The sequence below is a fragment of the Haliotis cracherodii genome, unplaced genomic scaffold, assembly GCF_022045235.1.
Source record: "Haliotis cracherodii isolate W230 unplaced genomic scaffold, xgHalCrac1.p SCAF_11, whole genome shotgun sequence".
NCBI lineage: Eukaryota > Metazoa > Mollusca > Gastropoda > Lepetellida > Haliotidae > Haliotis > Haliotis cracherodii.
In genome coordinates, this window is record NW_027266266.1 from 14,997,949 (window position 1) to 15,070,037 (window position 72,089).

Consider the following 72,089-nt stretch of genomic DNA (forward strand, 5'->3'; position numbering starts at 1 on the left):
GTATGGTGATGTGATCTGGCATTTTCCATGAAATGATACCAAGACTTAAGGCACTACATCGTCATGTGATATCTTTAAGCCAAATATTTCTGTCATCTGTCAATCGCTTAGATCCTTTTGATGTAGGGTGCTAGTGTATTTAATATCACAGCTTGTGTTTTGTTCATTTATAGTAAATATATCTTGTGTGATGTATTGATATTTATGTACAGTCTGTATTTATGTATTTGATAGTCTCCTTGATACGATGCTGTACGTTTAAGGACCAATATATTCTGTCACTGATCTGCGTCTGACTGCAGTAAATGTAATACTCTTTTCATGCATGTATGGGATAATCATATCTGTTTAATCATAACATAAAAATGTAGTCATAAATTCTTCCATATATTTTTTAGAAACTACTCAATTTTGATTGGTCAGTCATAGGTATCATATGAAAATAATCTACGGCGGAGACAGCTGACTTCATCACTATAGAAGCGAGAGATGGCATGATAGTCTCAAGCAATATATTGCTGCTCGTAAGAGTGAGTGAGTTGGGTTTTACGCCGCTTTTAACAGTATTCCAGTTATATTGCGGCTGTCAGCTTAATGTGGGAGGAAAGCCCGAAGTGATGCAGGTCTGAGACGTTTACCACTTCGGTGAAACCCACGAGCACGGGTATGGTGCTGACAAACCTAGAAACATAACCCTCAATCATAGGTTTCTGGCGTGCCCAAGTGACGTGACTCTGCACAGCGAATCGCGGTGCCTTAGACGACTGGGCCACCCGTGCCCCCGCTTCTCCTAAGAGTCAACTAAATCAGGTCAGATGGTCGGGCAATTTGACATGGCATAATGCAGGTCAACGTGGCCCGAGGCCGTTGAACATGTTTTCGGTTAAGACTCGATTATTTACCATGTCAAACATCGGCTAAAACGTTATTAACATCTAATATTAGTAGGCATTAACGAGAATATCCCTTCTGCTCTCATAAATGCCATAGTCAAGCACTGAAAAGTATTCCCTTTCCAGCAGACATAATGTTTAAGCAACGGCCAAACCCTAAATGACGTCAAGTCTCATTAGCCAATATATATATATATATATATATATATATACTGACACTAGTTCTTACCAATACCACGCCGTGATATAATCGAATACTGTTAAAAGCGGCGTTAAACCCAACTCACTCACTCTTACCAATACCAATACTTCGCTCAGTGAACTTTGTCGGAATAGGGCATATACCATTGTGTTTAACGTACAACATTAGAGAAATAGGTAGGTAATGTTATACGATGAGAGGTGTGGGGTATAAATCCTTGGGTTTTCAGTCTCAGGTACACTTGCCTGAATACACCCAATGACCTCTCTGCTCTTGTAAGAAACATTTCAATTTCAATCTTATCTTATGTCTAAACTTCATATTTCATTGTTATTATTGTTCAGAAAATGAAAGTTCGAACCGGTACTGCAGTTTTTGGAACACTTTTTGGAACAGTTGTTTTCTTCTCTCACATTTCACGAAAATGTACATTCAAACACGTCTTGTTTAAGAATACAATTACTGTATTTATGTCCTTATTTGTTATTGTCTAGCTCCGTACGTATAGGAAATGCACGTTTCAAAACAGCAACATTACCTTCGTAATACATTACCCAAGTCATCAAAGTATCCATTACTGAAACTTAATGTTCTCTCACTAAAACTGAGCTATCTCTTCTACCATGTACCTTAGTATTTGCTATTACCTACCGTATTTGCTGAAATCATTGTTGTGAAAATTATTACTTAAACTACTGGTATGAATTTTACCATCCCTACCAATGTAAATGTCATGTTTCTTGTCTAATCACTCTGCGCAGTTTACCATTTTGGCTCTACGTATGTATTTTTATTAAATCCTTTGCAATAATAACCAAAATAGGCACAACACATCACTCATCCAATTGCCATGCACTGTGCACCGTACATCCTCAATGAAGATGTTATAATTACTCAGTTTATCTGTAAACGAATGTTATTTATCATTACTGTAACTTTTATTGTTTTCGTGATGGCATAGTTATATTAGAATAATACGGTACATGGGTAGAAAATAAAACAATATATAATCTTATTGTATCTGAGGTATCTTGTGTGAGGTGGTAATGCTTTAATCTCTACATTGTGGCCGTTAACAGTTGTACAAGGCGGAGCAAAAAGCATCGTTTTCACGTCCATTTTATGCTTGAAAAACTCAACGCTTTTCCGGACACTTTCTGGACGCTCACCAATTAATCAGTTTTGATGAATTTTTAGTCGTTTTTCCGTCCAATGACCATATACGGGAATCGAACCTATGTCTTAGGCGAGACTGCCGAACGCTTTAAGACTTTATCCACTAGGCTACCTTACCGCCTCTGGTACTTGAGAGAGCGAGTATGGTTTTTAGCAGTATTCCAGCAATATCATGGCAGGGAACACCAGAAATGGACTTCACACATTGCACCCATGTCAGGAATCGAACCCGGGTCTTCAGCGTGACTTTCGAACGCCCCACCTCCCCTGGTACTTGAGTGCAAAATAACTTTCCTTGACAACATACACAGCTTGAAGTTCCGTTCAACTGAAATAACGAGTACTCTCATAGAAAAGGCAATGAATGTCCTGGGTTAGATATGTATACACCAATCCATCTTATCTACAGCTCACACTCGGCCGGATCACCTAATCCCCACATATCTCTGCATGAATTGCGAGGAATTCATGCTGAAACGCACATGAGGAATCCGGGTTAGAATAGGTCTCCAGGTACTTTTCGTAAGAAGTGACTAAATTGATTGGGTGATCAGGCTCGATGACTTAAATCAATGCGTGTTGTCGTACACCCACGGTAATATGCGACGTTGATCACTGGATTGTCTCGTCTAGAAAAGAAAATTTACATGCCGCCGGCATAGAACTGGATTATTACTGAGTGTGGTATTAGCAAAAGAAAAAGATTTAAACACGGTTTCATTTTAGCACCAGGCATTTCCATACAGGTAACAGTCATACACGCCCCAAGCAATAAGTATCTGCAGTTCTAACAATGATCCAAAGCAGGTAGAACGCTGAAATTACAACTACTGAATGTGAAATGTAACTAAAGGCAAGGCAAATATTACATATATTTGTTTCTATTTTGGGGTTATGCTTAGCATTTATTGCATGGCAATGTAAAGTTTCCAAAAAGGAATGCTTAATCTCTATATTTCAGCATTTGAAGGGTTCATCAAATAGCGTTTACTGGTCATGATTCAGTTGTAAGTAACTTATGATATCTCTGTATACAAAACTATTGAATCCTCACAGTTCAATAATGGGACAACCCACGTGACTCGTTATTCTCCTTCGTTTTATGTTTACATTGGTAACTTATTTTTTAAACATTTTTCAGCAAAAATCCATACGTGTCACTGAGATATACATACAACTGGGTCGTGATTTATTGTGATATAACTACTTTAAACAAGGATTAGGTCTTTAGGTTGTTCCTTCTCATCCCTGGAGGGGACCTGGCGGTTTAGGTAACCCCGGGTCGGGAGCCTCACCGAACGATATACTCAAGTTATTAGCTGAACTTAAGTTGTATTTCGTGTTTTCGAATCTTGTATAGGGTAAATGGCTGGAACAATCAAAACGACCAATAACTGCGATGTCTATATTCCAAATTGAGTGTGCACGTGACACGGAATGTCGAGACGTGAGTGTCTATTCATAGAACACCATGACGATAATACACCACGGTATATATGAAGTCAGATTTGAAAAGAGCATATGCATAACGGTAGTACAATATGGAATTACTCACAATATGATTGCATGCGGGTTGCGAGGTTTATTGGGTGAGAACCCAAACACATGGCCTGCCAGGAAACCATTTTGCACGTGAACACCAGAAAGATAACTCCATGCAGAAGACAGCATAGACAAACCGCTAAAAAGGAGTGAGTAAATACCACTAATAATAACTTGTTACGGTGTAACGGAACATAGGTATCCAGTGTTAAATAAGTTAGCTATTTCTCTCAACACAATTCTACCTCATCAGTAAACCAACTGCTGGTTTTTATGACATCAGCACATTTTTCAAATGTTGTATTTAATGACTATTAATCGTAATCGTAACCGTCAGCCTAACGTATTGGTGTCTTCCCCAACCCTGGCTGTTCCGTACGCTCCCCCGGTATTGAGGCCTCTCTGCGTGTATGTTATGAAGATGAAGCAGAAGAAACACAGTCAGAGCCAACCCGACAACATCACACACAAGGAAGACTCAGAGCAGAATGTACACTATTTGGGTGTACACTCAGGACATGTTTATTATCGTTTTTGACAATATGCTGGTCAGTCTAATGTATTGGTGTCTGTACAAAAGTACAGCTTCTGCTATTGTGGCCAAGTCAAATTTTAAGTATTGTATATAATAGTTAGATATTTTAGGAATCGGGTGCTCAGACTCGCTGACTTTGTTGTGATGCATGCCATCGTATCCCAGTTGCGTGGATCGATGCTAAATCACCGGATTATCTGGTCCAGACTCGATCATTTACAGACCGCCGACATATAGCTGGAATATTGCTGAGTGTGGCGTTAAACAACAAACGAACAAGATATTTTAGATAGCCCTGCACCCCGCAGTTAACAATAGCCACCTTACTGGGTTGGTCAGGCCAGGTTCTGACCCATGCGCTTGCAAACTGCACAAGTGTCTTTTGTTTTTCTACTTTAGTTTCTCTGTTCTGCTTACTACATCTATCAACTGAGTATGTAGTTTTAAAGCTTTCTGTCAGGCATATCTAGTAGACAGTCTAACATATATGTTTGAGGAGGTCACTTTTATAATTTTCCTTAAAACCAGACCCTTGTTGATTTTGGATGTTGAATGAGACAACGATTTACCTCCTTTGAATCTGGCTGGCATTCAACGGAGTAGATTAAATAATTATGAAATAACTGACCACCAAATTGTTTCCTAAATGCAAAGTTGGTACATGAAGTGGATTAGTACACCTAGAAAGATTCGAGAAAAGAAGATGATCGATCTTGCGACTTACAGAGCCAGGAGCGGGCAGTTTTCCCACCCTCCAGGGACACGACAGGTGAGGAGTATCGCCATGGAGTACACCATCGCTGAGTGTATCAGTCTGCATGGTTTTGCTTACATTCCATCTCATGCTGTCGTCAATTTTGCAAGCTAATGAACAAGTTCTCTTTAACGCCGTTGAGGATCGTCATCGTTATTTACCACACAAACACGAAAGTCTATGTGACCTCACTGTGTTTATCCCTGTGACAAGGGGCACGGGTGGCCCAGTCGTCTAAGGCGCCGCGATTTGCTGTGCAGAGTTGCGTCCCTTGGCGCACGCCAGAAACCTATGATTGTTGGTTCGAATCCCCGTTCGCCCCAATTATGTTTCTAGGTTTGTCAGCACCATACCCGTGCCCGTGGGTTTCACCGAAGTGGTAAACGTCTGAGACCTGCATCACTTCGGGCTTTCCTCCCACATTAAGCTGACACGCCGTGATATAACTGGAATACTGTTAAAAGCGGCGTTAAACCCAACTCACTCACTCACTCACTATCCCTGTGACAAGTCGTGCATGTCGGCCATGTTTTGTCACTTCATTACTTAACTGTGACGGTTTTCGCATCGAAGGATATGTAACGAGACTCCATACACTACTGTCTGGTGATGCTGAAACCAACCCAGGGCCTGTTACCATGGACGATTTGAACAATGTAAAGACTGAGATAAAATCAGATATCATCGCAGAACTACGGGATTTCCGACAATCTCTGTTTACCCACATTGTTTCACAGACTATGCTAGGCTATGTTTCCGCCACATCTGTGAACCATCGAGGCGATGATGATAATGCAAACTAGACTAAAACAAAGAACAGATGCCGAGTTAAAAGATCGGCGTGCTGTTATTTGTTTTATGTTTTCCAATGTAACCAAGAGAAAAAGTCAGAAATGCAGATAACTACCGCTGTCGTTGTGCTGACTTTGCATCAGTCATGGCGTCACACAAGACGGAAACTTTTAGGATTTCTGTTGAATTTACCACAACATTGTAAGGTATATGTGTGTAATTCCGTAATTCGTAATCCTCCAATGAATATTCTCAAACGCGCGATCGAAATCGAGCATATTTTAAGATATAGAGATTACTACACGAGTGTCTTCTGCAACAAAGAGTTGTAAGATAAATGGTATCCGACAGGCACGAGTGCAGTAATCGATTTTTTACACACCCTAAAATCGCACCTTTTTTCAGCATCGAATCGATGCATTTTGTCTATTCACATGATTGCAGTAGTGCATTAAAACATAACACTACGGTCACATCTGACGTCATCAGACGTACTGCTTACTAGATCGACGCACATATATTTTGACCCTTCACAAAAAGGTTTCCTCCACATCTGTGAACCATCGAGGCGACGATGATAATGCAAACTAGACTAAAACAATGAACAGATGCCGAGTTAAAAGCTTTCACCAAGGGGCCAAAAATTACCAAATATGTACAACAATGATAACTTCCGTATCAGATCATTACCGATGACTGACCTTTTACAAAATGGCGTGTTCACTGACAGTATGCGGGATTTCCAGATGAGGATTTTTCGTTGATTGAGGGATTGTATATACATAAATGTGTCATGTAGGTAATCAGAAACATTCCGACAATTGGCGTGCTGTTATTTGTTTTATGTTTTCCAATATAATCAAGAGAATTAGTCAGAAATGCAGATAACTACCGCCGTCGTTGTGCGTGACTTTGCGTCAGTCATAGCGTCACACAGGACGGAATCTTTTACGATTTCTGTTGAATTTACCACAACATTGTAATGTATATGTGTGTAATTCCATAATTCGTGCAACGATAATCTTCCAATGAATATTTTCAAAGACGCGATCGAGCCAATGTATGCAACAATTAGACGAAAATACCTCTAAAAATTGTGTAAAATCTGAATTTTGCTTTGTTTACATTTCAGCAAGTACAGTTTTTCGAGCAAAGTGTTCGTTTCCACACCTAATCTCTTTCGCTTGATTTCCTCGGGAGGGGGCAGATAATTTGCACTGGTGGCAAAGACCATTTGCCATTTGACTCTAAAATGTAGGAATTCAGGCATGTATGTTATGCAGCTGAGTTTGAAATAAACGCGTCTCATAGCTGGCATTTTGGAAACACAATCCAATATGGCGGGACGTACACATCGGCGTTGGTGTATGCGTATTTTCAAAACATTCTAAACGATTTGAGGCTTATCGGCGGCGTTTCAAAATTATCATTAGTGATTTGACGAAAAACAGATACACGTGATCACTAATTTGATATTTTTGAAATTTAATTCTTGGGGTAAATAACCGATTTTTAGATTTCTAAACACAAAGTATAAATAACGCCGTGAAATTCAGTCATTTGGGGGCCTAAAAAACTGTGAAATGTATTAGTTTGCGTGATGTATTTTGAATTTTATTTGACTTCGAAGTGAGGGTTGAAGAGGAGGGACATATATGTCGCCGTGGCAGACGAGGACGAGTGTTTTTATATTATTGTCAATTCTAAAGATATATGGTTCAACACAGACGTTGGTGAACATTCGACTGAAGCACGCGAAACTTATGAATGACTACGTTCAGGAAAGTAGTCCGTCATAGTCTGACCTCAGGTCATCACCATGGAGTAGCCAATCACGAGCCTGGAATGTGATCTCACACATATGTTTGATACCAGTTATCTCAAATGGGTTTTTCACCCACAGGTGTGTAAGAAGCATTAATTCTAAGCACAATGCATTATGGATGCATTAGCTACAGCGATTAAATCGCACAAAATGCAGGTGCAGTAAAAATATTACATGCAAGTGCTGGATCCCCGAAGTTAAAGATTCCATGCAACATATTGTGTTGTTCTTATTTTCATTTATTTATATATGTATTTTAACTTTCAGACTTATTTTAAATCTGAAAATATAGTAGTTTCTTCATAGTTGTATAATAAAACTTTGATAACTTTAAGTTTATGGGACTTTTGAAATGTATCTCAATTGAATGGAGATATTTAAGAATTGACGTCAATAGTTTTTGCATCTTATGGAATATAATGTGTAAATTACCGGTATTAGCGCTAATAACTTCACAAACGCAAAGAAATGTTGACGTTATTCTTATGAATAAAAACATCAACAATAATAATTTCACAGAATGCTTGTTTATTCATTAACGCACAAAATACTGTAGACAAACAATACGAAATACTGCAAACAAGATCCGGCCATTCTATTATCATCTAGTCAGAAAACAGTAGTCTGCTAGTGGGCGTGGCCTGTTTTGTTTTCGGTTCATGGAAACACGAACGCAAAGATAATTATTTGGCTATCCAACCAAATCCCATGGAATCACTTGCAATATAGGAACGGTGGGGTAGTTATAGCATTCGCTCGTCACTCAAAAGTTGGGGGTTTCGGTTCTCCAGATGGGTACAATGTGTGAAGCCCAATTCCGGTGCCCCTAGCCGCGATATTGCTTGACTATTTCTGACGTCAGCCGTATTCCATCTTTTTTACCCACGTGGTGGAGATTCACACGTGTGTCGTACAAGGTTTAGCTTGTTTTATTCGTTTTGATTGGATAACCGTGATCTCTGTCACAACGGGACTACTGTTTTTATTCATAAAAAATCGCGAGACGTCATTCATTTTGCAACTACAAGGCAGAACTGTAGCAATCTCATGGGGGCGAAAGATATTTACAAACAAGAACGTCACACGCATCAAATTCGGTTTGCATTCTATATAAGTTATGCATAGAGCTTCTACAGACATTATATTATCGAGCTATAACCATTTACAATGTACTACTACCAATCAATATGTCGAGGGTCCCCATGAGCGTGACGCACCAGACAACTTTCGCAACTTTTAATTTGATTTAACGTAAAAGGATAAGCGTGGTGAAATGAAGTCAGTTTAAACTATCTGGACAGATATCTAGACTTACTTAGGATGCTATTGTTGTGCCATCAGTGTCCCCTACGATGCGTATTTTTGGCACTGTTTTGGGAGTTGTTTGTTCACGACTGCACGACCAGATCCCTCAAAGTGAACATTTCCGATACAATTCATTCCGTAGAAGTGTGCCTAACTTCTGATTATGTGGCCCAGAATATCCCAAATGTAAACAATAACATTCCCTATCTCTAGTGAAAAACGCTGTGAGTAGATCTTATTCCGGTGGTGACCTTGCCCTTCGTTCGAAACTGTCACTGAAATGCAAGTTGACTTGATTTTCACGTCTTCAGAAGAGGGTCGTACAGTTAACATGAACGTCTTTGGTGAACACTCTGATTTCCCTCTTCCAAAATGGTACGGACAGGATATAAATTCAGCTGATAGATCAAGGAAACCGAACCATTTTGATTGCACAGCCGGGACCCGGTAGTGCGAGTTCCCGACTGTTGGTACGATATTCAAAGCGCGGCGCTAATGGGACTTTTCAAATTTTCTTATAGGTGTCCTGCGTAGTAACAACATGGCGCTTGAATTACCATAAGTTGAAGAAAATCTTCAAAAAGAATCTTGAGCGTCTGTGCTGTTATTTTGGCAAACACAACTGCAGCCGTCAGTAGGCCGTGTTTGAGCCGTCAGTAGGCCGTCAGTGAGTCGTTAGTAGGCCGTCAGTGAGCCGTCAGTGAGTCGTGAGTAGGCCGTGAATGAGCCGTGAGTAGGCCGTGAGTAAGCCGTCCGTAGGCCGAGAGTGAGCCATGAGTGAGCCGTCAGTAGGCCGTGAATGAGCCGTGAGTAGGCCGTCAGTATGCCGTGAGTGAGCCGTGAGTAGGCCGTGAGTAAGTCGTGAGTGAGCCGTGAGTAGGCCGTGAGTAAGCCGTCAGTAGGCCGTGAGTGAGCCGTGAGTAGGCCGTGAGTGAGCCGTGAGTAAGCCGCGAGTAAGCCGTGAGTAGGCCGTGAGTAAGCCGCGAGTAAGCCGTGAGTAGGCCGTGAGTAGGCCGTGAGTGAGCCGTGAGTAAGCCGTGAGTAAGCCGTGAGTGAGCCGTGAGTAGGCCGTGAGTAAGCCGTGAGTGAGCCGTGAGTAGGCCGTGAGTAAGCCGTGAGTAAGCCGTGAGTAAGCCGTCAGTGAGCCGTGAGTAAGCCGTGAGTAAGCCGTGAGTAAGCCGTGAGTGAGCCGTGAGTAGGCCGTGAGTAAGCCGTGGGGGAATCAATCCAAGCCGTCCGGGTACAAAGTGGCACAATCAATCAAGTTACAGAGCCTGACCATCCGATCCATTTACTCGCAGATGGACCTATCCTAAACTAGAATCCCCGGCTCCTGAGAAACTGTATAAAATCCATATCTTGCTTTGTACAATAAACACGCACACACATGTAAAACTGTGTATTGTAAACATGTGTTTTAAAGTTAAATTTATCTGACGCAAATTGTTTCGGTTAATTTGGGTAGGAAAAACCAATGTGCAAACTGTATGAATCCGCACATAGGTTCTTCGTGAGTAAGCTGTGAGTAAACCGTGAGTAAGCCGTGAGTAGGCCGTGAGTGACCCGTGAGTAAGCCGTGAGTAAGCCGTGTGTAGGCCGTGAGTTAGCTGTGAGTAGGCCGCGAGTAAGCCGTAATCAAGCCGTGAGTAGGTCGTAAGTCGTGAGTAAGCCGTGAGTAAGCCGTGAGTGAGTGAACCGTGAGTGAGCCGTGAGTAGGCCGTGAGTGAGCCGTGAGTGAGCTGTGAGTAGGCTGTGAGTAGGCCGTGAGTATGCCGTCAGTGAGCCGTGAGTGAGCTTTGAGTAGGCCGTGAGTGAGCTTGGAGTAAGCCGTGAGTCAGCCGTGAGTGAACTGTAAGTAGGCCGTCAGTAAGCCGTCAGTCAGCCGTGAGTAAGCCGTGAGTGAGCCGTGAGCAAGGCGTGAGTGAGCTGTGGGTAGGCCGTGAGTGAGCCGTGAGTGAGCCGTGAGTAAGCCGTGAGTGAGCCGTGTGTAGGCCGTTTGTTAACCCTGAGTGAACCGTAAGCGAGCCGTGAGTAAGCCGTAAGTAAGCCGTGAGTTAGCTGTGAGTAGGCCGTGAGTTAGCCGTGAATGAGTCGTGAGTAGGCCGTGAGTAAGCCGTAAGTAAGCCGTGAGTTAGCCGTGAGTAGGCCGTGAGTAAGCCGTGAGTAGGCCGTGAGTAAGCCGTGAGTGAGCCGCGAGTAAGCCGTGAGTAGGCCGTGAGTAAGCCGCGAGTAGGCCGTGAGTGAGCCGTGAGTAGGCCGTGAGTGAGCCGTGAGTAAGCCGTCAGTAGGCCGTGAGTAAGCCGTGGGGGAATCAATCCAAGCCGTCCGGGTACAAAGTGGCACAATCAATCAAGTCACAGAGCCTGACCATCCGATCCATTTACTCGCAGATGGACCTATCCTAAACTAGAATCCCCGGCTCCTGAGAAACTGTATAAAATCCATATCTTGCTTTGTACAATAAACACGCACACACGTGTAAAACTGTGTATTGTAAACATGTGTTTTAAAGTTAAATTTATCTGACGCAAATTGTTTCGGTTCATTTGGGTAGGAAATACCAATGTGCAAACTGTATGAATCCGCACATAGGTTCTTCGATTCACACCTCAATGTAGCAAATACAATGCACAGCCGATCCCTATAACTAAATTCGACCACGAAAACATTTGTTATCAACAACTGCTTCATCAAAAAAATCATGTAAACCAAAGAAGACAAATATAATGAGATTGATAAACGTTCCAGGCGTAGGAATACATGACATGAATCAGGTGATTGTTTAATTTTGCCCATATTTAACAAGCCCACAAAAACAGTATCCAACCAACGTAGAGTAAAATCAGACAAAGTTCATATGAACTGTCAATCAAGGTCGACGAAAAATAAGTATATCTATCAACTCAATTTTTGGTGAAAGTATGTGTCAAAGTTTTGAAGATCCACCCAATCTTGTTCTTACTGAAAAGGTGATGTTGAAAGGGTACCTGGGGCGTAGCTCTCTGCGATGTAAGGAAGTAAACTTTCAGGAAACCTGTCATGTTTGTGACAACCGGGGTATCTGGGAAATGGGGTATGACCATTTCCTCTACTGTTGGTGGTATTTCCATAACATTCCCCAGTGATAAAGAACATTTCGCATCGGTGGGCGTGGTTAAATTTTTATAAACTGGGAAGTGAATGCAATAACAAGTAACCTGTTCAGTTTATCCGTATTCAGGAATCATGATGAAAAGAACATTCAATTTTATGTGTTCGATTTGAGATCTTCTTCCACTGCAAACACGAAAACGTCGTTTTTTTCTGTATATGGTCATTGGACGGAAAAACGACGTTATTTGGACGTTTTCAAACCATCGTTTTTCCGTCCAAATAACGTCGTTATTTGACATCGGAATTTACTGGGAGAGAACGATAGCGTTAAGCTCCTCCCTTTCTTGATTGACATTGTCAATCAAGCAACAGCGTCTACCGGTATTTCTACTTCTCAGATTTCATTGGTCAGTCCCCGCGTGTTAGATTACAGGCCCGCGTTTGACGCTGCACTCGAAGCGCTTAGCGGAAGTACTGAAATCAATCGTTCTGCGCATGCGGATTACTTAATGCCTTGACCAAATTTTCCGTTCTGTGCATGCGCGATTTCGCGTATTGTTTCCTAGATTTAATGTCACCACTATTTGACAATGGTTCATAAACACAGTCACGTGAAGGTTCGGAATCGTAACGAGTAACTCCATTTAAATTGAAGAAGATCCCCAGTGATATGGGAGATTCCAAGATGAGTTGTTGAAGAACTTTACATTGTATTCCGGCCGATTGTTCTTGCATTTACTTATAAGTCAGGAAAATGGACTTAAAAGGGGAGTTGTTGAATGCAATTATTTTAATTATTAAATGTTGCCTATACACTAATCTGGACGAACTTCTCATTGTTCTGTTTATGTCATCCTATATACTATTAGTATGTTACCGTTCTAAAGTCAACCTCTCACATAACATTATATTGTTCATAGTATCAAAGTTTAATCAACACTATCAAGAGCAGCGATTTAAACCACTGAAACACCCAAACACAAGGCTGTTATCAAGCGCTAGTGCAGACGTGATGCATTGTAAAAACTGTATCGTGATGTCTTCAGAAATACAATTATACTACGAGATAGTACGGCTAACGCTGACTCACCGGTGGAACAAAGACAATATCGCTAATACAGATATAACGTATTTGAATGTTAATACTAAAGACAAACAATCATTATTTTTGCAGTGACGATATAACACGTATACACGTTTATTGTTAACTTTCATCAGTTTTGCTCTTTATTTTAATAACTTTGTTTTCACATAAATATGTAGCAATACCCGACAAGCATGTAATACATAATTATGGGGCAGTTTTCAATCTTGTACTGACTCACTCTGGTGTTAATGAGCGAAGTTTATTGGCTTCTGTGTAAAACCCCGTTTTTCTGGTAATCCTATTATTACTGAGTTTATTTCTCTCTAATGACACCCTGTACTCTGGATCATGGCTCCGTGACTATCCATAACAATTAAGGTGAACATTCAGTTCAAGTAAATGAATGAGTTTGTTTTGACGCTACAGTCAGTCAAAAAACCAATGCTGTGAGGTTTGATAACACACTTCTACCAGGTCCAACATCGTGGATCCTCATTTTCTGCCTAAAGAGAATCATAGTTCATATGCTAATCCATCTGCGAATACCCTCCATTCAAGATGACCTTACTTGTTGCTAAATCTATCATCTATCCCCCCAATCTCCCCCCCACGCCCCCCTCCCCCAATACGCCTCCCCCCCCACACGCACGCACGCACGCAAACACGCACACACGCACGCACGCACGCACGCACACCACACACACACACACACACACACAAACACACACACACACACACACACACACAAACACACACACACAAACAACTGACCTAAATAAATACTGCTGATAGCCTCTGGTCAACTCAGCCGCGCCACCGCAGAATGTTCGTTCAACTCTGCAGGGGGCATTCTCAGTGGCTTCAAACGCGCTGAAATGTTTTCGCCTTGCATCAAGAGATGGTGGACAAGTGAAATCGTATGAAATTTGGCTATTTTAGGTCCTATCTCTTTTTTGATTACCCAATAAAGTCAATTCATAGTTACACGGTTGTGAAGAAGCTTACAACTTTATAAGACTTATTCATCTCATTCCAAAAAAGCTACTCGCGCTCACATAAAGTTGTAGTTATTATGTCACTGTTTTATTTCTTTAAAAATATATTACATGTTCAACAATAACAATTAAGATGAACATTCAATTTCCGATATAAGTAAATGAATAAGTGTGTTTTACGCCACAATCAGTCAAAGACCAACGTTGTCCGGTCTGATGACACACAATCTACCAGGTAGCACATTGTGTACACCCTATCCCCATTGAAGTCTCCACTGTGGGTATTCCTGAGGACGAAAAGGCCCAATGTACCTAGCTATAGGAATTTCATCAATACATTCATGCGCGGCATTCTCTGCCTAAAGAAGATCATATAGTTAACATGCTAATCCAACTCGAACTACCATCCCGCTCAAGATGAATGTTTTATGTAACACCCAACAGGCCCACATTTACGCACGCACGCACGCACGCACGCACGCACGCACGCACGCACGCACGCACGCACGCACATATTTGGATTTACCAATCCCTGAATTGAGAAGACGTGCGTTACGAAGCTCCTCCAAGTCATCATCAATATCCGTATATGTCTGTGATATCATTACCCATCCAAAGCCGAAGATACATTTATTGTGTTTTCTTGACAACAAATGTTATAATTGGGATAACACTTTATGGGTTGAGTCCCGTCCGGGATTTGAACCCACACTGTGAGAGGCACCCAATCGCCAGAACACAAAGTTGGCGATCTAACCCAGCCACCGAACCAAAAATGTTAGTCCAGATGACGTATACTTTGTGTACTCCTCTGACAAGAGAAAGATGGCACGGCTTCTATGACCGAAAGCTTTGAACCAACAATGCCTTTAAGAAAGTGGTCAACAGTAACAAACATTATATTTGGATACCACTTTCTCAGTAAACTACATATTTTAGGGTGGAGATAATAGACGTTGATGGTTGATTATCAATGAACAAATTAAAGCCAAAACTTAACTTATGAATGATTGGTAATGGGAAATGGACAATGGGCAAACGGGAGGCGGGGTAATCAGCGCCATGCCAGTTATCTGTTGGCTTCCCTTGTTGCGTTCCCTTCTTTGCTATCTTTTTACTTTTGTTGTTCTTACAGGTACAAATATATGTTCTCTGCCTCATAGCATTTAATAATATGCACCTGATGAAGGAGAAAGTATATATTCCGAAACGCAGTGTTCCTCCGTTGACATCCATAAATATTTTTCCTTGTGTGTATCAGTTCTTAATGCCCTTCAAAGACTCAATCTAGCTTTGTTTTTAAATGTGGTGATATTTGCGTAGAATATAATATGGTCATGCCTATATACATTTTGGTCTTTGTCTACATAAGCATTTAGACATACAATTTAGAGCTAAGGACATTGCTATTTCTGCAGGCATGAAGTACACGTCATAGCAAGCTGTGATCTTTATTCATACTTTAGATATTCGTAATGGAGATCTGTAACTGAAGTTTACCGTAATCTTCCGCAACTCTCACCTCCTGACCAGTTGAACGTCTTAGTGCATTCAGATGCCATTGTAAAATTCCAGGCTGCCCCTCTTTCTGTGATGTTTTGACGGATGAAATCTATTGCGTTATAATAATCTCTGTTTGCTGATATATAATATGTACATGTTGTAAAATATTTACGATATTTTAAACGTGTAATTCGATGCATATGCAATGCAATGTGAACATAAGTGCGGATGCACGAAGGCGGTTATAGTCATAGTTATACTGCGATGGATGTAGGGGAATGGTAGGGGTGTGTATGTATTTATGAAAGCACGAATACCGATACATGAGGGCTGATATAGTTATAGTTCGATGGATGTTGGGGAATGGTGGGAGGATGGATTATGTATGAAAGCATGCGCATGGATCCATGATGGCTGACGTAGACATAATGGTGGGGAAAGAAGAATGTGATGTCTGTGTGTGTGTGTGTGTGTGTGTGTGTGTGTGTGTGTGTGTGTGTGTGTGTGTGTGTGTGTGTGTGTGTGTGTGCGTGCGTGCATGCGTGCATGCGTTGTGATACGAGGGTTGGGGAACATGTTGTCAGATGATTGTGTGAGTAAGTTAAGTGGTTGAGGATGTGGCAGGTATGAGTATTGATACATGCAGACTTGGGGTTTGGGGACTGGGTGTGCCTGTACTGAGGTCTTTTGTTTCACTCACTTATAGTGTTTTCTTTCACTCAAATACTGTTTTACGCATTTTAATGACTGAAACTGTAGTGACTCAAAGGTCATACTGGCCGGGCATTCAACATATCTACCCCAAATACATACGTAGCCATTTTTATGATGTACAATTATTCTTCTACCTCACACACACACACACACACACACACACACACACACACACACACACACACACACACACACACACACACACACACACACACACACACACACGCACACACACGCACGCACACACACACACACACATTAATTGTTTTATTAAATGTATCTTCGAGAGTCAGTAAGAAACTAGAAATAACTGCCTTGGTTCTGTAAACCTCACCAAGTTTCAGCTTTCGCCTCTTCCTTTGTGGACTGAGGTTTCACATTTGTAAAATGATCTCTCTTATCTGTCTGTACCATCAACTTAACTGCCCTCACCCCCTGCAGTTTTCCCGTCCCATATTGCCAAGCAGGTGACCCACAAGGAGGAATACCGCTCTCCCTCAGTCCAGTGATACTGTGCCTAGCACAATATGTTGGGGATACGTAGCCTTGCTGTGGGCAAACATTTTGTAACAATTTGGCAAACTTTGATATGTAAACAGCAAATATTATTCAGTTTTATTTCAACAAAAACGGAAAAAATCGGATCCTACTTATTTTGTGGATACCATAACAATAAATCAAGCCAATAGATCGTTTGAGCTGGCATGAATATAAAAAATAATTAGCAAGTCGATAGTCATAATTCCCTCTGTTGGTCCCACGTGAAATGTTCTTCATGAATAGAATAGATGGCTGATAGACGTTCGACCGAATAATATCATTTGCTTTCTTCAACTGTTCATCTAATTTCCATGAATGTATGTTACATAGTTCATATGTTCATGGGCTTCTTCACTGAATGTAGAGTGTGGAAGACTACTTCACTTGAGGATAAGTAACATAATGATGATAATTATGATAGTATTGCCATTATTATTCCTTCAGATTATTAAAAAAAAGTTATTTGTTTCATAGAGAGAAAGAGGTATGGAGATTGTGAGATTATTTTTAGCATCGGAATTGTTAACATAATTCTTAAAGATATTATGTTTTGTTTGTTTGTTGTTAAATGCTGCACTCAGGAACGTAAGGATATTAAAACATTACATTTAGGTTCAGTTGTATTTGTATATTTGTATCATTTTGCAAATGTTACAGAGACCTGATAAGGGATATATAATAATGTATAGTCGCTATTCTTAAAGTAAGAATATGGTAGATTTATCAACCAGAAATATTGCACACAAGAGGATAATCATATTTCATGACACAATTCAACGTCGAAGTCAACGATATGTGTGTATGTTATTGCTACATGACACGGATACGTCATGATAAAGCAATTAGAAATTGGCATTTCATGATATAAGATAGCTACGCGATAAATCACAAAGAACAAAGAAGGAAGCGATATTTATTTCAAGATAAAACATTGTTCTATCATGACGTCATTTATTGAGATTCGAACATGCACTCGCAACTTGAAAAGTAAAATTTGTAAATTTGACCTTATTTTTGAGAGGTATGTGTCGAGTGAGTTGTTCCCAATAAATGTTGCTGGAGAATCCGAAAGTGAGAGTGATATGACAATCGGTATTGGGGGAAAAGGTACAGATGATTGACGAGAAAATTGTGAGAATATGCGGGACCATGGATTTATCTAGCATGGCCTCTGTCGGATTCTATTAAAGGAATCATCATTATTTAAGTACGGGTAAATATTGTTAAGCGTGTATATTTTCCTAATTTAACACCCTAAAAGAGGCTGTACGTAATGTTGATATCTCATATAGAAATAAACGAGTCTCGGTCGTTGTTTATCGTACAATAAACAACTCCCACTCGTCGTTTGTTTCTTAATTACATGACCATATACACTAACATTATATCTTTTCATGTTTTTCGGTCCACAAAAGCGACCTAAGCATTTCCATTATCATGAGAAACCCTTGCCAAAAGTAGCGCCAACTGCACCATTGCGACAACATCAGGAGCATCTTTCATGATTCATCATAATAAATGATGACATTGGATGCTCGCAAAAACGCGAGCTCATTCCGATCCACTAGTGGCACCCGCCACAAACACAACCAAAGGCAAGCCAATTTTTCACCCGAAAAGGCAAAGAATTGCATCTGACATCATTTTTGTCATTGATACGTCAAACCTGGAAATGCCGTCTACACGTCCAACACAAAGCCCAAGCCAGGACCCAAATCCTTCAAACCCGGCCAAAGTTCTGTTTATTACATACATTTCCCCCTAACCTTAAATAATCTATACTAGTTCTGAAGTAAATCGTATTTACCCGTATGAATCGTCTTATGTTATTTATTGCCGATAAACAGAATATGCACACTTTCTGAAAGTACTGTGTGATAAGTCACGCACCAAACCTATACTCTCGATATACATGCTGCTCTTACTTAAAAAAGAATATTGGATTAACAAGATACGTATATTAAAGTACCATGCTTTCCTGATGTGCTCTCATTCTAATTTGAAATAATGGCACAAATAGTTACCACTCATCTTTCAATATTTTTCAAGGTTGGGTTAATCACGAAGATATTTGAATATGTACAACATCTATACTTACTTATCTTTATACTTAAAGGCATCAGGTTTGTCTGTCATAAGACCCCGAAACAAATATGTCCAACACATCCCAATATTTGGCTCTTGGCTCCTTGTTCTTATATTTTATAAGTATTGTTTAAACAACTGTATTTTTCTGTAAAATATGTTCATTTCAGAAATTAGATGTTATTCTAGCATCAGGTCTGTGGTACGTTTACTGCATCAGCATTACATTAAAACGATATTACATTATATAAATCCATACAGAGGAAATGCTTAACATTTATCTTTTAAGGAAGAGTGCAGGACGACTTGCTTTATACATATAAATGTGGACATATATGTATGGACATTTGGATGATACAGATATACCTCCTTAAAGCTAGTGTTCGTAGATGACTGTAGAAAATGGAATAATAATGTGAGTAATCGGGTTAATACCACGTTCAGCAAAATTTAGCCATATTGCGATATTGGTTTCCAACATACATGACGGACCATGAAATTATGACTTGAATTTGGACCTGGCTTTCTGGTGTGATGTAACACCCCAGAATCTCCGGTAGAAAAAGGGCTCAAAGCACGAATTAAGATCACGAGATGATACTGATGTATGCATCTGGACATATATTTGCGTAGTATTACTACATGTACCTTAATTCATCAGTAAATATGTATTTTGCATAAAAGGATATTATAGGATCGACGCTGACATGCGCATATAACCTATTCACCAGTGCTGTAATATTTCATTTCTTCTGACACATATCGACACGAGAAATTATATTTAAATTTAAAAGGAGCCCAAGTGGGATAGAAATTTGAGTCTGAACCTGTTGAACAAGGCTTGTTTCATTTTGGGCTATAGCATTGCCGCAAGGCCTGGGCGGAAGGGAACACCTGTTTGCACCCATCAGATACCAATCACAACTTCTCTCTCCAAACGAAAACAAAATACGAAAAATGTCGGAAGTGTATCCTTCTAATTTTCTATTTAGATACATGTTTTAACTTTAAAGTAATTATATGTATCTCATGTATTATTGGTATCTGTGATGCTGGTACCGTTTTGTTGCCATTGTGTAGCTTTTGTGGAGTTATTATGAATATCAAATACATGCCTTGAAATATGGACTTGTGAAAGAACTCATCATTGAATCATTTGCATTTAAATTAATGCATATACCATTTACTTGGCGTGTATGGACATATTATCCATCTACTTATACACACTTATTATGGACATACAGAATACATATACAGAATTTCATTGTACCTTATTATTTAAAAAAATACCCGTGAAGATCCGGGTTAGAATAGGCATTCAACAACCCATGCTTGTACGAAGGCGACTTGGCTCGCTGACTTGGTTGATGCATGTCATCGTATCCCAAATGCGTAGATCGGTGCTCTTGATGATAATGACTAAATTGTTTGGTCCAGACTGGATTATTTACGAACCACCGTCATATAGCTGGTATATTGCTGAGTGCGGCGTTAAACAACAAACAATCAAACAAAATCTATATAATTATTAAACACCTTCCAACAATGAGAAATTAAACTTATATTTTCTAAATATTCTGTTATATTTATAACATAATTTGATTCATAATTTAATTATTGCGTTGCTTTCTTCCCTGTCATTCAATGTGCATGTTCAAACCCCTAAACTTTTAATATTTCATTTTTCATAAATGGCTACGTTAGTGCGTTGCCTAGATCTCTCGTTATCTATTCACAAGAATAGATTAAAATAATTTGTTTTACTATCATATTTCTGTTTATCTAATTCATAATACGAAATTGATAATTCATTTATAATAGTATAGATCATATTCGTGTATATCACTATCTGATGCTAAGGTTTTATTTCAGAAAATATAATTAATTCAAAATGTAGAAAGATACACAATTTGCCATTATTTGACTTTTAAACTGTACGAAGTATGATATAATGATCAGAATGCCTGTAACGGGTAGTATTTAAGAAAGAAATATTTGTCGAGAAGTCCCATTTTTTCAGATATGCCCTTCAGTAGTATTATTGCATATCTCCAGAGAGAGGTTTACATTGTAATTCTCATTATTTGTGGATAATTCAAAAAGCAACATAGAAAATATATATGCTACCATGACGAAAGAATACAGAGTATACATAACTCGCAATTCTATATATTCAGCACACAGCCCAAAACCGAAACTCCACAACATATCCGATTACACTGATTAAGGCTGTCCCAGTTCTCCATGCGATACTGACGCCCGTTCGTCTCCCAGACCATACAGAATAAATTTAAAAGGAATCCAGCTCAAGTCTAGAACGATTTGGCAAGCCTAGATTGCCTTAATTCTATCCATGAAAGTAAGCATTAATAAAAAAATATTGTTCTTGTCTGCTTCAGATTATATTTTGTAGATACTTATTTTAACTAGGAAAATTGTACTGACACCGGCGCTGTCCCTATTGAAGCTATCCATAAGAATTTCGAATTGCCGTCCATTGTTCGATGTCAATACATCGATGACAAGTGAGGATATCATAAAGTAATCGTTGATGCCGCGCTACACTTTGATAAAAATTATAATCAAGTTGACTGGTGTGTACATTACTACAGTGAACATGTACATGATCATGCCCTAATAATCAAATGCCGTAATGTCAAATACTAATTTATTATTGTGTGATGAATTTAACTGGATCAGTGGTAACATATGATATTAATATTCAATCAATTTATTTCCTGGTTGGTCCATCCATGTCTACAAAATCAAAATAATACAATTAAAATGGAGCATAGAACAATTCTTAATTTCAGGCTAGAGCTGTGGAAATCTAGACTTTCCCAATCATTATAGACTTGAGTTGGTCTCATGTTTTACATTATTCTCTTGGGTCAACGTCACAGCTCATACCATACACTAACAAGACCAGCTTGCCCTCCGCCGGAGCTCCCGGATTTTGGTTATATCATCTAACATGGCCAACTCTGCTCTTAAGTAAACAAGAACCTAATCAGCGAGGGGTCCTTTATCATCCCTATGTGGCTGCTTATAAAAATCTGATATCTATTCCAAAAGACTTGGTTAATAATATATTTTCTGCTGAATATTCGAAACAAATAGAGTGAGTTGGTACTACATGTACATATGTATACGGTTCTATTTTAAATGACTGCAGCGCTCCATTATGAAAACAATTTGTTTTAACGCCGCTCTCAGCAGTATTCCAGTGATATATGACGGCGGTCTGTTGTATATGAAATATATGCAATTGAATCTTGAATCTTGAAAGTTGTAACATTTCCGCAAATAGGTATCGCATGCAGTATACAGTATATCAACTGCAATATACTGTATACATCAGTATACAGTGTGTCGCGAGCTCTGCGCTGGGCTGGAGCACACATTTCCTACACCTCTCCCTTCGGCAAACACATCACGAGGGTTGCAACGAGGTCACAGGTCAGGCGTGCACTCGTCAGTTGTCTAATACGGTCAAGAGTAAGATCTTCCGGAAGACCACTGGATCTGGGAGTTGAACACTAAGCACTTTTAGAGAAGAGCTCACAATAAAACGTTATGGTCTCGCGGACGGACTTGTGTTTTCATTCAAGACGTACATTTATCAGGTTGAACTTCCTAACCGTAACAATAACTGAACTTTACGCCTTTTATACACATTTGTGATGGGGCGACAACGAGACATATTTTGACCTTGAAAATGTCGCGTTACGGCATCGTCGCCCTTTTGTAAAATAAAGAAAAGGATTATCAAAGAGCGACAATGCGAACACGCGACAATGCGACAAATGGCCAATTGTCGCGCTTTTGTTAATTTTGACACGTTTTGCTTGTTTTTATCAAGGCGTCAAGGCGACAATGCGACAACGAGACAATGTCCCTTCCATAGTAATCCGTGCAAATAAAACTGAGTAATGAAATAGAAGTCTGACATACCAGTTAAAAGATAGAGTGTTGCAGCTTCTGATTTAATAGATCTTCAAGAAGGGTTATCAATAATGGGATGGGTGATGAGTTCAACTGCATACGCTGTGATTAACAATAATGCTCCGAGTCAATACATTTTGTCAAATGTATGACATGTATTACGTGAATGAACATTGAATTGTTTATACTCGTCCATGTTTTTGACGGACAAAATAATTTACATGCTCGGTAAAACTGATTGTGTGTTTCCGTGCTTTGTTCAGGTGAACAATTGACTTGTCCTTGCATGTGTTTGTGACGGGTGCCACTTGTGTGGCAGGATACGCTCACCTTTTCCCGAACACCCATTGGATGACCTGAACCACTTCGGATTTTTATCCCACATCAGTCTGATACACCATGATATAACTGAAATACTGAAATACTGTACAGTTGAAAATGATGTTTAATGCGATTACCGTAGTGTGTTACTGCAACTGTTCATATTTTGTGCAGTGATGTTATGTAATATGTAAAAGAAAGCATATTCAATTATACAATTGATTTGAATAGAATATACTTGCCTCAGTGTATATTATTAACGCCCCAAATCGTAATTTAAACACATAAAATAACAGATCACGCATGGGGCCTTGACTTACTACTAGATTTAATGGGCCACCCCGGAATAAAATAGTTCCCCCCAAAGCGAGGAACATATGTTTTTGTATGTTTACAAGGAATATATTCCAAACAATATCCTCATTAGATGAGAAGATCTTTTACAGAATTACCTCAGAAAGTCAATTACAATGACAGAGCGTCGTAAAACATTTACATCAAGTACAATACGTCAAAATGGCCGACACGATAAACGTGACGGGAGATATTTTCGAAGTTGTTAATTAGCCTGTGGCTATTTCAAGCCTTTGACATCACTGATCAAATGGCCGATCATTGAAAGGTGATTGTGAAGATGTGTCAAATAGATACTAAGGTAAATTCATAGATTTCTGTAAATTGTCACTGCGACAGTTTGGATTTTTTTTCGTGGTTTTTCTCTCTGGGATGGGTTGTAGCGAGGGTATCCTTAAATGGGCTTGCAACCACGCTTCTGTATGAATTCGTACCACGGAATTCCAAGGGTTTTCCCCAGGAATGTGGAAGCAGTCAGTGTTTACGCCTTTTCAAGAATACAGTCACGTGAAGAACGTCATGTGACCGACCTCGCGTCCAAGTCGTATATCTTGTAAACTTCACATTAAAAAATTAGTTATTGTTATAACCAAATGAAACACAACCCATTATCCGATAGGGGTAACTGTACATAGCCGTTACCACAATAAACTTAGTAACATTGTTTGGTTTGACTTCTTGGCGCGTGTCTGAATTCCATTAACATGTAATATATCCTAAAACTAGCTTATCAGCAAATCTCGCTGCACTGCGCGCGACAGATACTAGAGCAAGACATGCCAGAAATACGAAATCTAAAGCTTCCGAAAGGAAGCCTTGGACATCACGTGCGCCGGGGGACCAGCGCCATCTGATTGGCCGTTAACAGTTGTACAAGGCGGAGCAAAAAGCATCGTTTTTCCGTCCATTTTACGCTTGAAAAACTCGACCCTTTTCTGGACACTTTCTAGACGCTGACCAATTAATCAATTTTAATGAATTTTTAGTCGTATTTCCGTCCAATGACCATATACGGAAAAAAACGACGTTTTCGTGTTTGCAGTGTTCTTTCCTTAATCTTCGGTTAATTGTTTGTATATTTTCACAAAAGTCACTTAAAAACTTACGTCCTCATTTGCGGTTTCCCCAGGATGCGTGATGTGTTGGGAAGCGAAGCTCGTGTTTGACTCGCATACAATATCTCCGAATGAAAAACACAACAGAAACCCACGAGCATGGGTATGGTGCTGACAATCGTTGTCAGGATGATTCTGGGATTCGATCCTTCGACTGTAGGTTTCCAGCACGTCGAAGCGACGCAGACCACGCCTGCTACAGAAAATAGAAAGATGGAGAGTCACTACGAACAAATATGGATGTATGTCACAGTCAATGTCTAAAACAAGTCAATTTGTTATGTTACACGTGGATGCAATTACAAACAACCCATGTCGTGTATTTCATAATTTGACTGGATACGATCGCAGTCACCGAAGTGATGGCACCGTGCGCAGCCATGAGTACCAACCATCGAGACAACAAGAGAACAACTGAAGAAGGACTACAAAGAGAGAAAACTGGATAATGCTTCAGTATTTAACCACGAAGGCCGCTCGACAGTATCACAACAGTAACACAACAGTAGGTTGTGTTTTGTTCAGTGAAATGGAAAATTATTAATGAGCCGACTTAGCGCAATGACGAATACACGTCGTGCATGATTTCCACGTGCACCTCGTCACACTCAACCTCAGTCCCCTGCTCAGTGGAAATAGATTCGTCCAATGCAGCCGAACGCCTCTTGTCCCAAAACGTGTTTTTATAAGTTTGTTTAGCGGAAGTAATAAAACACATGGAAATTTCATTATTTGGAAGTGCTTGGGTCTTGTTCATGAAATATCCAAACATGCCTCGTGTAAAATAAAGTTGTTGTCATTTATAAGGCAACAGTGCTAAAGGCACAGTGCAGGATACATTGTTTACTCCTACCTTTGGTTAATCGGCGAATAAAATGCCTTGACTCATGGCACAGGACAGGAAGAATGGGACTAAACAGAGGAGTTTTGGGTCGGACAGAGCTGTACACCATGACACGAGTGTCTTCCCCAACCCTGGCTCTTCCATACTCTCCCCCGGTATGGAGGCCTCTGCGTGTGTGTTGTGAAGAAGAGGCAGAAGAAACACCTTGAGAGCCAACCCGACACGATCACACACAAGGAAGACTCCGAGCAGAATGTACACTATTTGGGTGTACACTCAGGACATGTTTATTATAGTTTTTGACAATATGCTGGTGTAATATATGCTTCCACGGTAAAGATCAAAATAGATTCCAACACTGATAGATAGCTTGTTGAAGCGTTGGATAAACAGTGTTATCGACAAATGTGAATGACATAACGTTATCGAAAACCGGATTAAAATCTTTGCAAATTATGTGTAGTTTTTCGAGTTGATAGAAATACATTTATATATGATTTCGATTAACTTGTAGATTAAAAGGTGTGTCAGAGATGTCAATATATTTCATTTTTAAGCATCAGTAACTGCTGGTTTCTTATAACATCAGCACATTTTCTAAATGTGGTATTTAATGACTATTAATCATAACCGTCAGTCTAACGTATTGGTGTCTGTACAAAAGTATATCTTCTACTATTGTGGCCAAGTCAAGTTTTGAGTATTTGTACATATCAGTTAGATATTTTAGGAATTGGGTGGTCAGACTCGATGACTTGGTTGTGATGCATGTCATCGTATCCCAATTGCCTGGATCGATGCTCAGTCACTGGATTGTCTGGTCCAGACTCGATTATTTACAGACCGACGTCATATGCGGCGTTAAACAACAAACAAACAAGATATTTTAGATAGCCCTGCACCCTGCATTTAACAAAAGCCACCTTACTGGGGTGGTCAGGTCAGCTTCTGACCAATGCACTTGCACTCTGTACAAGTTTCTTTCAACTTTAAAGGCAGGGCGGGACAACTTAGGAATGGCCAGGAGTCCGAACTTGACCACACAGAAGGAAGCGAGCTACAAAAACATGTTTTATATCATTGGAAAGATCTCGAGGAGACGAATCCAAATAATGTGTGTCCCAGTGTGTACACATGTTTACAAGCTCAAAAATTGGCTCAGAAAATGCATTACTGCAGAAATTTCTGGCAGAATTTTTTTTTTCTGCAGAAATTTCTGGCAGTATTTTTTTTTTCTACAGAAATTTCTGGCAGAATTTTTTTTTTTCTACAGAAATTTCTGGCAGATTTTTTTTCTGCAGTAATATTTAGCAGGATTGTTTAAATTCAGGAGAAATAAGGTTCAATCATTGGATAGTTTAATCTGGAGATGCTTTAAATGACCTTTTTCTACAGAAATTTCTGGCGGAATTTTTTTTTCTTAGGGAAATTTCTGGCAGAATTTTTTCTGCAGTAATATCAAGCATCAATCTTTGGAGAGTTTAACTTGAATTCAGCAATTGAATATATTTATCTTGGAATTATATTTACCAAATTTATCAGGAAAAGTTGACGTTACTCGAATTAAACAATGGAACAATAATATTATGTTGGCCTCATACCTTTGTATACTAGACAGGTGCAAATCCTTGAACCTTGAGCTTACCATATAATTATCTAAATTATAATGAGAATTTCAGTGACCATCTTCAATAGCCTTTTTACGACTTTGAAGTGTACAACATAAAAGGTGAATGTGATTCTCAAAAAATAAATTTCATAATTATTCCATGGGGCCAACCAAATATATAATCCCCTGTTGAAATTCAAAGAAACAACCTACATGTGATATACTGTACTCTGAAAGTAGGTTAACTTCAGACATGGAAAAAAAAAGAACACAACCAAGATTTTACGATATAACTGCATATATTGTTTCACAAATTTCATTGTGGACATCTCATCTAATATATATATATATATATATATATATATATATATATATGTACAATTCTAAATACACAGCTTTACTAAGAAACACAAAACATACAAAGTACAAAACTCCTGCAATGCAATCCTCGGCAATATCTTAGCCACATAGCTTAGACAAAAAATATGTACATTTCAGCAATACTTGCTGCTCCTTCATTATTGTTCTGATACTGACGCTTGTCTTCGGTGCTTTGTCAGAGTGATCTGAAAGTAATAAAATAAATGTAAAGAATATGAGAACATAATTAAAATCACAGTGCATCTATACAATAAAAGCAAAAATAGTAACCTCATGAAGTTGGGTTGTTTCTCTGCTCACATTACACATATTCTTAGTAACGCTGACTAACCCTAATATTACACATCACAATACATATTTCAAAAGAAATGCAATATTTATTGAAATTACCTTTGATTGTTTTTGCGGTTCTTCTCTATTGCCTCTTGAACTTTAGTTGGGAGGGTTGTCGCTTCCCTTGGGGCAGGCATGAAGGGCTTGAAGTCTGATAGCTTGGTGGTGGGTGTCCGGATGTCCCCAATCCTAAAGGAGGGCATCGCGGGTTGTTGCAGGCTTCTGTCTAAGTTCCCTTGCAAATACACTAAACAGTTGATCCAAATCTTCATGCGTGTGCCCCACCATGAGAAAGAAAGTTTCACCTGAAAATAGTATTTACTTCAGTATTATCACTATGAAAACAAATCAAATCAAATTGTACAAATTGTACAGAATACTGATTTGAGTATTGAGAATATTAAGAGAAAAATCAATCTTATGCATTTTTCAAGTTTCAACATTGTGTGCAGATTCTTTTATACTGGGGATGAGCAATTGGACATGAAATGCTTTTGCTTCAAAACAATTCTAATGTGGTTTAAAACAATTTACATAAATTATAAAAATATTAACCACTGCTGTGATTTCAGCATTTACTTTGAATTGTATAGTATAGCCTCAAGGAATAAATACGCAATACATGATATTGTATGTGGAATCATATACCAATAATTTCATTGATAACTATCTTCATGATAGCACTAAAAGTGATACCTTGGATTGCAGCGTCCACTTTTGACTGGCCGACAAAATCTTGCAGCTTTACTGGTCCTGGAAATGTCAAATAAATATTTGAACAATACATAAATTGCAACTTTAATGTAATTGGATAGTCATACAAATATAACAATTGCCAATTTCCATTCTGAGAAATCCACAATGCCTCCAAAATTAGACAAGCCTACCAGACAAACATTGAATTTATTCAACAGGCCCGTACCAAGCATTTAGCTAAGACAAAGATAAATTTCTATCCTTCTAAACGTGTGTTACAAATATAATGTAGAAACAAATGTCTTGACATACATGGCACGATCCCATTACAAAACAAATCCCATTACATCCTTTACTAATAATACTGGACAAACTACAATAACATAACCCATATATGTGCACTGTGGATACTAAGCTCCACTGGTTTCTAAATAAGAATCTACATAACTCCCTACCAATAGGAAATGTAGACAGTAATATATGTTTTGGTTTAGTTTTTTGTTTACAAAAATACTGTTGCTAGGATGCAGCAGTGAACTCATTTTATGTTTGTTTGCTTGTTTCTATACCAATATTCCAGCTATATGACAGCAGTCTGTAAATATTTGAGTTTGGACCAGTCCATCCAGGGACTGATATCTTGAGCATCAGGTTACGCAATTGGGATACGATGACACACATCAACCTAGTCAGGGAGCCTGACCACCCGATCCCGTTAGTTGCCTCTTACAACAAGCATAGTTGCCTCTTATGGCAAGCATGGGTTGCTGAAGACCTTTTGTGATGCATGCCATATATATAGCTAATATTAGCAAATTCCATTCAGGAGTATACACTGAGCAACAGCGGGCAGCTAATTTTGGCTTATGGCACATGTAACTAGTACTTTGGGGGAACTTTTGTACTGAAAGTGTTGTTTCATTGGTTGCCATCAGTTACAGAGACACATGGACAAATTGGCTTACTATGAAACTGGATGTAACATTTAATTAAATAACTTTGTGCAACATACTTCCTTATAATAATTATGGTTTCTTTTATTCACTGTGGCACATGAACACTCGCTCACCTGGAATGAGTGAGTGAGTTAGGTTAGACGCCACTTTGAACAGTATTTCAGGTATATCACGGTGTGTCAACTTGATGTGGGAGGAAAGCCCAGTGTGATGTAGGTCTTAGACATTTACCACTGGTCAAACCCATGAGCATGTGTATGATGCTGAACCATGAACTGAACACATCCAGGGACAAAACTCTCCACTAAAGAATATAAACCGAGGAGTAAGAAGTGAAAAACTCCCTTAATATTGGAAGAATTATTATGTCATTATAATGTGAAAAGGAACAAGTCTTGAGTCCCACTACCAACTAACCACATTTCATTATTTTGAGCAATAACCGAGTTATGGGTGGCAAATTTCCAATTCAAGAAATTGGGGTTGTCAATCAGGTAAAGTTTCATTGTCCAGTCGTCTCTGAGAAGATTGCTTGTATTGTGCAAAGAATTGCATTTTGAGAGAGTGCAAATTAAGGGCATGTAATGGTCAAAATATAAAACATTACGAAAACAGAATCTGTGATGATCCCCATTACAATCTCTACATACTGGATTTCATTAGAGCACTAAAATTACTGCACATGTATCACCTTTCAAACAAAAATGACTTAAGAAGTAATGGTCGTAAATAGCTTTATCAATATTGGTGTTATGGCATCAACACACTTGAAGTTTTGGAGAATATTTGTTCTAAATCTAGGATGGCTAAGTGGCAGACAATTCCAATTCCATTTTTGATGAGTTGATTTCCCACAAATACTTGATGGAAATAACTTGATTCTGATTGGACAATCAGGTTATGAAATCACAATAATCCCTCTCTTATTAAAAAGGCTGTTTTGAAACGGAAACTAATATTTTATAAAGTAGTAGTTTTTTACAGTCATTGTCTATAAGCATTTTAAAATATTTATATTTATAGGATACAACATGCAAAGTTTCACTACAATATTGAAAGGATGTGTGGCAATACATTTTGTGCAGAAAACCATAAAAATCTACAGAGAGAATGAATTTCAAGTTTTGAGGACAACAGAGGGCCTGACATTGGCACTTTTCATTTTAGAAATGTTACGTCATATCTTTTGTGTCACAGTGAGTGATATGTCATCCTAATGGCTAGCTTAATTTTTTGGGGGGGTGCCCACTTCATGGTAGTTTTTGTGCTACATGCTTTCAATGCCTGACCTATGTGTAAACAAACTGTTTAAGCATATACAGCACCACTGTCGGTGATTTTGTTTGTTTGTTCACTTTCTTGTTTAACACTGCACTCCAACAATATTTCAGCTATATGACGGTGGTCTGTACAGAAGTCTGGACCAGACAATAAAGTGATTGACATCATGAACATCAATCTATGAATTGGGATATGTTGACAAGCGTCAACCATGTCAATTAGCCTTACCACCCAATCCCGTTAGTCGCCTCTTACGACAAGCATAAACACAACATGTTTTTAATCTGGTGCACGGTTACCTGTAGATTTATCCATGCTTAATTTCAGATTTGAAACCTCATTCTCTGTTTTCGTTTCCAAGTTCAATTTAGTGCAGTTTACAGGTTACCAAGAGAAACATTGAAAACACAGTATTTTTATCTCCTGATATACTGAATAAAATTGGTAGCATATATATATAGGTATTAATAGAGTTAGATAAAGTGACAATAACATGAGAATGATATGAATTTCAAGTCTAAAGACACTAGTTAGTCTGAAAATGTCATGTAATACTGAAAATGTCATGTTTTAATGAAAACTTGATTTTTAAACATTTTGATAATGCCATACAAAAAACATTCATAAACAAACATCTCACAAAACTGTGATGCAATAAGATCAGTGTCATGTATTTTCAAAATGGTATTCTATCATTAAGTATTGTGACAATGTCTTGCGCACTTAACATAAACTGTATGTTTTGGGCCATATTGTGAGTGCCCCAGCTGTAGTGTTCGGAACTGGTTGAAATTCACAACAAGAATGATGAATAAATCATACAACATTTGTCAAGATTAATCAAATTCTCTCAGATACATGTAGCCTATAGATCCTATAATTGCATCTGTGTTACAGTCGCGCTCGCATGTTGCTGTATATAAAAAAATTAAACCTTTGACACATTAAAACAGTATTATCTCACATATTAATTCCAAGCTGATGTAATTATTCCAACTTTTTTATTTCCAAGTGTATATTTAGGAGATAAACATATTGTGTTTTCAATGTAGAGCTAGGTTACCTGTAGATTTAACCCCGCAAAATTGAATTTGGAACCGAACGCGCAGCGTGAGGTTTCAAATGTTAAATTTAGCGGGGTTTAATCTACAGGTAACCTAGCTCTACATTGAAAACACAGTATGTTTATCTCCATTCTACCATGACTAAATAAAACGCAAATATACTGAGTTGGCAAATATACTGAGTGAAGCGGCATGGGTTGAGTTCAGTGTTTTGAATGGGTTATCGATCTGAATTACGGAATCACCGAACAAAATATGGTGCTGTATATATACTCAAGCAGTTTGTTTACACCGTAACACTTCACTCGAACATATGACAGGCATTGAAAGCATATAATCACGGCAACTTGGTAAGCTAACATGAGGCGGGCATCCCTAAAGAAAACAAAGCAATCTTTGCAAGGCTTTCGCTCTACAACGCACGTCACCATTATGACGTCATATTCCTCATTGTGACGCAAAAGATATGACGTCACAGTCTTATATAGAAAAGCCCCAAAATTTAAAACTCTCTGTTGTCTCCAAAACGTAAATACATTCCCTCTGTTGATTACTGACGTGTTTTTCTGCACGAAATGTATTGCCACACATCCTTTGAATATTGTAGTAACCGCATCTGTGCATTTTGTAACCTGTAATTGTATATATAGTTATTTGAATATGCCTACCGACAATGACTGAAAATAGTACAATTCTATGAATATTAGCTTCCGCGGTGATGCGGCCGTCAAACCAGCTGTTTCAATCAGAGGGGGTTTATTGAGATTTAATAGCCTCTGATTGACCAATCAGAATCGAGTAAATTCCAAATTCATGGTAGAATTTTAAATGATATTGAAGTTTAAACAATTGACATAAGAATCGCAAGTGTGTGGTTTTTTGTTGTTGCTTGAATGGGCAGTTAAAATAATAATGTAAAAAGTATCCAGTTGGTTATTAAATTACATTCATTTTGCCTAAACCAATATCAGCAGTTATTGCTGTTTTATGACATAAGTAGAAATAAGTTATAATGTGTATTTATATATAAAACATGAATTACCAATAAAAACATCATATTTGGAAGGCAATCTGCCATTAATATAATGTAAGTGTCTTGTAGGGATCAGCAAACAGTACCGACAAACATTAAGGATGTGCAGGGGCAACTTAAGATTAAAGATTTCTTGAAATGTTAATGGTTATCCAAAAACTTAAAAAAGCATCAATTAATCATCTCTTTTATAGCACTGCTTGTGAAAAAGAATTATTGTTGATTTGTCTCACGATTTCACTACTGAAAAAACTTTTCGTGAATATCAACTTTGTCTTTCATGCATTGTACACATGCTTCTATAAAAAAACATTTTGTATAATAGAATGTTATGTTAATCATTATCAGATTTAACTCAAGAGTTACAAATATCTATTTAGATATTTATCTAGTTTACATAACCCTAACAATGACTACTGAATTTCTTCCATTTAAAATTCTTGTTATCCTAAAAACTTTAAAATAGGCACGTCAAGATAAGTTGTATTCTACATCTGAAATCAATGTTAGTGACAAGACTTTAATAGACTTTTTAAAGCATTTTACACTGATGGACAGTCATGAACATGATTTTTTGTCCGCTTTCCTAAACTTACATTTAACCTAGCTGACAAACCCTTTGTGAAATAATAATATGAATACACTGAATGGTATGAATGACCTGACAAACATCAGACTATGTTTATTCATTGTCTTTTTCTTATGCATACTACTTTAGTTTGCCAAACTCTTAAAACATGTAAACACAATATATCATATTAAAGTTAACAAGTTATGTAAAGTATGTTTTGAAACTTTTGCTAGTTCACTTACTTAATAATATTTGTATCAAAATGGATATTAAATTGAACTAAACCTGTAAAGACAAATAAACAGGCAGAGATTAAACACAATAGCAAAATGTGAGCCTTCATGAAAACAAACACGTGTGGATTTGAATCTCTCGTAGTGCATGATCCTATCTGTATTACAACCACAATTTATGCAACGCAATTCTGTTATCGATGTGCTTTGTAATGACGATTTCGCGATTTTATGAACAAATGATTCTGTCTAAGTACCTTAATCCTTATCCACATTCTGACTGGTGATGAATGATTCTTGTCAATGTTTTTGATAACCTTGTTACCTCAGGGAGCAAAAACATGTTATTATTTTCACAAGATTATTCCTGTTTCACAAAATTTTGGTTGAAAAAGTATGTACCAAGGATGATAATTTGTGAGATTTGAGAATAGATGCCTTGAACATGAATAAATCCTAAATTATGTTTTAAGACACTTTGTCCCCAAAAGAGTTACCAGGTACATATGATCTGACACTCCCAACCTTTCGTAATCACAACATTCAACTTTTGGCTTTTGCATAGAGAATGGAATCTATTCATATACGTATTTGAAGGTTTTGCCTTATTGTATCAACAAGTTATTTCAATGAAAATTAATAATGTTTAACTTGTTTGTAAATTGATGAGAAATAAGTTAGGTTTATTATGCAGATAGCAAATGTGTGCTTGGTAGTAATAATGAAACAATAGTTCAAAGAAATACATTCATTGATACTGTGTATGTGCAATAACACTTATTACTTTCAGCATGTGATACTGTGTTATCATACAAGACCATATCAGACAACCCATTCACCTGTAATCAGACAACCCATTCACCTGTAATCAGACGTGACACACCTGCTTGTGTGGGCCACTTCACGTTCTTATTACATAGGAATTAGCAATCAATGCTGTCAACTTATTTGTATGTTATGATTACTGCTCCTGTGACAATATGACATATCGTTTTATAATAAAAATGTATGATGCATGTTTGGGTAACCTAAAATATACAGTTGTGACTCATCACTAACATAGCCCCACACGCACCAGAAAACATTGGATCATCGATAAAGATAAAGTTGTGAGTCTTGAATGAGTGAGTTTGGTTTAACACCGCTTTTAACAGTTTTCCAGTTATATCCTGGCGTGTCAGCTTAATGTGGGAGGAAAACCACCAGCACAGATATGGTGCTGACAACCTAGAAACATTGGACGAACCGGGATTCAAACCATAGGTTTCTGGCGTGCCCAAGGGACACAACTTTGCAGGGTGAATTGCAATGCCTTAGACTACTGGTAGTGTCTGTATATAATTAGTATCAGGTCTTATCCATTATACTCCTTGTCAAACCCTTACGTTTATCGAATTTTGTTTTCATGCTAAATTCGGTTCCATTTTGAAGATCACTTTTACATGTATCCAGTTGGAAACAGCAAATATTAATAAAGATTTTGCATTATTCCTGGGCTTTCAGAAATTCGATATCGACATGACCTATAAAAACAAAGAAAGGGTTCTATCACTAGGATCACTCGAGAGTATGTCTCGTAAACTTGCCTAGCCCCACGCCTACTGTGTAGGCTAAGCACCACAGAGTAGCCCGAGCCACCCACCAACTCACACCCTAATTAAGTCATGGCCTTGTCGGCAACGAGGGAAACACTTACCTGGTATACTACGTACGTAACACCAATATAATGCCACGTGAAGCCATATATAGGCTACACAATCCGCGTACTTTCACAGAGCCCTGGCTCTTCCGCTCTTCCTTTCCTAGCTCATGTTGAAATTTTGATAAAAAATTATGCACCGTGCTTAGATTCCGAAACGAAATTTAAATTGGCAACACCATCGGCGATGGTAAAAACACCCAGCGAAACGCAAGACCGATGGAGTACCTCACCCCTACATTCGCCTGACATGTTTATTTTCGCGTTCGTAGCTCAACTCTATCTAATATTGCTGATGCAATAAATGAACTATATTTAACCATATTGCACATAAACATTACTTACCAATTTCAGTGCTTTTCTTTTGGGGCAGATTTCTTGAAGAAAGGTGTCTGTCTTGACTGTTGATGACGTTGGTAATATCTGTAATGGGTAGCAACATGTTCGATGAATATGTTCATAAAGAAACCATGATACAAACAGAAGGTCAACGTTCTTCAAGATATATACAGTGTTTGGTTTACAAAAATAGAATAAAATGCTTCTTACCCATGATAACGTTGTTGAAGCAGAGCTGGTGAACCCTGCTTAGGCATCCAGAGCTTCTCACTGCGACCAGAACTTGGGTTTTCGATGTGATTTACCTACTTGTCGAATAGTTATCAATTGACCGCCTGACTGAACGTTCTCGAAGATTTTACGATATTTAACGATACGTAATTAGGGTTAAACTTACTTACTTTGGAGATTTAACGTGCGCTTTCCGACTGATGCGTATTTCGCACACGGTAGGGTTAAATCTTCAAACACCATTTTTATGGTCGGGTGTCCACGGCTGATTGGTTTTGCAAATCAAACACAAGGGTGTATATCACGCCCCATGAGTGTTCACTGGGTGGTCACGTAATCTGTTGTAAGGTTTGGCACCAGCATCTCAGGTTACAATTTGATATTAATTCAAGTAATCCACTGATAATGTACATAGGTAGTTAACCTAATTACATTTAGTTTTGTCCGACAAGGAGCGAGTTTACTCTTTTTTTAGACATAGACTTTGTAACAGGCTCTTCCCCTGGAAAAACATATATTGTAAATAAATATTTTGCCGTTTCCATCAACCTTAACACGTGATGTTCTATAACTGTTGTCTTGTACACTATCCATAGTGTAAGTCAGCTCGAGGAATTTTCATATAGTATTATCATTAATCAACATATCCTATGCAACAGATATGTTGCTATCCGGACAAAACTATTTCAACATTCTATATTGTATCGCAAATGTAAACGAATAGTTTTTATTATAAATACAAACCTACATGTTAAGCGGTAATACCAATCACGCATTAAATAACATATATGAACAACTGTCGGATTATAAAGTCTCACGTCGGTTCCTCCGTGCAACTTCATGCCTGACTTACATTCATATTGTTCTTTCAACGCACTTACGCTTCTCCAAATTTAGAAAGAAGCTGTGTACACAGTGTTCTTGCGAGTTACAATTACGCGTCCGGTTTGGCGGCAACTTCAAAGAGTGGACGAATGGTTGCTCCTTCAGGTAGCTATAATTACCCTCTCTATAAAGCAATATCGTATTATCCATTTGTAATGAATGATAGTAACACTTGATTGGATTGGATTCAGTTAAATCTACATTTCTCAGGGTCTCTAACATCGAGATTTGAAATATCTTTCATGTAAATACCTTCTTTGTCTTGTGACTTGTATATATTCGTGTATATTCAGAATAGTACCTTCGCATTCCTGAAGTCTTTGCACAATGGCACAAGCAACGTGGTCTCTTTCTGTGAAAAATAGCACTCTTTATTTCAGCCACGGCAAAGATCCCGAACCACGCGCAGTCAGCAATGTTACGTCTGGTTACCGTCTTGCAGTTACGATACAGGTAAGTCGTCAAAATATTTATTGTTTTATTTCTGGATACGCCGACCCTAGAACGTGGAAATATACAATTTAAATGTGTGGCTTTGCTGACATGCGAAACGCGTTTTGTAAGAGTCTAAGTGTAGTGTATTTATTTCTACCAATTTTGATAAAAGATACGCAAACAAACTAATCTGAAAAGGAGATAGATCCATCTCCTGTGGTTTTATTATGTCTTGTATAATGTCTACGTGTACATTAGGCAACGTATTGTTGCTGTATGGCGACACTTGTTGTGTTGGTGTAGCTATATGAATTTGCCTGTGGTGATCGGTGAAAGTGAAAACACGGTTATTTACAAAATACCAATCCATGCAGTATTTAGATAATTTACATGCGAGCTACTCTGTTATTTTCGAATTATTTCGATAAAAATAACTATTAAGACTGATGTTTATGAATATAACAAATTTGTATTAATGTTTTCCTAAAATCAACATATATATCATCCTCTCTGATTGCTCCATCAAAGCTGGTGCTTGGGGAGGGTGGGTGGGGTGGGGGGGGGGGGGGGGGGGGGGGGGGGGAGACAATTTGGAATACCCAAGCGATGCATATTGTACGTGCTGTGCCGCCAGACTTCCTGCCAACAAGGCAATTAAATTTTCTCGGGTATTGTCACTTCATACGGTGATACATTGTCTCGCGCGCGTGGTCGAAGGGTATTGTTTATCAGCGCCACCTTTATCATGCCATGTGATCGTTTTGTTGATTACACTGTATGTTACGGTTTCGCCGATCCTCAACTTTCAAAGCCTCCAATAAAATTTATGTGATCATTATCTTATCCTTATCCCGACTTATCCCCCCCCCCCCCCCCCCCCCACACACACACACACACTCCAAGAGCAAATTCACTGAGTGCTTGACCACTACCAATTAACAGTTGTCAGTTAAACAGTTCGCATCTAGTATGTTATTGTATATATTGAAAACCGTGAGCGTGCTACTATGGGGAGGGGGGGAGGGTTTAGGGAGGGTGTTGGTTCTTCACCTGGTCACTCATCAATCAGACTGTATACGGTATACTTCATTAATGATAAAATACCATTAGTCCATGGGGTGCCCGAGTTACTTTTCTTTTCGTCTGTCGATTCATATTTTGGAAAATCAAAGGGGAACCACTCCAGCTTATGCAGCACACACATTTGGGAAGGTGGCTTCAATCATTAATAATAATATTTCTTATCATGGCTTCACACTCGTTCCGAACTTTTTAAGATCGGGCACCAGGTTATGCTGTCGGAAATTCAAGACATTTCTTTATTTTCTTGAGTAGAGACAGGCCTATCGGAAATTCGAAATTGAACAGCAACGCCAAATATACATTCCGGCGCAGTGATCAGCTGGTGTCAGTGGTGAGGAGCATAGTCCTGTACCAGGCTGGCAGCATGGCGCTCTGGGTGGTTTGTGCATTATGTATATCATGACAAGTTCAGTCCCTCGTGTTATTTAATGCCACACTTGGCAATATTCAAGCCATTTGAAGACAGCCTGGTCCGGTGATTGTTGTTATGAGCAACAATCCATGCCACCATGCCATGACACTGTCAACATTGGTTGCTGTGGACCAATTCTAACATGAAATTCCCCAGTTCAGTAGCATAAGAGCCCTATCTTCTCCTACAAAATAAGAGATATATGATAAGGACCTCTGTATTTGTTGCATTGTCTTGTTTACAGGTTTATGCATTCAATGATGATGACCAGGACCTACAAGTGACCCTATTTCAGGTGAGTTACAACAATTCATACTCAATGAAAATGAACCATGTCACCTCATATGAGCTAATACTTTTACTTTATGTTTGGGGCTTATCAGGGACAATTACTTAATTATTTCATCTTGGTCATGAGGCCATTAGCGGTGACATGATGACAACAGCAACCTACATGACATGTACAGGCTCCTAAAATTGGATAAGCAATGAAGCCCAGTTGCTGATTCTTTGAGTGGATAGTCTGAACTGGGCATTTCATTTATCCTCAGAAAAAATGTCATTTATATATAATGTACATTTTTCAACTGAATTAGTTTGACGTTGACATTATGTTGCAGGGGTTACTCCATGAGGAATCAGCACAGGAACGTCATGAGGTTAGTAAAGCAGAAACAGAAACCCAGATAGCCCACCTGTACCTGTAAAGTTTGCATACTATTGTAACCGAGGACACAGGTGGCCTATTCATCTATGGCGCCGCAATTCGCTGTACAGAGTTGCATCCCCTGGGCACACCAGAAACCTATGATTGTGGGTTTGACTCCTGGTTTGCCCCGGTTCTAGGTTTGTCAGCACCATACCAGTGCTTGTGGGTTTCACCGAAGTGGTAAACGTCTGAGACCTGCATCACTTCGGGGTTTCCTCACACATTAAGCTGACACGCCGCGATATACATGTAACTGTAATACTGTTAAAAGCGGTGTGAAACTCACTAACTTCTTTATGAACGTATACTTAATCTTGACATAGACTTAAAATGCCAGAAGTTTATAAAGCTATTTTGACCCAATATTCAGCACTGACTAGTGAGTAACATATTATGGAACCATACACCCATATGATATGTTTCTTTTATTAGAATCTACCCGTCATGGAATACAAGGATCTTCCAGTAAGTACTTTGTCAGATTTGATACTACTTTAACCTCATTTTACAGTGCATATTAAACATTGTGTGTACACATGGTTTGTTATTCTTAATTATACTAAAATATTACTACATGTAACTGAAAGTTATTATGATTCACATGATCAAATAAGCTATTTTGAATACCTATGATAAGAGAAGTATGCAATTTATGTAACTTTATGTACCTACTAGGGTATCTTTTCAAAAAACTACTATTTTCAGGTGATACATTACAAAGGAAGAGCATCACAAAAGAGTAGAAAGGTAATTAAACTTTAATCATTTCATGAACAACATACCTGTATATTAAATGAATTACTATATTAGCTTGAAAAGTAATGTTATTGCTGTGATGTTAAGGCTCAGTGACTGCATGTCTTGAATATGTCTTGCAGACTTGAATATGAATACAATGTTGTTTTTGGTAATAGTTATTTTTTTGTAAGATTGGTGTTTAAGTAACAATGATATCATTCATATGCATAAGGTATTTAATACTTTCTTTATCAGATTCCACATTCAAGTTCAAGGCTTAGAAGCATGAGGAAAACAGGATCTGAAAAGGTAAGTTAGGAAAGCTTTCCATATATGGATTGGATATATACAAACAGCTTAGTTTTGAATTAATGCTGTTTTCAAACATTCCTTTAACACTTAACCTTTTTAATAAATGGTTTCACACAAATAAATGCTCTCACTGCAATGTTCCTCAATCCATCTGTTATAAAACTTCCGTTTGTCATCTTCTCTGAACTAAGTGCCAGGTCATAGAAAAGGAATATCAATGTCAAATACATGTCAGGCAGACTGATCAAGCACCTGATTGTTTGTTTTGGTGTAGACTACATTTAAGTACCTTAAATTCTATAAAAAGGACCCATTTTAGGATATTTTTATGACCTTTTATGCTTCTAATTAATCTGACCCATTATTTTCAGGCATCTAAGATTGTGCAAACTGAGAAAATGGTAAGTTAATATATATGTAACTGATTTATAGTTAATTGACTAAACCCTAATATGTTAAAAATGGTAGATAGTTCTTGATATATGTAAACCAATAGTTTGATTCTCTTTCAGGTTGAGACATACTTGCAAAGAAGGCGGCACAATAAAAAGGTGAGCAGATTGTAGAAATAATGGGCAGTAACTGACACGTTCATATGCTAGTGTATACATGTATGTGGATTTTCATGGGCCATGGACACTGTTGCTGTGCATGCCTATAACTGAAATTGATGACTCACCCTGATTATGATCCTTGGCAACATTACCATCCACATGGGTTTCATTCAGATGAGAGCTAATGATTCACTGTCTTATCCAAATGATAATCACCACATTTCCTATAGCAAGATCAGTATTGTGAAAAACTGGAAATTAACACAGGCAATGGTACAGGCACTGTGTTAATACAATGTGGATGGTATTTGTGTATCTTTCTTCCCTTATTTGGCTTATTTGTCATACAGCATCTGGTATAAGATATGAATTATCAGTATCCAGTTCAAACAATCTGATATGCCCTTGCTTTAAATTGTTAAAATATAAATTGAAAACTTCAAAATAGAATATACAGAAATGACTGAATCCTCTTTGTCCATTTAGTACCATGCTTTAATATAAACACACATAACACTGATTTTGTCCATAGATGTCCCCCTGCAAATTCAATGTTGGCATGATTGTGGAGGCATTGAGGAGGATGGCTTTTGGTATGTAATTACTGTTTGCATTGTTGAAGGAAATTTCATATGTTGAATTGTTTTCATCATGCTTCACACAAGTATTTTTTTTATGATTATGTTCAGATTGCAACGATTTGCTAAGATACTGATGGATCATGATCTTCCTTATGTATCAATATTTATTATTTCATATCAATTAATTGCTTTAACTCTCCTGACTGAAAATCAATTGTCTGTCCCCCTTTTTCATACTAGGCATTTCATCTGAACTTTTTAGCACTTTGAAACAGAAACTTTGCTTGAAGGATCACACTTTTTTGTGACTCTTGAAATTGCTCACATAAATGCATTGCGGCAGTAGTGAAAACGACATTTGTGTTCATTACGGAACCATTTCTGCAGTTTATGCTGAATAACATAATGTCCTTTCTGTCTGATCATTCCCATCTGTTACCCAGCTACAACCTATGCCAAGTAACTCCAGTTTTCATCTCTTTTGAAACCTCTGGGTTTTAAGCTGACATTTTATGTGATGACATGCAGATTAACACATGTTAGTAGCATCTGAGTAGTATGATTCTTATAATTTGATGTTCTTTTTGAAGTCCAGTTCATGGTTACACTTACTGACAAGAACTTGTTATTGTATTATCAAAATTAGGGAGACATGTGATAGAAGTTAAATGTTTTCTGACAGGAAGTGCATAGTGGTTTGAGTTAGTTGGTTTGACTTATTGTTTTTAAAAGAACTTCTATACACTTTGTATTCCAGTAGTGTTGTGTTTTCCATCTGCTAATAATAGATTCTGGGAAAATGTCAGTGGGGCAAAAGTTATTTACGGAACAGTGAAAATGGAAATTCATGTTCTCCTTCATTTTCTGCCTCAATCATGATTTATTTTTTATCTTTATAAAACAAATACAGGTATAAAGCCAAAATATTATCGGTCCAAAAGGAGAAAGTGAACCTACATTGGACTGCTACAACTTAGACGAGTGGCTATCAACAAACAAGATTAGGTTAGAGGTAAGCAGAATACAAAGATAGAGCAGAAACATAATCAGTTATAAAAGTTTTCACACAGATTACAACATGATTAATGATTTTCATACCATCAATGATTTTTCATAGCTTTTTATCTGAATTTTTACATTTATCTTCGGAGCTCATCACTATTTACATATTTGTATTGTCTAAAACTTTTCACTGTGACTTTTTTAAGCCTTCAAGAATTGGTAAACATGTAACAAGAATTAATGAACAGGTTACAAGAATTAATATATAATTATATATCTGATTTAGTTAAAGAAAGGTGACGAGGTAGAGGCCCCATAGCTGGTGCACAGAGCAGATAGGTACCCAGGTCATGTGGAGCGCATTGATGGAGGTAACTCTAAGAATATTTAAATAGCCTATACCCCTTCAATTGTACGTATGCTAAGTGACCTTGAACTTTAAATATGCTATGATTCAAATTTATTAAGTCTTACATTGTCGATCCCTGGCCTCGTCATACCAAAAGACGTTAAAAGATGGTACTTGTTGTTACCCTGTCTCGCTCTCTGCATTAGGGGGCTAAAACAGGGACTGGTCAGCTTGGAGTCATGTACTGTGTACTGAGTAGGGTATTCATGTTAAACTGCGGAATGGTATTTTAGTGGGCTAGAATCAGTCCGGACTAGTACAAGCAGCCACACACACACACACACACACACACACACACACACACACACACACACACACACACACACACACACACACACACACACAGGTACGTGCATGCACACCGCTATATATGTGCAATAATCTTGGACGCCACGTTAAACCCAATTTCAACTCACCTCACCTCTCTTACATTGTTCATGTGGCTAAGGCATGTGGAATGTGTTTATTACTGAAATGAAAAAACATTTTAATGTTTCTTCATATCTTTTCAGAATATGTGCACATAGGTTTCAATGACCAGACGAAAAAAAGAATTCATTTCAAGTATGTTGAGAAGAAAACGTAAGTAAAGTAGACTATTTACATTCATAATACGTCTTATGCCCTAGACTCTATTGTAAACTCTAAGCTGCATATAGGCTTCTGATGCTATATTAGACAATATGGATCCACTCATCTAAACAGCTATTTTCTTCTGTGATAGGACCCATTGCTGGAAACATCGCCTCACCCATGAGACATAGTGCAAAGTCGCCCAAGGACATGTCTTGTAATATAGCATGTGAATAAATATTTTTTTGAAAGATCTCATGAAATTAGTTTTATTTTTTGTGCTTGTAATCATGTGAACTAAAAATGTTTTTTTTGGGAAAAAGGTCATTTAAAGCAACTCCAGATTAAACTATCCAATGATTGAACCTTATTTCTCCTGAATTTAAACAATCCTGCTAAAAATTTCTGTAGAAAAAAAAAAATTCTGCCAGAAATTTCTGTAGAAAAAAAAAATACTGCCAGAAATTTCTGCAGAAAAAAAAAATTCTGCCAGAAATTTCTGCAGTAATGCATTTTCTGAGCCAATTTTTGAGCTTGTAAACATGTGTACACACTGGGACACACATTATTTGGATTCGTCTCCTCGAGATCTTTCCAATGATATAAAACATGTTTTTGTAGCTCGCTTCCTTCTGTGTGGTCAAGTTCGGACTCCTGGCCATTCCTAAGTTGTCCCGCCCTGCCTTTTTAGTTTCTCTGGTCTGCTTACTGCCTGTACATGTATCTAATGTGTAGGAAGTTTTAAAGGTTTCTGTCAGGCATATCTAGTAGACAGTCTAACATATATGTTTGTGGAGGTCACTTTTATCATTTTGCTTAAAATCAACCCCTTGCTGGTTTTGGATGTTGAATACTGTGTACATTCTTGGAACTCGGTGTTTGTGTTTCGATGATTTCATTGTCCAGAATAAAGTTGCCTTAACCCTTGAACGTGACTGCTTGCCTAGAGTTGAGCACATTGACACACATTGAGTTTGTTATTATTATCATTGTTTATGGTGCACTTTATGATAAACATGGCTGTCATCTGAACCGACAGGTAGCTTGTTGTGAGGGTCCGATCAACATCTACCTCATACCCCCTACTACACTATTATTAAGTTATGGTAAAGTGACCTTGAATGCTTTGTGAAATGATGCCAAGCATTAAGACACTACATCAGTGTCTGCTCACTTTGAGAATTATATCTGTGCCTTATATTTGTGGTATTTGTGGTATTATTGCTCAGTTTGTGTTTTCACTGAGGTATTCTTACGAGAAAGTAAATATTATTGTAGGGTTTGTTAGTAGTAATAAGTGAACTAAGTAATAAGCGAGTTCGAATAAAATATTCCTTGTAACTATGTTTCTAGATTTCTCAGCACCATAACCGTGCCCGTGGGTTTCACAAAAGTGGTAAATGTCTAAGACGTGCATCACTTCGAGCTTTCCCACCACATGAAGCTGACACACCTTGATATAACTAATTACTGTTGAAAGCAGCGTTAAACCATACGCTCTGATAAAACCGGGAGGACGCGGGACAGTATCAGGCTACAACCACCATCTTCGCCAGGTTATTATGCGATTCATAACAGGCTGAATGTTTGCTTTGGTGGGAATAGTATATGAAATATAACAAACAAACTGGTTATACATTCGGACAAACGGACATCTATTACGATCCTACTCATTAAATACCGACCGCCTCCGTGGTCCGGCCGCGTCATACCAAAAGACGTTGAAAAAAGGTACTTATTGTTACCCTGCCTTGTGCTCGGCATAAGGGGCTAAAACAAGGACTGGTCGGCTCAAAGTCAGTATACTGTGTCTGAGTGGGGTATTCTATTAATCCGTGGCATGGTATCTCAGTGGGCTAGCACTATAAATCGGCATCAGTCAGGACTAGTACAAGTAGCCACACACACACACACGTGCATGCACGTCGCTATATAAGTGAAATAATCTTTTACGCGACGTTAAACCCCATTTCAATTCACCTCATTAAATACCACGTTTGGCAAACCTGCTGATGTTGTCAGAAACAAGCACTTGGTTTACTTTTGCTAAAGTATAACATATAGATTTTTCTGTAAAATCTTCCAATCAACACGTTAATGTCACAGGTATATATTTGATCGTCATGCCATACAATATACTCCTGAGTGGATAATGGGTGCATTTCCATTTTCCGCTTTTAATGAATGCTGCATCATCACATGATAATGTTGCTTGCGAAATCACTGTCGTTGTGACAACGCAAACACATGTCACTGTATATGTAAACAACTCGACAAACTACACATAAATTGCAAAGATTTTAATCCGTTAGGATTTCAGTGACGTTATTCCTATCACATTTGTCAGTGATGCTTTCTATTCCGCGCTTCAACATGCTATCTGTCATAGTTGGAATCTATTTTGGTCTTTACTGTGTTCAAGGAAGCAGCATTGAAGCATCATTACACCAGCATATTTTCAACAACTATAATAAGCATGTCCTGCCTGGAGATGTTGGTGAAGCTGTGAATGTATCTGTGGAGGTGGGGTTGGAGTACGTCTTTGGTTTGGATGAGAAGAATCAGATGCTGTCAACAGGAATGTTTTTCATTGTTAAGTGGGTGGACAAAGCCTTATCGTGGAATGAAACCGAATTTCCAGGTATGTATGAGACTTTTGTCCCAGATACACAGATATGGATTCCTGAAATCGCCATCCCATATGCTCTAAGAACAAACCGATACTTGACCGTGGAGAACTACCTTACTAACATTAAATCAAACGGGACAGTAAACTGGATTCCTGACTTTACCGGAAATACTCATTGTCCAATAGACACAACAAGATTCCCATTTGACAATCAAACATGTGTTATTAGTGTTGTGATTTGGACATATGAGAGCAAACATACACAAATTGTTGAGACGAAAGTTCGTGTTGGATCCTCAGTAAAGGAAAATGGACAATGGGAGGTTATTTCTGTAGAAAGTAACCTGGTTCGGGGATTGGGTGAAATGAACATGGTTGCAATGACTCTGAAAATCCGCCGGCGACGAGATTATTACCTTGTCAGCTTGATATTACCTACTGTTGTAACCTCCTGTTTGAATCCCTTCGTGTTCCTGTTGCCGGCTGAGAGTGGGGAGAAGGTGGGATTGGCCATGACCCTGATGCTTTTCTACTCCGTCATGCTGAGTCACATCTTTGGGAGCATCCCCGCTACGTCCCTCACCATGCCTATATTTGGGATGTTTATAGGCGGACAGCTCATATTGTCAGCTCTATCAATCGCCTGTACGGTAGTTCTTCTGAAGCTGAGGCCAAACAACAGAGATAAGGCAGTGGACCCGAAGACTGAAAGGTCAGAGGATCGGAATAAAACACAGATAAACTGCGTTTGGAAACGAATTGATAATATATTATTTTCGGTGTTTGCAATAACTGAAATTGTGTTATGTGGAACAGTCTTAGTTTTGATGCAAGCATGACGACTACATACTAATTATACACAGCAATGAGATGGATTTGGATGTATTATTTGTGGTCATTGTACACTATTGATGTCCATATACAAACAAGTACAGGTTCAGCTATTTATAAGGTATAGAAAAGTGACCTTTCATGTTTTGTGAAATGATACCAAGAATTAAGACACTAAATCAGCGTCTGATATCTTTGGGCTTAATATTTGTGGCATATTTCTGTGGTTTCGGTTTTTTCGATTTTCTGTGATGGTGTTTTTATTAGCGTAGTTTGTGTTTGCAATTAGGTATTAAAAGGTGCTCTTGTATGATCTGTGCATTGATACTAAGAATATCATAGTTTGTATTTTTTCTAATATATGGTAAACTGTTCTTGTGTGATCTTTGATAGTATGATACCTTAAGTATGTCGACCAACATATTTTATTATCGAAATGTAATGCTCACTTGCATGTATGAGTATACTCGTATATCTGCAGTTTCATCGTTACGTGAATATATACTGTCGTAGATTCTGCCATGAATTTAAAAAATTACTCTATTGTGATTGGTCAGTCAGAGGTATCAAATCATAATAATCCTTGATTTGCTGATTTGATGGTTGCATCTCCACAGAAGCCCCAAATGGTGTCATAATTTCAAGTATTCTATTGCTTCTCCTAAGAGTCAATCAAACTGGATCGGGTTGTCAGACTATGTGACTTGACTGACTGCGGATCAACATGGCCCGAGGGAGGTACCCATGTTTTCGATGTAGATTCGATTATTTACCATGATAAAACCAGTATTGTGTTGGATGTGTTAAACGACCTTCACCAATTATGAAAAGCAAAATTATTTAACACTCACAAATACCTTAAACTAGCGATTGTTTAAAGTAGTTACATATCGCAGTAAATCTCTACCCTGTTGTATGCATATACATGGTTCTCAATGCCAGATATTGATTCTTGCTGACACGTGTATGCTAAAGGTATTGTCAATCCTCCAGTACGGAGTAAATTATAAATGTGAATATAAAACGTTAACGGCAGAAAATACCCAGTCTTGATTATCTGTTACGTGGGTTGTCCCATTATTGAACAGTGAACATTCTTATTTTGTATACTGAAATATTATCAGCTTGTTACCACTGAGTTATGCCCAGTAAACGTCATTGGATGAACGCTCAAAACGTTGCATTATACCTCAGAATACTGGTCGGATGTGTGACCCCTTTAAAAGAGATTAAGCTTTCTTTCTTAAAGATTTAACTTTCTAAAGCAGTGGACACTAAGCCAAACAAACGAAACAAAGGTACCTCATAATTATCTTTCCTCTTGTCACATTTCACATTCAGTTGTTGTAAATTAAGCACTCTCCGTATCCACTGTTAGAATTAGGACTCAATATTGATTAGTGTGTGTTATGGCTGTTGCCTGTATGGAAATGCTTGTTACTCGAATAAAACCACATTTATTATTTATATGTTATTATTTATTTCTGTTAATACTGCACTCAGCACTATTTCACATCTATGACGGTGGCCTATTAATAATCGACTCTGAACCAGACAACATACAGAGAGCAACGTCCCATGCGGCCGTGCGAGTACGATAACACGTTATCATCCAAGTCATCAAATCTGATCCCCCGATCCATTAAGTCACCTCTTACAAAAATCATACGTTGCTGGAGACCTATGATAACCCCTATGGGGTTGAGGTGAGCCAGGTGCTGTGTATAAGATAGATTGATGTTTTGTTTGTTGGTTGGTTTACACAACATTCAGCAATATTCCAGCTATATGAAGGCGATGTGACCGAGTGTTGGCTGTATATGAGAAAGATTGATATATAGGTATCCAACTTAGTACATTGCCTTTTCAAAGCGAGGACTCGTTATCTCAGTAGAGGCGGATTTCAACCTGCCAGGGTTGATAAGGAAAGTTATCGTGGAGTCCGAGTGCAAACCAGTAGAGGAGACTGACCAAACCAGTACTTTCTGAGTATGTAAGTGTGTTGGTATGTTCCACATAGTTTCACAGGCAATGCTTTTGATTGATATCATTATACTGTATATTGCAGAGTTAACAATAAAATACAGCTGTGACGTCACTCTATTGTTTCAACTATAGCTTATCTGTAACGGATTGTCGGTTTACTGACGTATAATTTGCAATGCAAATTTTAAGATATAGAGATTACTACACGAGTGTCCGTGCAAGAAAGAGTTGTAAGATAAATGGTATCCGACAGGCACGAGTGCAGTAATCGATTTTTTACACACATGTGACGTCATCAGACGTACTGCTTACTAGATCGACGAACATATATTTTGACCCTTCACAAAAAGGTTTCCTCCACATCTGTGAACCATCGAGGCGACGATGATAATGCAAACTAGACTAAAACAATGAACATATGCCGAGTTAAAAGCTTTCACCGAGGGGCCAAAAATTACCAAATATGTACAACAATGTTTACTTCCGTATCAGATCACTACCGATGACTGACCTTTTACAAAATGGCGTGTTCACTGACAGTATGCGGGATTTCCAGATGAGGATTTTCGTTGATTGAGGGATTGTATATACATAAATGTGTCATGTAGGTAATCAGAAACATTCTGACAATTGGCGTGCTGTTATTTGTTTTATGTTTTCCAATGTAACCAAGAGAATTAGTCAGAAATGCAGATCACTACCGCCGTCGTTGTGCGTGACTTTGCGTCAGTCATAGCGTCACTCAGGACGGAATCTTTTACGATTTCTGTTGAATTTACCACATCATTGTAATGTATATGTGTGTAATTCCATAATTCGTGCAACGATAATCTTCCAATGAATATTTTCAAAGGCGCGATCGAGCCAATGTATGCAACAATTAGACGAAAATACCTCTAAAATTGTGTGAAATCTGAATTGTGCTTTGTTTATATTTCAGCAAGTACAGTTTTCCGAGCACAGTGTACGTTTCCACACCTAATCTATTTCGCTTGATTTCATCTAGGGGGCCCAGATAATTTGCACTGGTGACAAAAACCATTTGCCATTTGACTCTAAAATGTATGAGGAATTCAGGGATGTATGTATCACAGCTGAGTTTGAAAACAACATGATCTAATAGGCGTCTCATAACTGGCATTTTGTAAACAGAATCCAATATGGCGGGACGTACACATCGGCGTTGGTGTATGCGTATTTTCAAAAACATTCTAAACAATTTTAGGCTTATCGGCGACGTTTCAGAATTATCATTAGTGATTTGACGAAAAACAGATACACGTGATCACTAATTTGCTATTTTTGAAATTTATTTCTTCAAGTAAATATCCGATATTTAGATTTCCAAACACAGAGTATAAATAACGCCGTGAATTGTGATTGAGCAAGATTTACGATGTACCTAATTATCAGAAGTCACTTTCAGTCATTTTTTTGCCTGAAAAGACAGTGAATGACATCACAAAAGACGGAAGTCAAAACTGTGAAATGTATTAGTTTGCGTGATGTATTTTGAATTTTATTTGACTTCGAAGTGAGGGTTGAAGAGGAGGGACATACATGTTGCTGTGGCATCCAGGGGTTTACACTCTAAAAAACCATAACGTTGACATAACAACAGACAATGTAACTCATAATAATAACAAACAAACTCGCAGACGAGGACGAGTGTTTTTATATTATTGTCAATTCTAACGATCTATGGTTCAACACAGACGTTGGTGAACATTCAACTGAAGCACGCGAAACTTATGAATGACTACGTTCAGGAAAGTAGTCCGTCATAGTCTGACCTCAGGTCATCACCATGGAGTAGCCAATCACGAGCCTGGAATGTGATCTCACACATATGTTTGATACTAGTTACCTCAAATGGGTTTTTCACCCACAGGTGTGTAAGAAGCATTAATTCTAAGCACATGCATTATGGATGCATTAGCTACAGCGATTAAATCGCACAAAATGCAGGTGCAGTAAAAATATTACATGCAAGTGCTGGATCCCCGAAGTTAAAGATTCCGTGCAAGATATGTTGTTGTTCTTATTTTCATTTATTCATAGATGTATTTTAACTTTCAGAATTATTTTAAATCTGAAAATATAGTAGTTTCTTCATAGTTGTATAATAAAACTTTGATAACTTTAAGTTTATGGGACTTTTGAAATGTATCTTAATTGAATGCAGATATTTAAGAATTGACTTCAATAGTTTTTGCATCTTATGGAATATAATGTGTAATTCACCGGTATTAACGCTAATAACTTCACAAACGCAAAGAAATTTTGACGTTATTCTTATGAATAAAAACATCAACAATAATAATTTCACAGAATGCTTGTTTATTCATTAACGCACAAAATACTGTAGACAACAATACGAAATACTGCAAACAAGATCCGGCCATTCTATTATCATCTAGTCAGAAAACAGTAGTCTGCTAGTGGGCGTGGCCTGTTTTGTTTTCGGTTCATGGAAACACGAACGCAAAGATAATTATTTGGCTATCCAACCAAATCCCATGGAATCGCTTGCAATATAGGGACGGTGGGGTAGCCAAGTAGTTATAGCATTCGCTCGTCACTCAAAAGTCGGGGGGTTCTTTTCTCCAGATGGGTAAAATTTTTGAAGCCCAATTCCGGTGCCCCTAGCTGCGATATTGCTTGACTATTTCTAACGTCAGCCGTATTCCATCTTTATTACCCACGTGGTGAAGATTCAGGTGGTAAGATACTAAATCCGTTCGTCAAAAGTGTGTCGTACAAGGTTTAGCTTGTTTTATTCGTTTTAAATGGATAACCGTGACCTCTGTCACAACAGGACTACTGTTTTCATTCATAAAAAAAACGCGAGACGTCAGTCAAGTACAAGGCAGGACTGTAGCAATCTCATGGGAGCGAGAGATATTTACAAACACTTTATTAAACCAAACAAGAACGTCACACGCATCAAATTCGGTTTGCATTCTATATAAGTTATGCATAGGGCTTCTACAGACATTATATAATCGAGCTATAACCATTTACAATGTACTACTACCAATCAATACGTCGAGGGTCCCCATGAGCGTGACGCACCAGACAACTTTCGCAACTTTTAATTTGATTTAACGTAAAAGGATAAGCGTGGTGAAATGAAGTCAGTTTAAACTATCTGGACTTACTTAGGATGCTATTGTTGTGATATCAGTGTCCCCTACGATGCGTATTTTTGGCACTGTTTCGGGAGTTGTTTGTTCACGACTGCACGACCAGATCCCTCAAAGTGAACATTTCCGATACAATTCATTCCGTAGAAGTGTGCCTAACATCTGATTATGTGGCCCAGAATATCCCAAATGTAAACAATAACATTCCCTATCTCTAGTGAAAAACGTTGTGTGTAGATCTTATTCCGGTGGTGACCTTGCCCTTCGTTCGAAACTGTCACTGAAATGCAAGTTGACTTGATTTTCACGTCTTCAGAAGAGAGTCGTACAGTTAACATGAACGTCTTTGGTGAACACTCTGATTTCCCTCTTCCAAAATGGTACGGACAGGATATAAATTCAGCTGATAGATCAAGGAAACCGAACCATTTTGATTGCACAGCCGGGACCCGTTAGTGCGAGTTCCCGACTGTTGGTACGATATTCAAAGCGCGGCGCTAATGGGACTTTTCAAATTTTCTTATAGGTGTCCTGCGTAGTAACAACATGGCGCTTGAATTACCATAAGTTGAAGAAAATCTTCAAAAAGAATCTTGAGCGTCTGTGCTGTTATTTTGGCAAACACAACTGCAGGCGCATGTTGTTAATGGGTATGCATAGAAATATCATCAATGCCCATATTTGGGCATATATTGATATTCATGCACAACCAGAATTTTCAACCGGTTCCAGTTTTGTCTGTCAACGAACGAAAGTTGTTGTGTATTCACACTTAAATGTAGATTTAACATGGGAAATAAATAAAATACCACACTCATTCTCGTTAGATACCGTTTTTACGAAATTCGTGAACTTTCTATGGTATCTGACCTCCCTTTCGCTCGATCAGATACCATAGAAAGACCACTCGTTTCGTAGAAATGGTTTCTAACAAGAATGAGTGTAGAATTCTCCAAATATGAAGTGGGCATGTTAAAAGGCCGTGAGTGAGCCGTGAGTAAGCCGTGAGTGAGCCGTGAGTAAGCCGTGAGTGAGCCGTGAGTAGGCCGTGAATGAGCCGTGAGTAAGCCGTCAGTGAGCCGTCAGAAGACCGTGAGTGAGCCGTCAGTAGGCCGTCAGTGAGCCGTCAGTAGGCCGTGAGTGAGCCGTCAATAGGCCGTGAGTGAGCCGTCAGTGAGTCGTCAGTAGGCCGTGAGTGAGCAGTCAGTGAGTCGTCAGTAGGCCGTGAATGAGCCGTGAGTAGGCCGTGAGTGAGCCGTGAGTAGGCCTTTAGTGAGCCCTGAGTGAGCCGTGAGTAGGCCGTGAGTGAGCCGTAGGTGAGCCGTGAGTAGGCCGTGAGTGAGCCATGAGTAAGCCGTCAGTAAGCCGTGAGTGAGCCGTCAGTAGGCCGTCAGTAGGCCGTGAGTAAGCCGTGAGTGAGCCGTGAGTAGGCCGTGAGTAAGCCGTGAGTGAGCCGTGAGTAGGCCGTGAGTAAGCCGTCCGGGTACAAAGTGGCACAATCAATCAAGTTACAGAGCCTGACCATCCGATCCATTTACTCGCAGATGGACCTATCCTAAACTAGAATCCCCGGCTCCTGAGAAACTGTATAAAATCCATATCTTGCTTTGTACAATAAACACGCACACACATGTAAAACTGTGTATTGTAAACACGTGTTTTAAAGTTAAATTTATCTGACGCAAATTGTTTCGGTTCATTTGGGTAGGAAAAACCAATGTCCAAACTGTATGAATCCGCACATAGGTTCTTCGATTCACACCTCAATGTAGCAAATACAATGCACAGCCGATCCCTATAACTAAATTCGACCACAAAAACATTTGTTATCAACAACTGCTTCATCAAAAAAATCATGTAAACCAAAGAAGACAAATATAATGAGATTGATAAACGTTCCAGGCGTAGGAATACATGACATGAATCAGGTGATTGTTTAATTTTGCCCATAATTTAACAAGCCCACAAAAACAGTATCCAACCAACGTAGAGTAAAATCAGACAAAGTTCATATGAACTGTCAATCAAGGTTGACGAGAAGAGGAACTACAACTGTTACGAAACAGAACAAATGGGTCACTTAGTTTAATTCGAACTAATTAAGATTGATGTGGTATGTTCTTTTTTTTATAAATTAATATCATGCTCATTCGCTGCTAAGTATATTGTACAAACGTCAATTAATACAAATAACAATAATTATGCAAAAATAAGTATATCTATCAACTCAATTTTTGGTGAAAGTATGTGTCAACGTTTTGAAGATCCACCCAATCTTGTTCCTACTGAAAAGGTGATGTTGAAAGGGTACCTGGGGCGTAGCTCTCTGCGATGTAAGGAAGTAAACTTTCTGGAAACCTGTCATGTTTGTGACAACTGGGGTATCTGGGAAATGGGGTATGACCATTTCCTCTACTGTTGGTGGTATTTCCATAACATTCCCCAGTGATGAAAACATTTCGCATCGGTGGGCGTGGCTAAATTTTTATCAACTGGGAAGTGAATGCAATCGTTGTCAGGATGATTCTGGGATTCGATCCTGCGACTGTAGGTTTCCAGCACGTCTAAGCGACGCAGAACACGCCTGCTACAGAAAATAGAAAGATGGAGAGTCACTACGAACAAATATGGATGTATGTCACAATCAATGTCTAAAACAAGTCAATTTGTTATGTTACACGTGGATGCAATTACAAACAACCCATGTCGTGTATTTCACAATTTGACTGGATACGATCGCAGTCACCGAAGTGATGGCACCGTGCGCAGCTACGAGTACCAACCATCGAGACAACAAGAGAACAACTGAAGAAGGACTACAAAGAGAGAAAACTGGATAATGCTTCAGTATTTAACCACGAAGGCCGCCCGACAGTAACACAACAGTAGGTCTACACAACTAACACGCTTGTGTTTTGTTCAGTGAAATGGAAAATTATTAATGAGCCCACTTAGCGCAATGACGAATACACGTCGTGCATGATTTCCACGTGCACCTCGTCACACTCAACCTCAGTCCCCTGCTCAGTGGAAATAGATTCGTCCAATGCAGCCGAACGCCTCTTGTCCCAAAACGTGTTTTTATAAGTTTGTTTAGCGGAAGTAATAAAACACATGGAAATTTCATTATTTGGAAGTGCTTGGGTCTTGTTCATGAAATATCCAAACATGCCTCGTGTAAAATAAAGTTGTTGTCATTTATAAGGCAACAGTGATAAAGGCACAGTGTAGGATACATTGTTTACTCCTACCTTTGGTTAATCGGTGAATAAAATGCCTTGACTCATGGCACAGGACAGGAAGAATGGGACTAAACAGAGGAGTTTGGGGTCGGACACAGCTGTACACCATGACACGAGTGTCTTCCCCAACCCTGGCTGTTCCATACTCTCCCCCGGTTTGGAGGCCTCTGCGTGGGTGTTGTTAAGAGGAGGCAGAAGAAACACCTTGAGAGCCAACCCGACAAGATCACACACAAGGAAGACTCCGAGCAGAATGTACACTATTTAGGTGTACACTCAGGACATGTTTATTATAGTTTTTGACAATATGATGGTGTAATATATGCTTCCACGGTAAAGATCAAAATAGATTCCAACACTGATAGATAGCTTGTTGAAGCGTGGGATAAACAGTGTTATCGACAAATGTGAATGACATAACGTTATCGAAAACCAGATTAAAATCTTTGCAAATTATGTGTAGTTTTTCGAGTTGATAAAAATACATTTATATATGATTTCGATTAACTTGTAGATTAAAAGGTGTGTCAGAGATGTCAATATATTTCATTTTTAAGCATCAGTAACTGCTGGTTTCTTATAACATAAGCACATTTTCTAAATGTGGTATTTAATGACTATTAATCATAACCGTCAGTCTAACGTATTGGTGTCTGTACAAAAGTATATCTTCTACTATTGTGGCCAAGTCAAGTTTTGAGTATTTGTACATATCAGTTAGATATTTTAGGAATCGGGTGGTCAGACTCGATGACTTTGTTGTGATGCATGTCATCGTATCCCAATTGCCTGGATCGATGCTCAGTCACTGGATTGTCTGGTCCAGACTCGATTATTTACAGACCGACGTCATATGCGGCGTTAAACAACAAATTTTTAGATAGCCCTGCACCCTGCATTTAACAAAAGCCACCTTACTGGGGTGGTCAGGTCAGCTTCTGACCAATGCACTTGCACTCTGCACAAGTTTCTTTCAACTTTAGTTTCTCTGGTCTACTTACTGCCTGTACATGTATCTAATGTGTAGGAAGTTTTAAAGGTTTCTGTCAGGCATATCTAGTAGACAGTCTAACATATATGTTTGTGGAGGTCACTTTTATCATTTTGCTTAAAATCAACCCCTTGCTGATTTTGGATGTTGAATACTGTGTACATTCTTGGAACTCGGCGTTTGTGTTTCGATGATTTCATTGTCCAGAATAACATGGCCTTAACCCTTGAACGTGACTGCTTGCCTAGAGTTGAGCACATTGACACACATTGAGCTTGTTATTATTATCATTGTTTATGGTGCACTTTATGATAAACATGGCTGCCATCTGAACCGAAAAGTAGCTTGTTGTGAGGGCCCGATCAACATCTACCTCATACCCCCTACTACACTAGTATTAAGGTATGGTAAAGTGACCGTGCATGCTTTGTGAAATGATGTCAAGCATTAAGACACTACATCAGCGTCTGCTCACTTTGATAATTATATCTGTGCCTTATATTTGTGATATTTGTGGTATTATTGCTCAGTTTTTGTTTTCACTGAGGTATTCTTACGAGAAAGTAAATATTATTGTAGTTTTTTTTAGTAGTAATAAGTGACTAAGTAATAAGCGAGTTCGAATAAAATATTCCACCGTAACTATGTTTCTAGATTTCTCAGCACCATAACCGTGCCCGTGGGTTTCACAAAAGTGGTAAATGTCTAAGACGTGCATCACTTCGAGCTTTCCCACCACATGAAGCTGACACACCTTGATATAACTAATTACTGTTTGAGGCAGTGTTAAACCATATGCACTGATAAAACCGAGAGGACGCGGGACAGTATCAAGCTACAACCACCATCTTCGCCAGGTTATTATTCGATTCATAACAGGCTGAATATTTGCTTTGGTGGGAATAGTATATGAAATATAACAAACAAACTGGTTATACATTCGGACAAACGGACATCTATTACGATCCTACTCATTAAATACCGATCGCCTCCGTGGTCCGGCCGCATCATACCAAAAGATGTTGAAAAAAGGTACTTGTTGTTACCCTGTCTGGCGCTCGGCATAAGGGGCTAAAACAAGGACTGGTCGGCTCAAAGTCAGCATACTGTGTCTGAGTGGGGTATTCTATTAATCCGTGGCATGGTATCTCAGTGGGCTAGCACTATAAATCGGCATCAGTCAGGACTAGTACAAGTAGCCACACACACACACGTGCATGCATGTTGCTATATAAGTGAAATAATATTGGACGCGACGTTAAACCCCATTTCACCTCATGAAATACCACGTTTGGCAAACCTGCTGATGTTGTCAGAAACAAGCACTTGGTTTACTTTTGCTAAAGTAGAAAAACATATTGATTTTTCTGTAAAATCTTCCAATCAACACGTTAATGTCAAAGGCATATATTTGATTGTCATGCCACACAATATACTCCTGAGTGAATAATGGATGCATTTCCATTTTCCCCTTTAAATAAATGCTGCATCATCACATGATCAGTTACTTGCGAAATCGATGTCTCTGTATATTCTCACAACTCGACAAACTACACATAATTTGCAAAGATTTTAATCCGTGAGGGTTTCAGTGACGTTATTCCTATCACATTTGTCAGTGATGCTTTCTATTCCGCGCTTCAACATGCTATCGGTCATAGTTGGAATCTATTTTGGCCTTCACTATGCTCAAGGAAGCAGCATTGAAGCATCATTACACCAGCATATTTTTACAAACTACAATAAGCATGTCCTGCCTGGAGATGTTGGTGAAGCTGTGAATGTATCTGTGGAGGTCGGGTTACGGTACCTCTTTGGTTTGGATGAGAAGAATCAGATGTTGTCAACAGGAATGTTTTTTACTGTTAATTGGGTGGACAAAGCCTTATCGTGGAATGAAACCGAATTTCCAGGTATGTATGAGACGTTTGTCCCAGATACACAGATATGGATTCCTGAAATCGCCATCCCGAATGCCTTAAGAACAAACCGACACTTGACCGTGGGGAACTACCTTACTACCATTAAATCAAACGGGACAGTAAACTGGGTTCCTGACTTTACCGGAAATACTCATTGCCCAATAGACACAACAAGATTCCCGTTTGACAATCAAACATGTGTTATTACTGTTGCGATTTGGACATATGAGAGCAAACATACACAAATTGTTGAGACGAAAGTTCGTGTTGGATCCTCAGTAAAGGAAAATGGACAATGGGAGGTTATTTCTGTAGAAAGTAACCTGGTTCGGGGATTGGGTGAAAAGAACAAGGCTGCAATGACTCTGAAAATCCGCCGGCGACGAGATTATCACTTGGTCAGCTTGATATTACCTACTGTTGTAACCTCCTGTTTGAATCCCTTCGTGTTCCTGTTGCCGGCTGAGAGTGGGGAGAAGGTGGGATTGGCCACGACCCTGATGCTTTTCTACTCTGTCATGCTGAGTCACATCTTTGGGAGCATCCCCGCTACGTCCCTCACTATGCCCATATTTGGAATGTTTATTGGCGGACAGCTCATATTGTCAGCTCTATCAATCGCCTGTACGGTAGTTCTTCTGAAGCTGAGGCCAAACAACAGAGATAAGGCAGTGGACCCGAAGACTGAAAGGTCAGAGGATCGGAATAAAACACAGATAAACTGCGTTTGGAAACGAATTGATAATATATTATTTTCGGTGTTTGCAATAACTGAAATTGTGTTATGTGGAACAGTCTTAGTTTTGATGCAAGCATGACGACTACATACTAATTATACACAGCAATGAGATGGATTTGGGTGTATTATGTGTGGTCATTGTACACTATTGATGTCCATATACAAACAAGTACAGGTTCAGCTATTTATAAGGTATAGAAAAGTGACCTTTCATGTTTTGTGAAATCATACCAAGAATTCAGAAATCAGCGTCTGATATCTTTGGGCTTAATATTTGTGGCATATTTCTGTGGTTTCGGTTTTTTCGATTTTCTGTGATGGTGTTTTTATTAGCGAAGTTTTTGTTTGCAATTAGGTATTAAAAGGTGCTCTTGTATGATCTGTGCATTGATACTAAGAATATCATAGTTTGTATTTTTTCTAATATATGGTAAACTGTTCTTGTGTGATCTTTGATAGTATGATACCTTAAGTATGTCAACCAACATATTTTATTATCGAAATGTAATGCTCACTTGCATGTATGAGTATACTCGTATATCTGCAGTTTCATCGTAACGTGAATATATACTGTCGTAGATTCTGCCATGAATTGAATAAATTACTCTATTGTGATTGGTCCGTCAGAAGTATCAAATCATACTAATCTTTGATGGAGACAGCTGATTTGATAGTTGCATCTCCACAGAAGCCACAGATGGTGTCATAATCTCAAGTATTCTATTGCTTCTCGTAAGAGTCAATCAAACTAGATCGGATGGTCAGACTATGTGACTTGACTGACTGCGGATCAACATCGCCCGAGGGAGTTACCCATGTTTTCGGTGTAGATTCGATTATTTACCATGATAAAACTAGTATTGTGTTGGATGTGTTAAACGACCTTCACCAATTATGAAAAGCAAAATTATTTAACACTCACAAATACCTTAAACCAGTGACTGTTTAAAGTAGTTACATATCGCAGTAAATCACTAAACTGTTGTATGCATATTCATGGTTCTCAATGCCAGATATTGATTCTTGCTGAAACGTGTATGCTCAAGGTATTGTCAATCCTCCAGTACGGAGTAAGCTATAAATGTAAATATAAAACGTTATCGCCAGAGAATATCCAGTCTTGATTATCTGTTACGTGGGTTGTCCCATTATTGAACAGTGAACATTCTTATTTTGTATACTGAAATATTATCAGCTTGTTACCACTGAGTTATGCCCAGTAAACGTCATTTGATGAACTCTCAAAACGTTGCATTATACCTCAGAATACTGGTCGGATATGTGACCCCTTTAAAAGAGATTAAGCTTTCTTTGTTAAAGATTTAACTTTCCAAAGCAGTGGACACTAATCCAAACAAACGAAACAAAGGTACCTCATAATTATCTTTCCTCTTGTCACATTTCACATTCAGTCGTTGTAAATTAAGCACTCTCCGTATCCACTGTTATAATTAGGACTCAATATTGATTAGTGTGTGTTATGGCTGTTGCCTGTATGGAAATGCTTGTTACTTGAATAAAACCACATTTATTATTTATATGTTATTATTTATTTCTGTTAATACTGCACTCAGCAATATTTCACATCTATGACGGTGGCCTATTAATAATCGACTCTGAACCAGACAACATACAGAGAGCAACGTCCCATGCGGCCGTGGGAGTACGATAACACGTTATCATCCAAGTCATCAAATCTGATCCCCCGATCCATTAAGTCACCTCTTACAAAAATCATACGGTGCTGGAGACCTATGATAACCCCTATGGGGTTGAGGTGAGCCAGGTGCTGTGGATAAGATAGATTGATGTTTTGTTTGTTGGTTGGTTTACACAACACTCAGCAATACTCCAGCTATATGAAGGCGATGTGACCGAGTGTTGGCTGTATATGAGAAATATTGACATAGGTAATCAGAAACATTCTGACAATTGGTGTGCTGTTATTTGTTTTATGTTTTCCAATGTAACCAAGAGAATTAGTCAGAAATGCAGATAACTACCGCCGTCGTTGTGCGTGACTTTGCGTCAGTCATGGCGTCACACAGAACGGAATCTTTTACGATTTTTGTTGAATTTACCACATCATTGTAATGTATATGTGTGTAATTCCATAATTGGTGCAACGATAATCTTCCAATGAATATTTTCAAAGGCGCGATCGAGCCAATGTATGCAACAATTAGACGAAAATACCTCTAAAATTGTGTGAAATCTGAATTTTGCTTTGTTTACATTTCAGCAAGTACTGTTTTCCGAGCACAGTGTACGTTTCCACACCTAATCTATTTCGCTTGATTTCATCTAGGGGGCCCAGATAATTTGCACTGGTGACAAAAACCATTTGCCATTTGACTCTAAAATGTATGAGGAATTCAGGGATGTATGTATCACAGCTGAGTTTGAAAACAACGTGATCTAATAGGCGTCTCATAGCTGGCATTTTGTAAACACAATCCAATATGGCGGGACGTACACATCGGCGTTGGTGTATGCGTATTTTCAAAAACATTCTAAACAATTTTAGGCTTATCGGCGACGTTTCAGAATTATCATTAATGATTTGATGAAAAACAGATACACGTGATCACTAATTTGCTATTTTTGAAATTTAATTCTTGGGGTAAATATCCGATATTTAGATTTCTAAACACAGAGTATAAATAACGCCGTGAATTGTGATTTAGCAAGATTTACGATGTACCTAATTATCAGAAGTCACTTTCAGTCATTGTTTTGCCTGAAAAGACAGTGAATGACATCACAAAAGAGGGAAGTCAAAACTGTGAAATGTATTAGTTTGCGTGATGTATTTTGAATTTTATTTGACTTCGAAGTGAGGGTTGAAGAGGAGGGACATACATGTTGCTGTGGCATCCAGGGGTTTACACTCTAAAAAACCATAACGTTGACATAACAACAGACAATGTAACTCATAATAATAACAAACAAACTCGCAGACGAGGACGAGTGTTTTTATATTATTGTCAATTCTAACGATCTATGGTTCAACACAGACGTTGGTGAACATTCGACTGAAGCACGCGAAACTTATGAATGACTACGTTCAGGAAAGTAGTCCGTCATAGTCTGACCTCAGGTCATCACCATGGAGTAGCCAATCACGAGCCTGGAATGTGATCTCACACATATGTTTGATACCAGTTATCTCAAATGGGGTTTTCACCCACAGGTGTGTAAGAAGCATTAATTCTGAGCACATGCATTATGGATGCATTAGCTACAGCGATTAAATCGCACAAAATGCAGGTGCAGTAAAAATATTACGTGCGAGTGCTGGATCCCCGAAGTTAAAGATTCCGTGCAAGATATGTTGTTGTTCTTATTTTCATTTTTTTATATGTGTATTTTAACTTTCAGACTTATTTTAAATCTGAAAATATAGTAGTTTCTTCATAGTTGTATAATAAAACTTTGATAACTTTAAGTTTAAGGGACTTCTGAAATGTATCTTAATTGAATGCAGATATTTAAGAATTGACTTCAATAGTTTTTGCATCTTATGGAATATAATGTGTAATTCACCGGTATTAACGCTAATAACTTCACAAACGCAAAGAAATGTTGACGTTATTCTTATGAATAAAAACATCAACAATAATAATTTCACAGAATGCTTGTTTATTCATTAACGCACAAAATACTGTAGACAACAATACGAAATACTGCAAACAAGATCCGGCCATTCTATTATCATCTAGTCAGAAAACAGTAGTCTGCTAGTGGGCGTGGCCTGTTTTGTTTTCGGTTCATGGAAACACGAACGCAAAGATAATTATTTGGCTATCCAACCAAATCCCATGGAATCACTTGCAATATAGGAACGGTGGGGTAGTTATAGCATTCGCTCGTCACTCAAAAGTTGGGGGTTTCGGTTTTCCAGATGGGTACAATGTGTGAAGCCCAATTCCGGTGCCCCTAGCCGCGATATTGCTTGACTATTTCTGACGTCAGCCGTATTCCATCTTTATTACCCACGTGGTGGAGATTCACACGTGTGTCGTACAAGGTTTAGCTTGTTTTATTCGTTTTGATTGGATAACCGTGATCTCTGTCACAACGGGACTACTGTTTTTATTCATAAAAAATCGCGAGACGTCATTCATTTTGCAACTACAAGGCAGAACTGTAGCAATCTCATGGGGGCGAAAGATATTTACAAACAAGAACGTCACACGCATCAAATTCGGTTTGCATTCTATATAAGTTATGCATAGAGCTTCTACAGACATTATATTATCGAGCTATAACCATTTACAATGTACTACTACCAATCAATATGTCGAGGGTCCTCATGAGCGTGACGCACCAGACCACTTTCGCAACTTTTAATTTGATTTAACGTAAAAGGATAAGCGTGGTGAAATGAAGTCAGTTTAAACTATCTGGACAGATATCTAGACTTACTTAGGATGCTATTGTTGTGCCATCAGTGTCGCCTACGACGCGTATTTTTGGCACTGTTTCGGGAGTTGTTTGTTCACGACTGCACGACCAGATCCCTCAAAGTGAACATTTCAGATACAATTCATTCCGTAGAAGTGTGCCTAACTTCTGATTATGTGGCCCAGAATATCCCAAATGTAAACAATAACATTCCCTATCTCTAGCGAAAAACGCTGTGAGTAGATCTTATTCCGGTGGTGACCTTGCCCTTCGTTCGAAACTGTCACTGAAATGCAAGTAGACTTGATTTTCACGTCTTCAGAAGAGGGTCGTACAGTTAACATGAACGTCTTTGGTGAACACTCTGATTTCCCTCTTCCAAAATGGTACGGACAGGATATAAATTCAGCTGATAGATCAAGGAAACCGAACCATTTTGATTGCACAGCCGGGACCCGGTAGTGCGAGTTCCCGACTGTTGGTACGATATTCAAAGCGCGGCGCTAATGGGACTTTTCAAATTTTCTTATAGGTGTCCTGCGTAGTAACAACATGGCGCTTGAATTACCATAAGTTGAAGAAAATCTTCAAAAAGAATCTTGAGCGTCTGTGCTGTTATTTTGGCAAACACAACTGCAGGCGCATGTTGTTAATGCGTATGCATAGAAATGTCAACAATGCCCATATTTGGGCATATATTGATATTCATGCACAACCAGAATTTGCAACCGGTTCCAGTTTTGTCTGTCAACGAACGAAAGTTGTTGTGTATTCACACTTAAATGTAGATTTAACATGGGAAATAAATAAAATACCACACTCATTCTCGTTAGATACCGTTTTTACGAAATTCGTGAACTTTCTATGGTGAGCCTTCAGTATGCCGTGAGTAAGCCGTCAGTAGGCCGTGAGTGAGCCGTGAGTAAGCCGTGAGTGAGCCGTCAGTAAGCCCTGAGTAAGCCGTGAGTGAGCCGTCAGTAGGCCGTGAGTGAGCCGTCAGTAGGCCGTGAGTAAGCCGTCAGTGAGCCGTCAGAAGACCGTGAGTGAGCCGTCAGTAGGCCGTCAGTGAGCCGTCAGTAGGCTGTGAGTGAGCCGTCAATAGGCCGTGAGTGAGCCGTCAGTGAGTCGTTAGTAGGCCGTGAGTGAGCCGTCAGTGAGTCGTCAGTAGGCTGTGAATGAGCCGTGAGTAGGCCGTGAGTGAGCCGTGAGTAGGCCTTTAGTGAGCCGTGAGTAAGCCGTGAGTAGGCCGTGAGTGAGCCGTGAGTAGGCCGTGAGTGAGCCGTGAGTAGGCCGTGAGTGAGCCGTGAGTAAGCCGTGAGTAGGCCGTGAGTGAGCCGTGAGTAGGCCGTGAGTGAGCCTTGAGTAGGCCGTGAGTGAGCCGTGAGTAAGCCGTGAGTAGGCCGTGAGTGAGCCATGAGGGAGCTGTGAGTAAGCCGTGGGGGAATCAATCCAAGCCGTCCGGGTACAAAGTGGCACAATCAATCAAGTTACAGAGCCTGACCATCCGATCCATTTACTCGCAGAGGGACCTATCCTAAACTAGAATCCCCGGCTCCTGAGAAACTGTATAAAATCCATATCTTGCTTTGTACAATAAACACGCACACACGTGTAAAACTGTGTATTGTAAACATGTGTTTTAAAGTTAAATTTATCTGACGCAAATTGTTTCGGTTCATTTGGGTAGGAAAAACCAATGTGCAAACTGTATGAATCCGCACATAGGTTCTTCGATTCACACCTCAATGTAGCAAATACAATGCACAGCCGATCCCTATAACTAAATTCGACCACGAAAACATTTGTTATCAACAACTGCTTCATCAAAAAAATCATGTAAACCAAAGAAGACAAATATAATGAGATTGATAAACGTTCCAGGCGTAGGAATACATGACATGAATCAGCTGATTGTTTAATTTTGCCCATAATTTAACAAGCCCACAAAAACAGTATCCAACCAACGTAGAGTAAAATCAGACAAAGTTCATATGAACTGTCAATCAAGGTTGACGAGAAGAGGAACTACAACTGTTACGAAACAGAACAAATGGGTCACTTAGTTTAATTCGAACTAATTAAGATTGATGTGGTATGTTCTTTTTTTTTATGAATTAATATCATGCTCATTCGCTGCTAAGTATATTGTACAAACGTCAATTAATACAAATAACAATAATTAGGCAAAAATAAGTATATCTATCAACTCAATTTTTGGTGAAAGTATGTGTCAACGTTTTGAAGATCCACCCAATCTTGTTCTTACTGAAAAGGTGATGTTGAAAGGGTACCTGGGGCGTAGCTCTCTGCGATGTAAGGAAGTAAACTTTCTGGAAACCTGTCATGTTTGTGACAACCGGGGTATCTGGGAAATGGGGTGTGACCATTTCCTCTACTGTTGGTGGTATTTCCATAACATTCCCCAGTAATGAAAACATTTCGCATCGGTGGGCGTGGCTAAATTTTTATCAACTGGGAAGTGAATGCAATCGTTGTCAGGATGATTCTGGGATTCGATCCTGCGACTGTAGGTTTCCAGCACGTCTAAGCGACGCAGAACACGCCTGCTACAGAAAATAGAAAGATGGAGAGTCACTACGAACAAATATGGATGTATGTCACAGTCAATGTCTAAAACAAGTCAATTTGTTATGTTACACGTGGATGCAATTACAAACAACCCATATCGTGTACTTCGCAATTGACTGGATACGATCGCAGTCACCGAAGTGATGGCATCGTGCGCAGCCATGAGGAACCAACCATCGAGACAACAAGAGAACAACTGAAGAAGGCCTACAAAGAGAGAAAACTGGATAATGCTTCAATATTTAACCACGAAGGCCGCCCGACAGTAACACAACAGTAGGTCTACACAACTAACACGCTTGTGTTTTGTTCAGTGAAATGGAAAATTATTAATGAGCCCACTTAGCGCAATGACGAATACACGTCGTGCATGATTTCCACGTGCACCTGGTCACACTCAACCTCATTCCCCTGCTCAATGGAAATAGATTCGTCCAATGCAGCCGAACGCCTCTTGTCCCAAAACGTGTTTTTATAAGTTTGTTTAGCGGAAGTAATAAAACACATGGAAATTTCATTATTTGGAAGTGCTTGGGTCTTGTTCATGAAATATCCAAATATGCCTAGTGTAAAATAAAGTTGTTGTCATTTATAAGGCAACAGTGCTAAAGGCACAGTGTGGGATACATTGTTTACTCCTACCTTTGTTAAATCGGTGAATAAAATGCCTTGACTCATGGCACAGGACAGGAAGAATGGGACTAAACAGAGGAGTTTGGGGTCGGACAGAGCTGTACACCATGACACGAGTGTCTTCCCCAACCCTGGCTGTTCCATACTCTCCCCCGGTATGGAGGCCTCTGCGTGTGTGTTGTGAAGAGGAGGCAGAAGAAACACCTTGAGAGCCAACCCGACACGATCACACACAAGGAAGACTCCGAGCAGAATGTACACTATTTGGGTGTACACTCAGGACATGTTTATTATAGTTTTTGACAATATGCTGGTGTAATATATGCTTCCATGGTAAAGATCAAAATAGATTCCAACACTGATAGATAGCTTGTTGAAGCATGGGATAAACAGTGTTATCGACAAATGTGAATGACATAACGTTATCGAAAACCGGATTCAAATCTTTGCAAATTATGTGTAGTTTTTCGAGTTGATAGAAATACATTTATATATGATTTCGATTAACTTGTAGATTAAAAGGTGTGTCAGAGATATCAATATATTTTATTTTTAATGACTATTAATCATAAACGTCAGTCTAACGTATTGGTGTCTGTACAAATGTATATCTTCTACTATTGTGGCCAAGTCAAGTTTTGAGTATTTGTACATATCAGTTAGATATTTTAGGAATCGGGTGGTCAGACTCGATGACTTTGTTGTGATGCATGTCATCGTATCCCAATTGCCTGGATCGATGCTCAGTCACTGGATTGTCTGGTCCAGACTCGATTATTTACAGACCGACGTCATATGCGGCGTTAAACAACAAACAAACAAGATATTTTAGATAGCCCTGCACCCTGCATTTAACAAAAGCCACCTTACTGGGTTGGTCAGGTCAGGTTCTGACCAATGCACTTGCACTCTGCACAAGTTTCTTTCAACTTTAGTTTCTCTGGTCTGCTTACTGCCTGTACATGTATCTAATGTGTAGGAAGTTTTAAAGGGTTCTGTCAGGCATATCTAGTAGACAGTCTAACATATATGTTTGTGGAGGTCACTTTTATCATTTTGCTTAAAATCAACCCCTTGCTGATTTTGGATGTTGAATACTGTGTACATTCTTGGAACTCGGCGTTTGTGTTTCGATGATTTCATTGTCCAGAATAACATGGCCTTAACCCTTGAATGTGACTGCTTGCCTAGAGTTGAGCACATTGACACACATTGAGCTTGTTATTATTATCATTGTTTATGGTGCACTTTATGATAAACATGGCTGCCATCTGAATCGACAGGTAGCTTGTTGTGAGGGCCCGATCAACATCTACCTCATACCCCCTACTACACTAGTATTAAGGTATGGTAAAGTGACCTTGCATGCTTTGTTAAATGATGCCAAGCATTAAGACACTACATCAGCGTCTGCTCACTTTGAGAATTATATCTGTGCCTTATATTTGTGATATTTGTGGTATTATTGCTCAGTTTTTGTTTTCACTGAAGTATTCTTACGAGAAAGTAAATATTATTGTAGTTTTTTTTAGTAGTAATAAGTGACTAAGTAATAAGCGTGTTCGAATAAAATATTCCACCGTAACTATGTTTCTAGATTTCTCAGCACCATAACCGTGCCCGTGGGTTTCACAAAAGTGGTAAATGTCTAAGACGTGCATCACTTCGAGCTTTCCCACCACATGAAGCTGACACACCTTGCTATAACTAATTACTGTTTGAGGCAGTGTTAAACCATATGCACTGATAAAACCGAGAGGACGCGGGACAGTATCAAGCTACAACCACCATCTTCGCCAGGTTATTATTCGATTCATAACAGGCTGAATATTTGCTTTGGTGGGAATAGTATATGAAATATAACAAACAAACTGGTTATACATTCGGACAAACGGACATCTATTACGATCCTACTCATTAAATACCGATCGCCTCCGTGGTCCGGCCGCATCATACCAAAAGATGTTGAAAAAAGGTACTTGTTGTTACCCTGCCTGGCGCTCGGCATAAGGGGCTAAAACAAGGACTGGTCGGCTCAAAGTCAGCATACTGTGTCTGAGTGGGATATTCTATTAATCCGTGGCATGGTATCTCAGTGGGCTAGCACTATAAATCGGCATCAGTCAGGACTAGTACAAGTAGCCACACACACACACGTGCATGCATGTTGCTATATAAGTGAAATAATATTGGACGCGACGTTAAACCCCATTTCACCTCATGAAATACCACGTTTGGCAAACCTGCTGATGTTGTCAGAAACAAGCAGTTGGTTTACTTTTGCTAAAGTAGAAAAACATATTGATTTTTCTGTAAAATCTTCCAATCAACACGTTAATGTCAAAGGCATATATTTGATTGTCATGCCACACAATATACTCCTGAGTGAATAATGGATGCATTTCCATTTTCCCCTTTAAATAAATGCTGCATCATCACATGATCAGTTACTTGCGAAATCGATGTCACTGTATATTCTCACAACTCGACAAACTACACATAAATTGCAAAGATTTTAATCCGTGAGGGTTTCAGTGACGTTATTCCTATCACATTTGTGTAGTCAGTGATGCTTTCTATTCCGCGCTTCAACATGCTATCGGTCATAGTTGGAATCTATTTTGGCCTTCACTATGCTCAAGGAAGCAGCATTGAAGCATCATTACACCAGCATATTTTTACAAACTACAATAAGCATGTCCTGCCTGGAGATGTTGGTGAAGCTGTGAATGTATCTGTGGAGGTCGGGTTACGGTACCTCTTTGGTTTGGATGAGAAGAATCAGATGTTGTCAACAGGAATGTTTTTTACTCTTAATTGGGTGGACAAAGCCTTATCGTGGAATGAAACCGAATTTCCAGGTATGTATGAGACTTTTGTCCCAGATACACAGATATGGATTCCTGAAATCGCCATCCCGAATGCCATAAGAACAAACCGACACTTGACCGTGGGGAACTACCTTACTAACATTAAATCAAACGGGACAGTAAACTGGGTTCCTGACTTTACCGGAAATACTCATTGCCCAATAGACACAACAAGATTCCCGTTTGACAATCAAACATGTGTTATTACTGTTGCGATTTGGACATATGAGAGCAAACATACACAAATTGTTGAGACGAAAGTTCGTGTTGGATCCTCAGTAAAGGAAAATGGACAATGGGAGGTTATTTCTGTAGAAAGTAACCTGGTTCGGGGATTGGGTGAAAAGAACAAGGCTGCAATGACTCTGAAAATCCGCCGGCGACGAGATTATTACCTTGTCAGCTTGATATTACCTACTGTTGTAACCTCCTGTTTGAATCCCTTCGTGTTCCTGTTGCCGGCTGAGAGTGGGGAGAAGGTGGGATTGGCCACGACCCTGATGCTTTTCTACTCTGTCATGCTGAGTCACATCTTTGGGAGCATCCCCGCTACGTCCCTCACTATGCCCATATTTGGAATGTTAATTGGCGGACAGCTCATATTGTCAGCTCTATCAATCGCCTGTACGGTAGTTCTTCTGAAGCTGAGGCCAAACAACAGAGATAAGGCAGTGGACCCGAAGACTGAAAGGTCAGAGGATGGGAATAAAACACAGATAAACTGCGTTTGGAAACGAATTGATAATATATTATTTTCGGTGTTTGCAATAACTGAAATTGTGTTATGTGGAACAGTCTTAGTTTTGATGCAAGCATGACGACTACATACTAATTATACACAGCAATGAGATGGTTTTGGGTGTATTATTTGTGGTCATTGTACACTATTGATGTCCATATACAAACAAGTACAGGTTCAGCTATTTATAAGGTATAGAAAAGTGACCTTTCATGTTTTGTGAAATGATACCAAGAATTAAGACACTAAATCAGCGTCTGATATCTTTGGGCTTAATATTTGTGGCATATTTCTGTGGTTTCGGTTTTTTCGATTTTCTGTGATGGTGTTTTTATTAGCGAAGTTTGTGTTTGCAATTAGGTATTAAAAGGTGCTCTTGTATGATCTGTGCATTGATACTAAGAATATCATAGTTTGTATTTTTTCTAATATATGGTAAACTGTTCTTGTGTGATCTTTGATAGTATGATACCTTAAGTATGTCGACCAACATATTTTATTATCGAAATGTAATGCTCACTTGCATGTATGAGTATACTCGTATATCTGCAGTTTCATCGTAACGTGAATATATACTGTCGTAGATTCTGCCATGAATTTAATAAATTACTCTATTGTGATTGGTCCGTCAGAAGTATCAAATCATACTAATCTTTGATGGAGACAGCTGATTTGATAGTTGCATCTCCACAGAAACCACAGATGGTGTCATAATCTCAAGTATTCTATTGCTTCTCCTAAGAGTCAATCAAACTAGATCGGATGGTCAGACTATGTGACTTGACTGACTGCGGATCAACATCGCCCGAGGGAGTTACCCATGTTTTCGGTGTAGATTCGATTATTTACCATGATAAAACTAGTATTGTGTTGGATGTGTTAAACGACATTCACCAATTATGAAAAGCACAATTATTTAACACTCACAAATACCTTAAACCAGTGACTGTTTAAAGTAGTTACATATCGCAGTAAATCACTAAACTGTTGTATGCATATACATGGTTCTCAATGCCAGATATTGATTCTTGCTGAAACGTGTATGCTAAAGGTATTGTCAGTCCTCCAGTACAGAGTAAGCTATAAATGTAAATATAAAACGTTATCGCCAGAGAATACCCAGTCTGGATTATCTGTTACGTGGGTTGTCCCATTATTGAACAGTGAACATTCAATAGTTTTGTATACTGAAATATTATCAGCTTGTTACCACTGAGTTATGCCCAGTAAACGTCATTTGATGAACTCTCAAAACGTTGCATTATACCGCAGAATACTGGTCGGATATGTGACCCCTTTAAAAGAGATTAAGCTTTCTTTGTTAAAGATTTAACTTTCCAAAGCAGTGGACACTAAGCCAAACAAACGAAACAAAGGTACCTCATAATTATCTTTCCTCTTGTCACATTTCACATTCAGTCGTTGTAAATTAAGCACTCTCCGTATCCACTGTTATAATTAGGACTCAATATTGATTAGTGTGTGTTATGTCTGTTGCCTGTATAGAAATGCTTGTTACTTGAATAAAACCACATTTATTATTCATATGTTATCATTTATTTCTGTTAATACTGCACTCAGCACTATTTCACATCTATGACGGTGGCCTATTAATAATCGACTCTG

The 72,089-nt window shown here is 38.7% G+C and overlaps 2 protein-coding genes and 2 long non-coding RNA genes across 4 annotated transcripts; 3 read left to right on the forward strand and 1 right to left on the reverse strand.

The window, feature by feature from the left end:
- Positions 1–27,625: 27,625 nt before the first annotated feature.
- On the reverse strand, positions 27,626–35,582 carry LOC139455438 (uncharacterized). Its single transcript, XR_011652481.1, has 4 exons — positions 35,474–35,582; positions 28,640–28,696; positions 28,001–28,248; positions 27,626–27,795 (listed from the first exon to the last, which is right to left on the reverse strand). It is a non-coding gene; the product is annotated as an uncharacterized lncRNA (long non-coding RNA).
- Positions 35,583–37,258: 1,676 nt separating this feature from the next.
- LOC139454871 (uncharacterized) lies at positions 37,259–42,706 on the forward strand. Its single transcript, XM_071236487.1, has 10 exons — positions 37,259–37,384; positions 39,106–39,156; positions 39,482–39,520; positions 40,003–40,035; positions 40,276–40,317; positions 40,564–40,617; positions 40,992–41,021; positions 41,133–41,171; positions 41,707–41,767; positions 42,666–42,706. Exons 1-10 carry the CDS (start codon positions 37,259–37,261, stop codon positions 42,704–42,706), a joined length of 516 nt encoding a protein of 171 aa, XP_071092588.1.
- Positions 42,707–43,089: 383 nt separating this feature from the next.
- Positions 43,090–43,965, forward strand: LOC139455439 (uncharacterized). Its single transcript, XR_011652482.1, has 3 exons — positions 43,090–43,128; positions 43,679–43,748; positions 43,891–43,965. It is a non-coding gene; the product is annotated as an uncharacterized lncRNA (long non-coding RNA).
- Positions 43,966–46,112: 2,147 nt separating this feature from the next.
- Positions 46,113–47,207, forward strand: LOC139454873 (neuronal acetylcholine receptor subunit alpha-2-like). The gene has a single exon (XM_071236488.1). It carries the CDS (start codon positions 46,113–46,115, stop codon positions 47,205–47,207), a length of 1,095 nt encoding a protein of 364 aa, XP_071092589.1.
- Positions 47,208–72,089: the final 24,882 nt, after the last annotated feature.

Coding starts and splice junctions, on each gene's coding strand:
- LOC139454871 (XM_071236487.1), top strand. CDS start 37,259: ATGGCACAAGCAACGTGGTCTCTTTCTGTGAAAAATAGCACTCTTTAT. Junction 37,385..39,105: donor GTCTTGCAGTTACGATACAG/GTAAGTCGTCAA, acceptor TCTTGTTTACAG/GTTTATGCATTCAATGATGA. Junction 41,768..42,665: donor ATTGAGGAGGATGGCTTTTG/GTATGTAATTAC, acceptor AAACAAATACAG/GTATAAAGCCAAAATATTAT.
- LOC139454873 (XM_071236488.1), top strand. CDS start 46,113: ATGCTATCTGTCATAGTTGGAATCTATTTTGGTCTTTACTGTGTTCAA.